This window comes from Hetaerina americana, unplaced genomic scaffold (genome assembly GCF_022747635.1).
Source record: "Hetaerina americana unplaced genomic scaffold, ioHetAmer1.1.p SCAF_11, whole genome shotgun sequence".
Lineage (NCBI taxonomy): Eukaryota > Metazoa > Arthropoda > Insecta > Odonata > Calopterygidae > Hetaerina > Hetaerina americana.
Window position 1 is genome coordinate 5788292 of NW_027286181.1, and position 72089 is coordinate 5860380.

At 36.4% G+C, this 72089-nt stretch overlaps 2 protein-coding genes across 2 annotated transcripts; both read right to left on the reverse strand.

Annotated features, from left to right (window-relative positions):
* Positions 1–4388: 4388 nt before the first annotated feature.
* Positions 4389–15552, reverse strand: LOC139700779 (protein takeout-like). Its single transcript, XM_071599200.1, has 6 exons — positions 15448–15552; positions 9366–9458; positions 8770–8917; positions 7610–7743; positions 6459–6608; positions 4389–4788 (listed from the first exon to the last, which is right to left on the reverse strand). Exons 1-6 carry the CDS (start codon positions 15509–15511, stop codon positions 4622–4624), a joined length of 756 nt encoding a protein of 251 aa, XP_071455301.1. The 5' UTR covers positions 15512–15552; the 3' UTR covers positions 4389–4621.
* Positions 15553–25323: 9771 nt separating this feature from the next.
* Positions 25324–44466, reverse strand: LOC139700780 (protein takeout-like). Its single transcript, XM_071599201.1, has 6 exons — positions 44324–44466; positions 38681–38773; positions 35742–35889; positions 33441–33574; positions 26534–26683; positions 25324–25926 (listed from the first exon to the last, which is right to left on the reverse strand). Exons 1-6 carry the CDS (start codon positions 44394–44396, stop codon positions 25778–25780), a joined length of 747 nt encoding a protein of 248 aa, XP_071455302.1. The 5' UTR covers positions 44397–44466; the 3' UTR covers positions 25324–25777.
* Positions 44467–72089: the final 27623 nt, after the last annotated feature.

Below are 72089 nucleotides of genomic sequence, written 5' to 3' on the forward strand. Positions count from 1 at the left end.
CAAAACTCATTCCGAAAAACACAGTGTCCACCCCCCGATCTGCTTTACTTCCACAAAGTAACAATCGGATGTGGGAAGGGACGCTAGGACGGAAACATTGTAACACTGGTTGAAAGGGGTATTATGATGGGAAGCATGTTTAGGGATGGGGAGACCCGCGGACGGGGAGGAGGGATTGCACGAGGCGCGGTGGTTATTAATCCTAATGTTAAGTGGTGTGGAACATTGGCCTATGTAAAAGGACGGGCAGAGTTTACAGGTAAGAAGATAAACAACATTCTTGGAAGTGCAAGAGGAATAGGGGGAAGGGCGGGAGAGAGTTAAATGGTGGAATGGAGTGGGGTGGAGTGGTGAAAATAGAGCAGGTTTTGCATCTTGCTCGATGACATGGAGTGGGTATGGCTCTGGGGGTGTGAGGGGATTTTGAGAGTGGCCTGGTGGATTTGAGGATATCTGCTAGGTTGGCGGGCCGTTTGAAGGTGACAGAGGGGCATTTGGGAAGAAGGTTGGAGGAAGTGTTGTGATTTTTGAGGATGGGGAATAGGTCTTTGAGGATGAATTTGAGAGACTGAATGCCTGGGAAGTAAGTAGTACAGATTGAGAGAGGCTGGGAGTCTGTGGTTGAGGCAGGCTTGGGGGTGTAGGAATGTTTAAGTATTTTTTTATGGAGGAGAGAATCAGGGTATCCTCGTTGGAGGAGGGAGTGGTGAAGGTTGTTAAGGTATTTGTTAAGGGATTCGGGATGGTTGCAAATGCGGTGACCGCGGATAGAGAGAGAGTAAGGGAGGGAGCGCTTGGTATGGGAGGGGTGACAACTGCTGTAATGAAGGTATTGCTGCTTATTAGTAGGTTTGGTGTGAACAGAGGTAAGGAATTTGTTGTTACTGAGGGAAATATTAACATCGAGGAAGGTAATCTGAGAGGATGAAATGGTCGAGGTGACAGACAGAGATGAGGAATCATTGAGTTGGGAGATGTAGGAATTGAGGGAATCTATGCTGTGTGGCCATAGTACGAGAAAGATGTCGTCAATGTTGTGTCGTCAAAGACAGCTCAAGGGACGACGTTTTGACTCGTTAATGGCCGTTCAAGAGGCTTCGACGAGGGTCATCAACGGCATCCCCAAAGAAAATTTCCAGCGGGCGTACGGGGAATGGGAGCAACTTTATACTAAATGTGTAGCAGCTCAAGGAGCATACTTTGAAGATTATTAAGTTGATGTAAGTATATCGTCAATAAAATTCTTGTAAAAAAATCAGTCCTACCACTTTTGGGTGCGACCCTGTATTAATATATACACAAATATTATAATGCATGCATATGTTGTTCATACTAGCAGAAGTGAGTACTGAGATGGTGTATATATTAAAATAATTATATCCTCAATGTCGGAATAAATCTTAGAACATTCAGCCATTTTATCATACGTACTCTTGCCCCACGCCCGTCCTCCAGCAAAGGTCGTCCGATGGGATTTTTAATGGTGAATTTCTAGAAACCTTGAAATGATCTCGCTCTAAGAGTTTCATCAAACAATATTAATTATTGAAAAGTTGCTTCAATATTAGAGGTCTTAGGCACCCATTGAAGGGCAACAAATCTTAACGTTTCTAAGACATGGGTCATTTTCATACATAGGTTAAGATAACTTTTTAGACTTTTTTTCTTCTCAGAAATCTTGAAATTTTTCTGAATGTGAAAATAATCACTAATGTAGAGACTACAATGCACACTACAGTGGATAGTTTGTATACTCAGAGTACGGCAGGTATTCAAAACTAGTTTCGGACGTGAAAGCAGAGTTTTGCAAATTTCATCGTTACCAAAAATGTTCCCTCACATAGCTTTCATCTCAGCCCCCCTTTAAATGTGCAACATTTACCCGCCTTTACCCGTCCGGCGACGAGCGAAAATGAGTTCGACCGGTCGCAGGGTGAAGGACGACTACGTGGGGGAAGGGTGCCTCTATCTTGCAATCGAGGTAGCACCTTGTCAGTGGAGAGAGGGAAGGAAGTCATGTGGTGATGAGTTCGGGTCGGAGTCGCCAGGGAGGCGGGCGGCGTGGCGGTCGCCCGATTCCCGGTTCCTTCCATCGCCCAATTTCACTCACTTGACTCGATATTCAGTTCCCCTCTCTGCCTCAATAACCAATCCGAATGATCATCCGATAGAGAGACATTCCTTCAAATGCGCTGTCCGTGGTTTCCGCGGAAGTTCTGATCCTTGAAATAAATAAGACAATCCACTGGACTACCACTCTCCCAATTTTCTGGTTCATTTTTGATGTAGATATGTGCAAGAGCTAACGGTAGTGTTGAGTAAATTATGTGAGCTGTCGAACAAACAAAATTAGACATTGCAAAGCTTGCTTTCAATAGGAAGATATCTTCTAATTCTTCAGAGCCACTTTAGAAAATTAAGTCATTTTTTGGAAGGTGACGAACGAAATTAAGGAGGTTATTGAGATAGTCGGTACAATATATTGTTAAGTTATTATCAGGAAAATGGTGGAGGGCATTTTAATACGAATATATTCATGACAGAGCTAAATATCTCCTCATGTTATTAAGTCATTTAGCTAAGGTTAAATTGACCTGAGAACTATTAGTATCAGGGAAATATAGGTATTCACATGAAGAAATAGCTGATAGAATTAATAATTAGAAAGCAAAGCGTTTTGTGAAGTCATACGGTCACGAGGGAAAAGAATAACTGGAAGTTGTAATTATTTTTAATGACAGAGATATTTAAGAGAGCAAGTTTTGGAATTTCAATGAGTAGAAAGTTAAGAAAGTTATATTTGTAATATTTTGAGAAAGTATTACGTCTGGGTTCATGAAAAGTTGAAAGTTGAAATGGCTAGGAGAAGCACGGTAAAAAGTACATTTTTAAGGGCGGACTGAGACTTCATGGAAGTGAATATGATGCAAGTAAATGTCGATGAAGGGGTATTTTCGGTGAAAGGGTTGATACTTTTTATATCATATATACGGTTGGAGAAAGCTACAATTTAATAAATGGATGGTCCTGATATTAGTATGGAAGGAGCATACGGCTCCTCAAAATTCAACGGTCTCTTGCTCCATAGATAACTTAAAAATTTATTATGATCACTTTTACCAGATCTATCAATAGAAGAAGAAACTATCGTCATACTTTTATTTGGAAAAATAGTGGATGGCAAATTCGTTGTTATTATAACAGACTTATAATCGGATTTAAAACGCAAAAACCTGGCTGTTTCCGGCGGTTTTAGGTTTTTAATTTAAAAAATAAATGACATTCCAATAAACGCAGGTCAATATTACGTATCACTAATTAAAAATATTGAATAAAACAAGTTTTTTCCATGTCTTCTTCCATGATACTTTTTCCATGATATTTTCCTTTATCTCCATGTGAAGGGATATTAATAAACGAAGAACCGCCTGATCATTTAAAATCATGTGCTTAGGTGAAACGGGGAACAAAATGGTAAGAACGTGTGTGTGTATATATATAAGATTTAATATATATATATATATATATATATATATATAAATAAATATATATATATATATATATATGTATGTATATTTCAATTATTTTGTTCTTGGGAATGATAATTGAGGTGGTTTCCCGTTGCCTTCCTCAATAGTGTTTTTAACGTGACACCAATACTAATTGGCCGCCCCACTGGGGTCAGACGTCTTTGTAGCCGCCTCAATGAGGAACAGACGCTGCGTGGACTACCTTTCGTCTGGCTCCTAACCTTCGACCTATCTGGCATGGGTGACCCTACCAGGAGCAATTATTATTACTCCCGCCAGCACAGCTCTAGGGGTCATCGGAACGCACAAGCCCTTCCACCACGTCAAGGATGCAGTCCATATCGTATTTGCGTGCTCACTTTTTAATTATTCATGTAACACTCTACAGATCATTTTAGAAGTCTTGATTATATTTTTTAAGCTTTGGGTCAAATTTTTCCTTCCTTAGATTTTATTCGGAAATTTCACCTCTTTCTAATATTGATTTCGTATCTCTGTCTGGCGACCTATTTTTATTCTATGCTTGCACAAAAATTACCACATTGGCTCTGTTAAAATTCAATCACATCAAACAAATTAATCGTTTCATTTTTAGCAAGAAAGCGAAAATAAATGTAAAAAAGGTTTTATTCAGTTTTCATCATACATTCTAGCAGCGGTGACTGCTTTATACATTTGGCCATAACAACAAATCAAATATCATTTCAATAATTAAATAATTCCTCACAAAGTGGTAGTAGTACTTCCAGTGTGAGTAATTGTGCAGGAGAAGAAAGGAAAAGCTTTTCGTTTGAACTTGAGTTCGTTCTCCTTCCCTCCTTTGCCTTGGAGCAACGGATGCAGCGCGTGAGACACGACTACCCCCTCCTCCCCCCCACTCACGTGTAAACCCGTATTTGGCACCGCGTGCATCAGGCTAGTCCGTCCGATTCAGCGGAAATGTCCCACAAGAAGCAAAGGAGGCCAGAGGATGCACAGTCTTTGTTCGCGCGAAAGCGGCCCTACCTCCGGCCACGCCCGGTGACTTCCACTCGCGAGCGGATATTGATTTTTACACTCCGGAGTCTTGAACAAAAGCACGTCTCGTAGGGTCACACAAGAGGTTCAAGGTCGGGAAATAAATCCGACATTGGTATTTTCGTGAACATTTTCTTCGTGAGGGAGAGATGGAGTTGTGATATGGCCTCTTCCAATCCTGGTCCCAAGTCCTTGTAGAGTTCCTTCCAATGGGTGTTCAGCAAATTGTTCATGGTGGCACCTGAAATGGATGCGGGGAAGAGGAAAGAGGAGGTGTCAAAGATATGATTTTAGTACACCGGAGAGATTTTTTGATTGGTCGGTGGATTAATGACGTAATTGATGGATGGATTGATGGCTTGGTCACTGGAAAATGCACGACCATTATCAGTTGACCAAGCACATTTTTAAAGTGAATTGCCACTTTGTTAGGCGATAGCTAATCTCTCCATGTATTAATTCATACATCTTGTGAAATTTTAAATCACGAAAGAGTGGATTGCCATGGTGATTTTTATTGCCCAGAAAGTAGGTGCGAGAGGCGCATTTTGAATCTTGAACTCACAATCATATTGGACCCCATTATTATACATTTTTCATGTAAATGACGTATTTTGAAATTTATATTAGAAGTATTAGAAATTATGACTTTTGAGACACCCCGCCAGGGTTTAATTGGGTCTTCTCAAACCACATCTCAAAATTTTCTAAATAGTTAATGGTTCTCTACTTAATTATAATGATTATTCGATAGAGCATTTCAATGTTGACGTCCTTAGCTGCGACTCCTTGACGAAATAAAGTCAATATATTCAATTAACCTTGCCAATCATAATTTTAACGGAGTCACACGCTCGTTTGTACACAAATGACAACGCAGAAAAAGTATTCATCCACCTTACAGTTGGGCAGGTCTCAAATCTGATTGGAACCCTGAAACTTCTACATCCGCCCAGATCCTTTGGCAAGTTTAAATCACTGAGAACTTTTCGTTACCTATGAACTCAAGTCCTCAGCCCTACGATCTCGCTCGAGATGAATAATGGTTTATTTCACTGAGGTGTTATGAATTTCAAAAAATATAATTTTCGGTGATCTACCGGATACGGTAAATATTTGCACACCCGTGCATTTGTACAGCGACAATTTCCTTGTTTTCCTTGACAAAACATAACCAGACGTAGGCCGTCGGTTTAGTGTGCGCTTGATCGCAGACCATATTGGCACTGATAAGATGACAGTGAAAACCATTATCACTGAGAATTTGGCGATGCGAAAGATCTGCCCGAAACTCGACCCGAAGATCATAATGGACTACCAAGAGCCGAGTCGAGTGTCTGCTTCCGAAGACCTCCCGCAACGGCATCCCAATCCCCAACGGCAACACGCCAATCCCCTTACAGACCCGAATGGACACCAGCAAGCTATTTCCTATTTCCAAAAGTGAAATTCTCCCTCAAAGGACACCGCCATAAGACCCTAAGTGCCGACAAAGAAGCTTCCTCGCATGCTCTTTAAGGACCTTCCGGTATCCACCTACTAGGTAGCTTTCGAGTCGTGGAAAAACCTCTGACAAATGTGTGTCAACACTTAAGGGATATACTGTGATGGGTTTTGAGGATTTTTAGCAAAATATAAAATAAAGATATTTTTCCAAAGTATTGCCAGATACTTTTTATGCAAACTATGTATGCCAGCAAAAGAAAGCGTAATTGTAGAGCCCCGCTAATACGTTATTTTGAGGCTCATTTTAGCTTGTAGTAACTTTTAAGCACTTACGTTGCCTCGAAATTCTTCAGGTTATTAATAGAGTATTATTATATCCCTCATTTTTCAAAAACTTAGATTTGCAAAAAATTCTGATTGTTTTAAAAAACAGTTACTACATTCGTTAACACCCTGTTCTCTTACCTAAGAGTCTATTTCCTTCAAAAAGGTTTTCAAACTTGACTCGAACCTTCTCTGGATATACTCTGACTCTGAACTGCTGCTGATCCATGTACGTGAGACCGTCTTGCACCAATGGTTTCCCAGTAAGTGTCCACTCTGCTGTCAAGTTACCTGAAAAATAATTTGAAAAATGCAGGATTAGGAAAGAGATTGCACAAATGTGTCAAAAGTAGTTTGTTAAAAAATAAAATTAGTTATTTTGGAAAATAAATTTGAAAATCACTGGCAGGAGAATAATATGGAAAATATATGTTTGTATTCAAAATTCCATTAAGGGAAGCGAGGTAATTGCAAGAATCACAGTAGTTTGTAATATTCATTGAGCACTTGAACTAATTCAGAAATAATCTGGGCCTTTCCATTAGTGTGCTAATGTTTACGTTTATATTTGCATTGACGCAAAAGTCTTAATTACTCATAAATCACCCTACAGATAGATAAAAGGAATTTAAATATTCTTATATATGATTCTGGCAGGTATTTATATTTATAGACTTTCGAAAAATTAACTTATTAATTATGCAATGGTTTTCCAGCTCACCAAATACCTGGATAATCAGTGTGTGTGTACCCACATACAATCTTATTACCCACTCTGACAATATTCTGGGGCAATTCAAAGGTCATGTAGAATTATGGTTTTCAATCAAACAATATGTGCTCTTATCAGCCGAAGTTATGAAATAAGTTAATCAAAATTTACCGTAATTCTTCGGTTTGTTTAATTTAATTTATCGAACCATTTTGTTGATAGTTTTTATCAAACTGCCCCCCTGTCGCCGATGAAAAAATCAGAAGTATAATGTTCCATATGAATTAAACTTTTTGTGAAAACTATCAAAATATAAATATTACAATCAACCATTTACATCGGTGCATCGCCTTGCAATTTGCCTTTAACTTGCAGGAGTCCGTGAAAACATACTAGATACTTATTCCTTCGTGTAACTTACTAGATACTTATTTCTTCATGAGAATCCTCCCTCTCAGGTTTTCGGACTTCTCAAATTGTGTTAATTACAGGATTTCTTTAACTGTTTACACTCAGCTGTCTTGGAAGAAAGATAACAGTTTGAAGAAGAGAGAAGTTGGTTTATACTTTCTACACTTACTGAGGGTAATATTGCTGTTTCCACTGCCTGTGATTGGCAGAAGCAGCAGCCTCCCACTCATGTCATACTTCCCCGTGATGCTGTATACAGGCAACCACACTTTGAACGTTATCTCGTATTTCTTCGGGTTGGCACTGGAGGGTTAAACGAAAGTGGAGGGAAGATTATGGTGGCGTGATTGATTTTCAATGTTCGTTAAAGTACGGAGCGGATTTTTATTCTCAACATTTTCTATAAGAAGAGCTTTTTCTTAAAAACAAAGAAGTGAGAGGCTAAGGTAGATAAATAGAGGTCTCTATTTGGGTGAAATTGAGACCAAATAGTCCCTTCCTCCATTTAACTATTTCGAGTTGCGTATTCAACTTTTGAAGTCCATTTCTTATTTAATATGCCTCGTGGAATCCGGAATGCTTTCAAACCATAGTTCCTTCTGATTAACGGTGGCTTGACAATTTTTGTTCGTTCAAAATTGATAGTTTCCTGATGAGAATATTTCCTTAGAAGTGTGATTTTAACCAGAAAAAACATCCGCCCTGTAAAAACAAATTTAGACTGATTCCTTGTTTTGAGGGTAATACACAATTATATTATTAAATAATGCCCGTCGTGTCCAAGCATTGCGAGGTCCATGCTCTATAGAAATCCAGATTCATTGGCGCGTGCCTTCGTATCCGAGGCTATAGCATAAAACAGGGGCCTCGGGGAGCCATGGATTACTTGGAGCCCCGTCCTGTCCAACGATCACGACGAGCCTGAATCAAAAAATAGCTCAAAAAAAGGATCTCAGAAAAAATTTAATTTTCCACCAATAAGTATCTTTTTCTAAATATTTTTTTGGTGAAAATTATTCCATACAAATTATTCAAGGATGAATTTTCGTAACTATTCTTTTTGTTAAGAACCTAAATATTTGTTTTGATAATACTTAAAGATTGATTGATAAAGATTGATAATACTTTTGATTTGTTGCTGTTTAATTCGTTGAGTTAAACTTGTTCATGAAAGTTTTAGTTTATTCATGACCGAAAAAAATGAATAGAATATCTAAATTTGTAAACTGAAAACAAACAAGCTATTATTGATACCGTTTTACATAATTTTACTGTGCGCGTGGGCATTAAAATAGCAATAAATATATAATACTCGCAGAGAAAACTTACCTGGCGGCTATGAAATGAATCTTGCTCAGACCATGGTGATATGAGTCCTTAAGCGTTATGTTAAATGCCGCAACCCCTCCGCCTCTTTGCACGGCCATCACAGGAACTTTTAAAGGGTCCAATTTCGGGATATTCCACGCGGGGATGCCTGCGAGAGTCGCCGGGAAAATTCCATTAAGTTTCAATCATACTGATTTTTGAATGTGACAAAAATGGCAGAGCAGAAACGATATTTGAAAGGAAAACCATGAGGCAGACCCTCAGCAAAGGGTGTACAGCTGTGTCGGAAATTAAAAGTTTAAAGGACTGACAGATATCATAGGCATTAACTCGCACGATATCAAAGGTGAATGGGTTAGTATCGGTATGGAAAGCTTAATTTCATGAGTTTGCATGAGTTTTAATTTTAATAGAGTCAAATGACTGGCCAAAAAGTTTTTTTAGGAAGACAAAAAAATATAAAACCGTTTGCACATTAAGAAACGTTTTTGATCCAGTCTGTAAAGGTTGGATATTAAAAAAAATATGGCTACTTTGCATGCTGAAACGGAAGACTCTCGATACAATATTTTTCTGTATTAATTAGCATCACTAACCATCTTCCAGCTTTTTCAGCATTTCCTGGGCCGTTTTCACCATGCAGGACTCCAAGTTAGGATCAGTGGATTCGCACACTGTGCCCAAGTCAGCTGTGAATAAAAATAAATCAATAAAGTGCATTTATTTTATTATTTATAGAATGATCTCATTTCTATTTCAAATGTTCACTAAATATTTATTAATTCAGGTGAGAATGTCCTTTTTTTTGACATGAGTTTGAGTCCAATACAGTACATGAAATTAGTAAGATGTCCAATCCGGATTAGAAATGAAGATCCATCATTCGGATGTGAATAATTATGTTCAATTAGTAATTATAAAACGTAGCATAACACAAAAAAATATTTGTTGTGATTTATTATATGATAAAGAGAAAAATTTAAATTTTAAGTTATTTAGAAAAATATTTTAATTTCTTTTATACTCAGAAATAATCATTAGTTTCGCATTAGCAAAACTACTTTAAATGCCACTTAAATCCAAAAAGTTCTTTTGCAAAATATCCTATAGTAAAACTGTCAAATAAATGGATGATGAAATCTTTAATTCATGCTCTCAAAAAGCCTAAGACAAAATTTGAATCTACTTAATCTACCAATTAATTTATTTAAAATGAATTTTTACAATTGAATAGAAAAGCAGCCATTGAATATAACTCTTATGAGCCCATTAAGAACCAGGTTACGCGCAGGCAGTTTTAGCTTTTCCATAAGGAACATTAAAATGTAAAATTATGGTCTTATTACTAGGGTATATCAATTATGCATGGAAAACGTTGAAATGTTTCTCAAAGACCGTCGATTATATTTTTCAAACGTGTAAAAAACATACCATAATTAGTCAACCATACGACTTAGATAAGGCTAATGGGAATAGCACAACAGGGAAGGGACGGAGTTTAGCGTAACATTGAGGGAATGGGAGGAAGAACCGCCTCTAAAACATGGGCAGTGTACTTATGGTATCGTTATGTGGCCAAACTATCTCTTGCTTCTAGTATAATGGATACGACGGTTTTCATTTAGAAATTTTAAGCAATCGTTAAATTGACGGCTTGTAGAGGAGATATATGCCACTGTATTTAGAAAAACTCTTCCTACTATAATTTTTACGAATCGTCAGAATGGAGTCAGTATGAAAGCGCTGACGTAGCCAACACTGAACCTCAATATTTACGTAGTCTCCGTAGACGCTTGAATAACGCGATACAGTTTTTTACGAATACTATTTGTGGTCAATTTCGTTTCCACTCATAGTGTGCATCGAGATATTATAGAAATTAATGCTAGGCAGTGACTGCCAAAGAGAGGATGAATATTGGATATGGGGAAATGAAAAGGCAGTCGTGTAGGAGCAAATGGTTCTCGAAATATTTCGTAATCAAGAAGAATATAATATAATTTTCAATAAAAAAGTTTCCATCGCCTGGAATCCACTTCTTCATACTAACTATCGCGTAGCGTTAGATTGGGATATGAAGCCATTTAAGCGCTTTACAACCATACTAGCGGTGATTATGGTACCAAAGAAACCATGTAAATATGTTGAAAAGGGCATCAGGAAATGTAAATATTCAGATTATCTTAATGATAACCAAATTTCTATATGGAAATTGAAATAGCATACTATCATGGAAGCACACGATCCTTGCATTAACTACGAGGGTGGATCGAAAAGTAAGGTCTCCTATTTTTTTCATGAAAAATCAAATTTATTCTCAATTTTGCGTGAATTGTTGGAAAGGTTGAGCATTTAGCTATTTTTATACGTATCTGCCTTGGCGATCAATCACTTTTTGCATCCTTGTAAGCAGCTTTTTAATACCGGCGTCGTACCTTTCTCCCGCAGTGTCGCGAAGCCAACTGACGATGCTTCTCCGATATGAATTCATCGCCATTTAGTAGAAGTGTACAGTGAGACGTGTATGGAAATCGAAAACGTGCGGAAGTGGTGCAGGGAGTTTTTTGATGGCCGGGAAAACGTCAACAATGAGCAGCGGTCGGGGCGGCCGAGTTTGCCTGAATCAACGGCGGCTCCAATTGACGAGATGGTGCGCAATAACTGGAGAATTACCCTTCATGAGATAAAAAAAGGCCTTAATGAAGAGAGTGGCTACTTCTCCGTGCAGAATATTGTGTTGGTAGTCCTCAGTTACAACAAGGTGTCTCACCAAAGGAGTGTGTTTGCATCATGACAATGCACGTCCACATGTGTCACATCAAACGACCACCCTACTCAATGAATTCGGCTAGGTAATCATCAAACACCATCCTTACAACCCTGAAGTTACCCCCAGCGACTACCACTTGTTTTCCGCTCTCAAAAAACACCTTGGAGGACCGAAATTCAAGTCAGACAAGTCAATCAAGTCCAATTTCAATTCAAGTCAGTCAAGGAAGTGCAAGAAGCAGTCGTCAGTTGGCTTCGTGACGCGGCGGGAGAAAGATACGACGCCGGTATTGAAAAGCTGGTTACAAGGGTGCAAAAAGTGATTGATCGTCAAGGCAACTATATAGAAAAATAGATAAATGCTTAGCCTTTACTATTATGTACACAAAGTTGAGAATAAATTTGATTTTACATGAAAAAAATAGGAGACCCTACTCTTCGATTCGCCCTCGTATCTTTATGAGAGAAGACTTTCAGGATAAAATTAAAAATTTTTTTCAAACGAAAGGGATGAAATCAAATGAATTTGGAGTTTAATTTCATTTTTAGTAGAGATTCAAGGCAAATGGAAATTAGTGTAGTAAAATTTACCTCACAGGGAGACCTGAACAAGGATGTTGAGTAGGGATAAAGACAAGTTTGACTTTGCCCAAAATAAGGATATGATTATTTTTATGCTCCTCATTTTAAAGACAAAATTTACTGTATTCTCCAGGAACAAACTTTGATAAACGTCAAGGGCAATAGACAAAAAATCTCGGTGCATATGGATGTGAGTTAATTAAGACAAACTCGCACAGAAATTAGCACTGGCATGGGATAGTGGCCCCATTGATCAAAATAACGGAATGGTGGCGAGCGTGGCAGCCACGAGGGAACGGCTGTCACGCTCGCCCTCATTTCTGATGAAACAAGACCCAAAGAGTGTGATGAGTTTAGTGATGACTTATTTCTCTTTTGGGAAACGGATTCGGGTTTTTGGTAGTTATCATTCAGATGCAATTTTTCCCTCGACAATTAGGAGTGTATTGACTCTTTGCAGGGATGATTCGGTCTTTTAATTTATCTCAACATATAGAGGATTAATTTAGTTTTTCAACATAAAATAACGCCAACGCACAAATCGAAGAAGTTTTTAAAGGAGTTAAGGGTCGTAGATGTTAGTTTTATTTTGTCCAATGCACGTATCTTATACTTTCACCTTTGTATTTTAAAACCGCAATGCTGTAAACAAATATCTGTTTCTATGAACGGGAAATTATGAATATTCTTTGTCAGAACTGAGCACTTATATGAATTATAATTAATATTAAACCATTTGTACTATCAAAGGGACTTCTTTGAACTTGAACGGAAACATAATTTCCCTGGTAATCTTTTCAATTTCATAATCCGTTTTTTTAATTAATATTTAACAGATGCATATTCAGTATTTTAACACAAGCTCTATTTTGTGTTGGGAGTATCAACATGGAGGATACGAAATAATTAATATAAAAAATTATCAAGGGGCTTCAATGAAAAATATGAGTGAATAGGTTTCCGGAGCCTCCATACTGGGGCCACCGAAAGCATGAAGACGACTTGAAATGCAGACAGAGAGCAGAAAAAAAGCGAGGGTTGTTGATGTGAATAAGCAAAAACGTTGTCCTAATTCTTATTTGGTTCTACGCGTAAAGAATACGAAATCAAATTAAAATAATTATAGATGATCAAACAATGTTTTTACGAATAAATAATCGCTCATACCCATTGAGTTCATCATTTGGAGAAAGTTTATCCTATGAAGCTTCGCTTCGCTTCGTTTAAACTAAAATATTAACAAAGAGACGTAATTTAAAATATTCGATGCACATTTTAAGTTTGGTTTTTCCAGTTTGGTGGCAAATATTTTGCTTTTTTAATTGTAGTGTCCGGAACCATCGAAATAATTTCCGAAAAACTCAGCAGATTTGGGCAGATAACTTGCAGCGGTTCATCAATAATAGATGGAATTTAGAAGATAGAAATTAGTATAGTTTGAAGATTGAAAGACTTCAATAAATTGATATATCAAGGGGGAATTCATTTATGAGACGGGACGCACGAATTGCCTGACATAAGAAACTCCGTGATAGTGAAAGTGCCAGCTGTTTATTTAGTTACGAAACTCAACGACGACCGTATTATTGAGTTCCTGCGTTTCTTAAAATTCAAGCTTTTGTTGCTAATTATACCCCACAACATATGATTATCCTCGTGAATTTTCGAAGCAACATATACCACAACACATGGCACATAAGGTTTATTTCCCTTTTTCACCTCTCCTTTTTTACCCTTTCAGCCCTCCTTGCATAACGAAAGACACGCTTCTCCCATTCCCTTAATGACCGCCGGGAACCTCCGAAATCACAATGTTACGAGATATGCTTCAGTGACATAATAGCCATCAAGAGAATTCCCTTCGCTGCTTGCTCAGAAACAAGTCACAGCAATCCTTCCAATTTTGACTTTCACTGTCTGATCCGTGGCTTTTGGCCTTAGCGTTCGTTCACTTTCTTCACAGCCGCAAGATGGGCTGCTCCGTCGAATGGAGAGTGAGTCTGCAGCTTCCATTCGTGAAGACGCATTCCCATAACGATTTATCTGCACGATAACAAAACTCTCTTTCTTAGCCAAACGGTTGGATAACTAGCGAACTATTTCGAATTCACGATCCCCCTCAGGGATGTGGTCAACAGAAATTTTAATATACTTTTGTTTTTGCACAGATTTTAGATTACCCTCAACTCAAATGACGGAAGAAAGGCTATACTCGTAGTCACTAAAAGTGAGCTGTGGTGATGGGTCCCATTGCGTAACGCGGTTACCAGAGACAGAATTACTTCTACTAATTACTCTTACTAATTTCTAAGGAGCCACAGGATAGTTTTGTAACGGCCATCGATCTGTTGAATAAAGTAATGTAGTCTCGTCGCACAATTAGCTCTTCAAAAATATTATACAATATTAAATTTTCGTATGATGCAGGAAATGCTAACAATAAAATCAGCGGTGTAGAAATATCCAAAACCAGTGTTTTTTTTACAACCCAGATCGAAGTATTAATACAAAACCAATTGGAAAAAAGTCAAGTAAAGATCCATAAATTATAGTATTTTTAAAACTGCAAAATTTACTTACCACTTGTCTTTGTGAAAACCTCTAAGCTTCTACCGAGCAACTATGAACCATATTTCAAGTCATGATAATGGTAAAAGAAATTTGAGATATACTTATATGTACGTATGTGCCACGTAAAATATATTTCGTTGAAATATAAATTCCTTAAAATTTTATTATTACCAGAGTTGAAAAAGTTGAGATGGTTCGGATCGATTCCGAAATTTGTAATTTTTAAGTGAATGCATTTATGTAATTTTACAAAGCGGTAGAATAATTGGACAGCACTGAATTAATGTAAGTTGATTTTAAAGTTTGAATTATATTTCGATTTTAATGAAGCATTTTGTAAAAAAAATGATTGCAATGGCTATTTAGAATTGGAGTTTATTTATTTCCGGTTTCTGCGCCTTTTGTCAGTTCTGAATTTCTAGATGCATTAGAATTTAATTTATTTACACTACGAATAGAGATAAAATTCCATTAATTTCCGGAAACATAATGTTTATGATTTTACTCTAATCCTTAGAATGATTAACCTTTAGAAGGAAAAAGATTTTGTTTCTGATTCCTTGTATTAAGTCCTCATAATTCGCATAATTGTGATACTGAGTAATAACAATACTAAAACCGTGGATATCCAAATCTATTGAATGTATAAGTGTAAAAATAGCGGTTTATTTTTTTTGGTTGAACTGAAAAACGAACATGAACCAAAAATCAGCGTGATGAGAGTGAAAACATTTACGAGACAGCCTCACAACTCACCTATTTTTAAGCTAGATGCTCCCGAAGAGGAGGCGAGCACTGCAAGTAGCACCAACAGCAGCATGGTGACCGAGTGCGGTATCCTCTGGCCCGCGGATTCGGTAGGAGGGTGACCGAATTCCCGGAGAACGATGGAAATCGCGGTTAGTGCTTTCAAGAGACAGAGAAGAAGCCTTATGAGTTTTGTGGAAGGCAATCCTTCCAGAAGCGCTCTCAATGGGGAAGTGGAGATATGTGCAAAGCGAGAAAGGATTAGAAGCGGTTCGTCTTGGAGGAGCGGGGCGAAGGCGGGGGAGGGAGGCAAAGTGGCGCGGGTCCGAAAGACGTGGGGAGCGGTTACGGGGGCCGGAGGGAGGCGGGGTGGGGTGGGTTGGGAGCAGGAAGGGTAGAAAGTGAGGTTGGGTGGACGGGAGCGTACTGGCAAGAGTTTTTGTGGCGGGATAAGGGGAGGGAAGTTGCGGGAAGGGGAGAAAGTGTTCTTCAAGTAAGGGAGGAACCGAGGGATGGGAAAATGAGGAGGTTGGGTAGGTGAGTGGAGATGGCAGTCGACTCTGTTTTCTTTACAGGAAATTCAGCACATTCCATAATCGGACGCGAGGTTTCTGTGGACTTGGATGTAGGCAGAGGAGAGACTGGATAGGGCAAGTCTTACGAGTCTTGACCAAGTTTTTTTTAAAGGGTGGGCCTCCTCCGTTGTGACACCATGCAGAAGAATCCGTAGCACGATTAATCTTAAAACACGGACTAAGTCAACTTTATAAGCCCATTTCATGAGATTAAAATGTTAATTATTGTTATTTCAATGCCATTGGATGAATGAATTTTCTTATCATGCGTGAAAAAATGAATAACTTTGTTGGTAGATATTTTTCTCGGAAAAAATATAAAAAATGTTCCTAAAATAAATGATACTGGAAAATTAAGCTCACACCGACACATGGAGCTTTAAAGCCTATTTGTATAGACTGAAATATTAAATGAAATAGCGTCCTTGGTTAGAATCTATGAAGCATGAAATGCTGCTGTTACCTACTTTTTAATATTAGTCAATAAAAGCCATCCGTCAAACAAGTGACTAAGAAAGCAACAAAGTCACTGATATCATATCTAATACGTCTACCTATACTACCAATATAGATTTAAATACATAAATTTCCCCTATTTTCGACCCAGTGGCATTGCTGGGTCCAAAGCCAAAAGCCATTTCAATAAAATGAGCTAATATACTCATACCCAACGAGAGCCTAATCTCAGAATTACAATTTAGGACGAAGTATAGGGATATTTATTCTCTTTCCGTTTGAGTTTTCGCAGTTCGTAGCCCCAAAAATCAACTTTAAATATCAGAATAGGTTGCAAAACATTTATAAAGAGTTTATCCCATTATTTTTCTTTATTTGTGAGAAAAGAGTAAATTCTGTTTCATCTCTTGATTCCTTGACCTACTAATGCACTGGTCATGTACGCGTTAAGACTCTTAAGACAACGTTTTAATCAGACTCCATTCTATATTTACTGGAACGCTAGTGCTAAAAAGTTTCATGCCTTTTATTTTATTTTCCTTGTTCAAACGATCTATCTTCGAGTACTTACTCAAACTAAATAATGGAAACCGGAGTTCCATCAACAGATGTTGCTCCGGAAGAGAATTTAATAATGGTTTAGACAAATATGGACAGGTTAAGTGATTTAGATGGGAGCGGAAGGAAGAGGTGTTAAATGAAGCTCTATCAGCTGCTTCTCAAAAGAATGAATGCAGGTCAGTTTGCGACGGGAAACTGGTGCGCTCACGTGACCATGAATGGGAGAGCATGAGGAGAAGAGTGGAGGAGGGGGGAGAAAAATAATTGAGCACTTGAGGCATTGACCGAGGCTCGCAGTCTCTTGAGCTTCTCGATGTGAGGTCTGTCTATGTATGTTAGACTCAGCTTCGATCCTTCGCTTTTGGTTTCGGGCGTTGAAGTCTCCGAATCGGTCACTCGTGTATCGTCGTGACTTTGCTATTGAGGTCTTCGCTACGGTGACTCTGTGGAGCTCATGCACATACGTAATTCCCAGACCGATTTTTAAACAGATTTTGTTTCTAAGACTGCTCTCCGAAGCATCAATGATTTTCCTGGCCGGAAACGGTGGTTTGTATGCAGCATGTATTTCTAAAAAAAAGTCAAAATTCATGACATAATCCACGTTAAATTTAAACATCTACAATCCATTTTGGTTTTAAAAGATTTATTCTAGCCATGTTTTTATGCAATGATATTAATTTCGTAATGTAAATGGAAATATACGAATTAATTTGAGTAGATAGTACATCCAGGAAGCTTCTTTAAGTGGGGAAATTTCTTAATATATAGTATAAAACGCATTCCTGGCATCCAATGTTCATATGTAGGTATTATCCATCTATGAATTCTATTTCCGTTAATATTTGTTCACTCCAAGGCTTCGCTTTATTCATTTTATCAACCTTCGCTCAAGGCGTTTAAATAAATGCCTTTTAGTCTATTATTTACGTTGAAGCCAACAAACGAACTAATAATTTATTATCTTTTGGTCTAAATTAAAACCCTTGTATTGTATTTTATTTACTTTTAGTCCTGTGTCTCTTGTTATTTTACCGGGCTGTTAAATAACACGCACATTTAACTGATATCACGGAACACTGTATTATTTTCTTTTCTGTCTCAGCCGTTTCAATTCTCCAACCAATTGCCTGAGCTATGCTGACCTATTGATGCACAGATATGGTAAGAGACCCTAGTCATATCCCTTTAATCAACAAATAAAAGATGCCATTTTTACGATGGTACACTCGAATTTTCAATTGCCTTCTCGAAGTATACAAAATCAAAAAAGACCAATTGGTCTTGATGTCTCTTTTGCAATGGGTAAAGGATGCGATTTGATGGCGTAGAGTGTTGTTTCACTATGGTATTTCACCATGCACCTGTATCTCAGTATATTTTCTTAAAGGAATGATTTAAGATTTGGACATAATTTAAAAAAGAGTCCCTTTTTCTATAGGGTCATCCCGAAATAGTTTTATCGTATTAGTTGAATTCGTGTTTTTTGCTAATTAGCCGTAATCGTCTGAGATGACGTTTACTTAGTATTACTCTTGTTTTGTGAGAAATTAGGTGGTTTAATTTATCAAGGGTGACCTATTTACGTGAAGGTTTTGATTATCTAGCCTCTAGCTTCTCAAACGAAGGAGAGAGTTATTTTGGTATTGGATTTCTTCTTTATAGTCTTGAAAAAAGATATTTTTTGTTTTCAACATTTCACCTGTCCCTTACCCTGATAATTCTTATTTCTCAAAACAAGAATATTTCCCGAAACTCATAGAGTCCATCATTGTATGCAAATATATTTGCACTTGAAAAAACTATTCGCATTTAATTTCCTCAACTATTCATCTGGGTTGTATGAAAACTCATTTAAAATTTCATTTCGGTTCTACATAGGAGATCCAACTGCTAGATATCTTGTAAAGCGTTAGAGAACGCATGAGAATTTGAATAATGAGGCAAACGGAGTTCCATGAAAGCTTTGAGTCATTCATTTATTCTGTGGATCTCAACCTTACTTCACAGAATATTAGGGGAAAAGAAAATGTCAATATTTTCTTAGATTAAGTGTTTTCCACATATTTTCATTAAAATTCTTTCAATTAACGAAAAAAATCGCCCAGAGAGTTAAGGCTCTCAAAAAGCCATTCTAAGGAACGGTGGTGAAGTTGGACAGTGGAACGATAATCAATGTTTAATGTTGACCTTAAGCTGGGGAATTTTCATTTCTTTTAAGGACTGCTCATTAAACCTCGTGATAATATTTTGCCAATAATTATTGGAAAAAAATAACACTTTCACGGCAATAAGCCCGTACTTTTCCCGTATTCTGCAAATCATTTTTCAGAAATCAAATTCAGCATTGAACTGAATGTCCAATAACCAACTTTTATTTCATACAAATTGTGTCGTCAAATTCAAGCCATTTTATTTCCGTCTGTCATACACAGCTATAAAACTAAAAAAACTCAGAGATGTAAAATTCAAATAAATCCCAAAATTAGGAGAAATGGTCGCGAGGTAATAATTGAGTATTTTTCTACTTTATAATATCGTTGAACTTAGTGTCATCATAGCCAATGAATTTTCTTAGCTCTGAACATTTACGAATAATTTGGATAGTCATGCTACTTTCATGTAAATAACTAAATGTTGGTGGAAGGCTTTAGGTCTTCCAACATATTGGCTGTCTTTTTTCTGTTAATTGAACACAGCTAACGCGTTGGAACACCAAAATCCTTCCAGCAGTTCATCATGAAACACTGCGGAAGCCTTACATCAAAATAACTGAGAGCTCTAGAAAATAAGTTTCTTCTATAAAGTTATAGAAAAGATGGCCTCATAGGCTTCACTACGGGGTTCACCTCAGCTTTAGATTGAGCGTAAGCTTTGGTGACCTAAATCCTCCGTTTGGAAGGTTGTACTTACGGTCAAGCACAAGAAGAATTATTTGCACGTAGCATTAGGAAGTATTTATTCATGTTTCGACTTTTTTGCGTTACTATGCTTTACAATGATTCTATGTTCAAGTTTTTACAGCTATTACTTAAACTTACAAGGCAGCAAGAACGATAGTAACTGAAGTGACGTAAGGCTCTGTGACCCTTTGTTTAACAGCGCTATGAGTGATAAAGAAGATGCTTCGCGTGTTTCTGCTCAGGGAAGAAACATCAGCTGATGGATTTCTTGTCATTACATTTCGAAACCAACTGAGCGTCCTTCTAGTGTGTCATCACTCTAAACACGTGTACTCGGCGTTTCTCGCTTAAAGTTAGCAGAGAAACTATTGCAAAACTCAGCTCTCACTACCGCATTGCATTCCTTTTATTCTCACTGCAACATATAGTATTTTATAAAAATGAGTTCGTAATAACAATATTAAAAACATGAGTTAAATGTTTTGAAAATTATTCATCAACATATTATCAGCTGATTTGTAAAATTACCAATGATATGAAAACATAAAATAGCATTGCTTTGAGAAAAGAATGAAGCTTCAAAGGACTATGAAAGACTTCAAAGGAATATGCACATACGAGCATGGTCAATTTAAAATTCAGCTTCTACACTAGAATTCTGATCACTGCCATGATAGCATACCGATTCTGCGATATGTTTAGGTCCTCAAGTGTAGCCGAAAACAATAGATTTATCCAAAATGGCGATTCATGCGACGCATATTGTTCTTCCAACACTTTTTCTTCGATTTCCTAATCGATTTCAGCGTCATAGCGGCATTTTTAACGTTTAAATGGGCCTCGATATTGCCACCTTGGAGTAGAAATTAATTATCGAGAAAAAAGTGATTATAAAATTGGAAAAGGTGTTATACGAATCGTGTCTGTCGTTTTCATAGTTCAGGAAATTTCCCTTAGAAAAAATTGCTTGCATTTTAATATTCACCCTTTCCCAAATCTTCTACAACCGCTCAACGGCGAAAAGTTTTAATACATTTTTTAATGCAACTTATGAATATTTGAAAGTGAGGAATATGAAGAGCAAGTGTGTTTAGTTCGGGGTTAAATTTGAATCGTAAATTAGAAGTTTCCGAAAGAGCGTGAGGGCGTCCTTATGGAAGGAAAAAATATTGCTGACGACAAAATTCGCTTTCGTTCCTTTTAATTTGCAGAAGGGCATTCACTTGACAGTGACAATGGATAGCAGAAAACAAGAATACTGTGAAATTAAGGTTAAAATTTACACTTTTTTCCTTGTTGAGAAGAAGTTGGGGACTTTTAAGTTACTGAGAGAGGTATTTTGATTTGTGCTCTCATTGAAATGGTAATTAAAACGGTAGGTTGATTTTGCAAAACATTTTGCTAAGGTGATGGTGAAATTATATCATGAACAAATAAAAAGAAAATCTTTATCCAATTTTGAACAAAGCATATCCATTTCTTTCATAACGGAAAACCATCTGAAGAGTGAATGCCGATTTTATGGCTTGATCTACTAAATCATGATGCCAAGAAATATGTGCTGTTTGTCACACATCCTACAAGCTAGACTTCAAGTCGTCTACTTTTCTGGTCCGGCTCCAGCTTTAGACTTTGCGAAATATTTTATGTGTATGTATATATATATATATATATATATATATATATATATATATATATATGTATATACACATATAGGTATGTATATGCATGTATATATGTATTAATATATGTATATACACACACACATATTATATATATACATATGTGTGTGTGTATATATAAACATATACATAACAAGAACACTCACACGTTATGCTTGATCATTTCAACGGAATTCAACTACGCCTTAATCGGAAGAAATAGAAGTAATTAGTTCTATTTCTTCCGTTATCATTACTTCTATTTCTTCCGATGAAGTTAGAGTTGAATTTCGTCGAAAGGATCAAGCATAACGAGTGAGTGATCTTTTTATGTGTTCTTATATTTTTTGTTGCTATCAAAGTTTGTTGTCCAACACTTCCCTGTTACTTCGACGAAACCATCTATATGTATATATGTATATATTTTTTAAGGTAATCTACTGGTTAAGGTAGGTTTTTGGATGGACACAACTACCAAACAAACATTTTATTACTCCTAAAAAAACAAAAAATCCATCATCCTACTCTGTATCAGGTCCCTCTTCATCTCTGAGTTCTTTCTTCCTCCCTTCATCCCGTCCAACATCCCTATCCTGCTCCTTCCCTTTCCTCGTTTGCCTAATTCTCCCCTCAATTACAGTCTTCAACATCCCGCTGCCGGTCAACACCCCCTTCATCCACTTTTCCTGCCTCCATAGGATTTCTCCCAACAAACGCCTCTCTTCGCCCACCATACCAAGTACTTCCTCGTTTGTTTTCTTCTCTGTCCATTTCACCTTCTCCATTCTTCTCCACACCCACATTTCAAAAGCCTCCAGTCTACGTCTATCCTCCTGCTTCAACGACCACGTTTCCGCGCCGTAAATAGCTACGCTCCATATCAAAGTTTTTACGAGTCTTTTCTTAACATCCTTACTCAAAGTCCCTGTCATTAACTCCCTCCTGCTTGTGAGAGCCTCTTTTCCTAGCGCCATTCTTTTCCTTACGTCCCTACTACTTCGACCGTGTTGCTCTAAAAAACTATCGAGATACGTAAAATGTTCTACCTGCTCTAGTTTTTGCCCTCCTATTCTAATGTTAAGCTTAGCCTTTTTCTGTCTAGAAAATCGCATAACCTTTGTTTTATTAATATTGATTCTCATCCCATACCTGTCGCACTGAATTTCCAATTCACTAAGCAGTGCTTGCAACCTCTTGGCTGACTGACAGACTAAAGCTTGGTCATCAGCAAACCTAACTGATTTTACGAATTCCCCGCCCACTTTCATTCTTACCTCCAATTCTTCCTATGCCTCTTTGATCATTTCCTCTGCATACAGGTTGAATAGCAACGGTGATAATGGGCAACCCTGCCTTACACCTCTTCCTAACACTGCCAAACCGGACTCCCCGTTCCCTACTCGCACCTGAGCAGTCTGAGACATGTACAGGTTGCGGATTAGCCTCCTTACCCTCCAACCTATTCCTATTTTCTGCAATATACTCATTAGTTTTTCCCAATTCACTCTATCAAACGCTTTTTCGAAATCTACGAAACTCTCCCCTTCCTAAACCCAAACTGCTCATCCCCTAAGTAACCATTTGCCCTACTCTCTATCCTTTTGTTTATGATCCTGAGAACAACTTTAGCTGCGTGGGATATCAAACTTATTGTCCTGTAGCCCTCACATCATGTAGCCTTTACCTTTTTCGGAATATGAACTAAAACTGATCTCACAAAGTCTTCCGGCCAGATTCCTTCCTCATAAATACTACGGATCAGCCCATATAGCCTCTTCCTCCCACATTTTGCTAAGCATTGAAAAAGTTCCGCGGGAATGTTATCCACCCCCACGGCCTTATTTAGTTTCATCTCCCTTAATGCCGTTTCTATCTCATTGTCTAGTATGCCTGGACCTAAGCTGTCTTCCTCTGCGCCCTTTTTTTTCAATGTCTAACTTTGTTGGTCTGAGTTCTTTACTATACAGTTCTTCTATATACTCCTTCCATCTCTCTTGGATCTCTCCTGCGTCAACTATTACCTTACCCGCCTTATCTCTAACTGTTAGCATAGCTCTTCCTTTCTTACTTCCCGATAACGATTTAACTTTGCTGTACAGCGCACCGATTTCACCCTTCCTCTGCAGACTTTCCATATCCTCGCACTGCGTCTTCCACCATGCTTCTTTTGCTTCATTTGTTGCCCGCCTCAATTTATTGTTCAATTCTTTGTACTTCATTTTGCCTAAATCTGTATTTACATTCTTCCATTTTCACCGCTCATCCATCTTTGTGATCATCTCATCCGTGATCCATGGTTTCCTAGTCCTTTTAGCGTTAACGATTCCAATAGTGTCTTTTGCGGCTTTAGACAACCTTTTTTTGAAACTTTCCCATTTTTCTTCGATAGTAATTAGTTCTTTACCATCCTCCATGATTTCCTCTACCGCCTGTTTGTATTCCTTCCTTTTCAAACCATGTAATGCTTCTATATTCCATTTTCTAGCTCGCCGCCCCTACCTTGTCTTTTTGAAACGTACTTTACATTTTATAACCACTAAATTGTGGTCAGAGTCCGCTTCCACTCCTGGGAAGCTGTGCGAATTTATCACACTGTTCCTAAACCTGTGTCTGATTAGGATATAATCTATCTGATGCCTTTCTGAGTCACCTGGCATTTTCCATGTATACCTGCGTCTTTTGTGGTGTCTAAACCAAGTGTTGGTGATGGCTAGCCCCTGTCTCCTGCAGAACTCAACTGCTTTCTCCCCGCGGTCATTCCTCGTGCCTAAACCGTAGTCCCCGACCTCGTCACTATCTCTGCCTTCGCCTACCGTCGCATTCCAATCCCCCATCACAATCAAATGTTTCCCTGCAGGAACACACGCAATTGAATGCGTTTGGTAACATGATGGACTATACAGAGATTATATATATATATATATATATATATATATATATATATATATATTTATTTATTTATTTATTTATTTATATATACATATACATACACACTCCCACACACGCACATATATACACGCACTCATAAATAAAATAAACACGCCTTAAATACAGTTGCGTTTTTTTGGACTACTTATAATGAAATAAAAGAACTATATAATTTTTTAGTCACAAATTAATGCACTAATTATAATTATGTGGGTCGCGGTAGTCCAGGGGGTAGAGCTTTGGACTACTGACCGTATTTCCCAGGTTCGAGTCCCGGGCAAGACACCTGCAGCCCCACGCAAGCTTTGTGATTTTTTGGGTACCAGATCTTCCTGGGAAACCATAACTGGCACAGGGAAAGGAACCGGCCCCCCTACCCTGATGAGTGAAGTTCACACGCCGTCGGGCTTAGTACTGGGTGAACTCTACCATCACCTACCAACCGTCCTTCGGGTTGATTATTGTGTTTATGGTTTATGTTTTTTTAAGCATATTTATACATGTCAGTCATTGTGCGACACCTGACGATATTGTAACGAATTTATGCTTAGTACTAGGATGAATTTACTATTCTAACAAAGATTACATTTTGCGATGATCATGATCATGTTCAATAAGTTTAGCAAGGGACCATTGAATTTATGTATAATTTACATAGATTTTCTAATTATTCATGTTGTTTGCTAGAAAAAAGGAGCACACAATTATTAAGATATAAAGCATAAAGTTCAAAACAGTAATTTTATTATAATATTAAATAAAAATTACACATGTGAAACTTCATTGAACACCTTCCGGAAATTGTTCTTACTGGAAATCACCTTCACTCATTTTCAATTCACCTGTGTTCCGGCGACTAATACTCTTCTTGTGAACCGACGGCGCTGAGAAATCACGTCACTCGTCAGAGAAATTCAAAGGTTAAGAGAATTTTTGAACTCGAAACGCGAAAGCACTGGGCATTTCAGTCTTTTCTTTCCAATGGCCTAACTTCTGGAATATGAACCTTGCGGGGCATCAGAGGAGTAGGAGGGGTCGCCAAATACTTCCGTCTTCGTTCAAATCTCAAACTTCCTTTGAAGAAACGTGAGTCCGATCAGGAGGATAGAATGCCTAAGAGGGCGGAAGGTCGGAGAGTTCTCATGGCCGTGGTTGCTCTTGGCTACCGCCCATCATCTCGTAGTGGCCACGGCGACTCATTTCCCGCTCTGAGCGCACTCTCGGGGAGGAAGAAGAGTGCGTCTGTTTGTCCGAATCAAGGAAATAGGTCCTCTAGCGGTAGCAGGTTCATGATTCTCTGAGCCAGGCCTTGGTGAAGACGGGAGAGCGCCTCGTTAAGATCCGGCGCCAACTCGAGTATTACGTCACGGCTGTTCTCGTTCAGGAACCGGTTTGTGGTTTCCCCTGAAAAAAAACAGTGAAAACAGTGCCGGTACTATCTCCCATTCTCCCGACTTTTTTTGTACAAAAAATAGAATGAAAGAGCCTCGCTTCGCAACCGCCCTCTTGAGATTAACCTTAGGTGCGTGATTTTCGTGATAGATGACATTTCCATAGTTTATTTCCTCATTTCACTCAGTGTTCATTGACATCACTGACATTATCCAGGAAGCAGGGATGAATTGTGAAATCACTTAATACTGTGGAAATATTTCGGGGTTCGTTATTAGCTGATCAACCAATGGCATAATACCACGAATTGAGAAGATAAGTGACCGTTGGCAGTAACAGAGTGTCCAATCGAAACTATTGCTAATTTGAGAACTGCAATGAGAATTATAAGGAAGATATTTTAAACCTAAGTCTGAACTGAAAATGAAGCAACTTAATTAGCAATGTGGTCAGTGGCCTAATTGTAATTGCCTATGAGAGTTAACTGGTTTTTTTAAATTATTCCTTCTTTTCTAGTGCTTAGTTCCGGCAGAAAGAAAGAAGAAATCACCGATAAAAAATATCTCCAGACGCCAGATAATTGTTAGCTAAAAATTACATGTATTATGGTGCCACTCACCGAGAACTTTTTCTCCGTTGAACAAATTTCCCAAGTATATGCTTGCTCCATTAGGTATCATGCGGACCTTGTACTCATCAATTTCGAGATAAGTTTTTCCTCCCCTTTTCACGGGATTTCCATGGAACATCCAGTCGATTTTCGAGTCATCTTTAAATAAAATGAAAAAAAATCAAATTAAAAAGTTCTTAATAATATATACATACAAAACAATAGATGCCGGTATTCTGCTAAATGCAATTTAAAATTATATTTTCAGACTTGGAAAACAGTTATGTTCGAAGGTCTTATATGATTACTTAATTATCGTGCAGTTCTTGAGCTAGTGATATTTTAATTTTATTTGGTATTCTAACGTTTTAAGTAGATTTTGAATTAATAAAAAATGAACGCCACTATATTTTTTAACGTCACCTAGTGAGACACACCCTGAAACCACCCAAATCAATATAATTATGAAAGAAAGAAATCTCATTATAAATATTTTTATACGAGTTAGGATCGACTACGCTCATACCTACAAATCGATGTACTGATACACCAACGTTTGTTTTTTGCCTTGAGTGTACAGTCACCAATTTGTTTTTCATTCAATAAAGTGCAATAGCAAGAAACCATATATATAGATATATATATTAAATTATATATATTATATATATATATATATATATATATATATATATATATATATATATATATATATATATATATATATATATATATATATATATATATATAATTTCGTAGACGTAACACGGAAGTGCCGAATAGTGCAATACACAGTAACAAACAATATAGAAATGCAAAAAAATAGAACACTCACACGTATTTTCTTGATATTTCGACGGAAACGATCCGTCTTCCTCTGAAGATATAAGTAGATCATTACTCACGATCAAGACGGATTGTTTCCGTCGAAATATCAAGAAAATACGTGTGAGTGTTCTTTTTTTTGTGTTTCCATATTGTTTGTTACTGTGTATTGTACTATATATATATATATATATATATATATATATATATATATATATATATATATATATATATATATATATATATATATATACACTCGTATAACGATTGTACGGAAAAACTCACACGAGCGGCACAATAATGGGCTGACACAATATTACACAAATAGAATAGAATAGCAAAATTTAAAAGGACACTCACACGGATAATTGTTTGAGCTTTCGGCCCTCTCAGAGAGACTCAGACTCAGTCTCTCTTGAAGAGAGAGAGGCCTTCTTCAAGAGAGACTCAGTCTCTCTTGAAGAAGGCCTCTGAAAGGGCCGAAAGCTCAAACAATTATCCGTGTGAGTGTCCTTTTAAATGTTGCTATTCTATTCTATTTGTGTTATATTGTGCCACCTTAATATTATATATATATATATATATATATATATATATATATATATATATATATATATATATAATTATATAAATATAGTTCCAAACTGGATGAAATAGATCCTAATAGTCTTTTAGTCGCTGTAAAATGTTATATTCTTCAACGCCAGGCATGGACGCCAGGAATAATCTGCATCAAATCTTGAACGTAACTTAGTAAGGTGCGTCAATTTTCATTAAATTAATGCTGTTACCAAAAATATTTTGTCTAGTCTTTCTTCATTTATTTTACTTTCAATTACACCCCTATTAAATTTATTAGTACTTGTTCCACTTTGTGCATTTCCATAGATTTTTGATGGAATTCAATTAGATGGTATCGCAACTCATTTATTTGACGCTTGTCCCAAAAGATTTTTTATCAACGGTATCATACCGGGAACAACTATTTATTACTCTTCTCAATTATAGGTTCTTTAATACGGCATGCAAGGCGATGATGAGCTATATATTTGTTCTTCCCGTTTATTTCGAATCTTCAATTAAATCGCTATGCATATACATGTACCTCATAAATCAGTACCATCAGTTTTCCTTCATGACGAATGTTTTAGATTTCATATAATACCCATCCAAAAATGGAAAGAAACGGCACAAGAGAATGATTATTTGGGAAGATCCATAAACTTAATTTAATAAAATTGCTCAATTCATTCTTAATAATAACACGTCCAGAATTTGTCCACTAAAAACATCATGAGTCAAAAATGTTTCGTAACATGCTGCATACTGCGGTTTAAAAAATGGCAGTGTTCTAAACAGAGAGAGAAGAAGACAATCGTGTAAAATAAAAAGAACTAGACCCAAGTTAGATAGAAACATTACTTGAAATGGTTATAAAAAGGGTTTCCTTATAATCATTAATTTAGGGAATAATAGGTAATGAGAGATGGGAAAGAAGTGCTTCAAAGGAGGAGGTTCATTGGTCAGCTGGTGGGTCACGCGTGTTCTGGATCACAGATAGTTACCCTTTCACGGACTGACGTGAAAGGCCCCCCAATCGTTCTCTACTGTGAAACAGGTTCCTTTATCTCTTTTAATGACTCCTAAATAGGTCGCCTTTCGAAATGAAAATTTTTGGGATGAGGTAGGCAGCTGAATTAAAGTTTTTCCTTATGTTACCCGGGTGAGAGTTGGCGTTTATGCGTTATACGTAATACGATATATTTTCAAAAGAGTCCTTAAATATGGATAGTCACAACTGCTGCTAGGGTAGCGATATTCAACGTTGAGATAGGCTAGAAAATTTTAGATACTTTATTTCCCCGTAGGTCGCCGCTAGAGTGTGTGGCAGGGGGTGAATACATACCAGACTAATTTTGACCCGAACATGACCCTACCGTGGTGAGACAATGTTATTCTGTTCCCTTATCGTTCGGGAAAAAATGACATGATAATCTATCCGTTCTTCAATGAATCTCTCTAAATTTATTGACATGAGCTCTCCTACTGTAGTACGATGGGGGGCATTAATACATTTTCAACATCACTGCTTAAGAGACGTCCTTCAAATTTATGCAGGAGCTTCAATCTGTAATGTAACCTTCGCTCCGTGAGAGATTCCCAGCCTAGCTGCTCTAATATTTTGGAAACGAAACTAAGTTTATCATAACAACGTTTCACGAATCCAGCTCCTCTATAGAGCACGCGATCCAATTCGGCAATCAATCCAACTTCGGGGTGATCCCATATTCGTACTTGCAGCATATTCTAAATGAGACCTAACCAGGGAAATATAACATTTCTCTTAGACCTTTTCATCACATTTATCAAGTACTCTTCTAATGAATCCTAATTTTTTTCAGTTTTTCCACATATTTATCGTGTGTGTTTGGCCCAAGAGATCGTAAGTGAGGTATTGTTCGTGAAAAAAATGACATCTTAAATCTATCCGCTGTACACTTAATCTCTCTAAATTTATGGATAAGATCTCTCATACCGTAGTACAATGGGGGTAATTATACATTTTCAAAATCATTACTAAAGAGTCATCCTTCCAATTAATGCAAGAAGTTTAATCTGCAATTTAACCTTTGCTCCGCGAGTGATTCCCAGCCTAACTGCTCTAACATTAAGCTATGCATCGATTTCCCATGCTGAGGAATCTAGATTCATTTCTTAATATATATATGTATCCGTGCCACCTCATACTCAAGGTGATCAACATGCACTTAAAAACAGCAATACACTGCACACTAAGTGTTAAGAGCACCATGCGACCCCCATCAGAAGCTGCGAACTTCCCCATCAGCAGTTTTCGTTTAAAGTGTTCTTCTGCTAGCGTCAGCTTTCTTAATAGTGTTTTCCCAGTCCTTCTCCCAACGAGCATTCAACCACACCGCTAAATTACAATAAATAAGCGGTGTGTGTAGGGCAGAAGAAATAATATGTGATGTTATGATATATTGTTTGGACGATACAAGTCTATGTTTATCTGTTTAAGACTGATAGCTTCATTATCTTTTCAAATTATTGGATTGTAGCAAAGGAGGAATCCCTCACGGACATGTTATAATGTACATAAACACCTACACACACAATCTATGTGTATTTGTGTGTGTATGTATATATGTATATTTGCATATACATGTATAAATACTCACTATATATATATATATATATATATATATATATATATATATATATATTTTTTTTTTTTCAGGCCAAAGTCTGGCCTGAAGAAATCTTCAGAGGATGCCGAATGCTCAAACAATCCTTTTCCTAATAAGTTTCCCTAATGTGTGTGTGTTCCCTAATCTTATCACCACTTTCTTCCCCGCAACACACAAAATTAAACATTTAATATTTGACCTCTTCGCAATTATTAACAACACTCAGTCCACATCACTTTTAATCCCACATTGTCCTTCTGTTTCGTTTAAACGCCCGTCGAACTTGCGAGACATCTTCAAGTCCACAAAACCAACTGCCAGCACCCCCGTCTCTCCCCCGCCCCTATCCGCACCATGCAACCACCCACGCTGCAAATGCTGTCATCTTTTAAGACCCTCCCCCTCACTCAGTACCAACTCCCAACCGCTCGCCACCTGTACCTCAAAAAATATTATGTATCGCCTCTCCTGTAACTTCTGCCCTGCCTTCTACGTGGGCGAATGCACGACCGCACTTTCCCTCCGAATGAATAACCACCGACATTCCACCAAATCTCCCACCTTTCTTAATTATCCCATCCCCACTCACACTGCTTCCCACAATCAATCTTTTGACGGCTACTTCTCCGTTTCGGTGATTGAAATCCTCCCCAAATCTGCTAGTATGATAGAGGTGAGAACCCGCGAGATGGAGCATATCTGGGTGGCCCAATCATTTAAACCGACCGGGCTGAACCAAGCCCACTGAATGCATCATACGGCTGCCTACATATCCCCCCCCTTGTTCATTTCCTATTGGTCCCTTACCTTTCCTTTCCCTACCTCTCCCCCGCACATGTCCTCTCCGCTCTCCCCCGAGAACGCCATTCTGAAGACGACAGCCGAGCTGTCGAAACGTCAAATAACAAATTGTGAGTGTCCTTTCCTTGTGTCTCTATATTCTAAAAATCTACATCTGTGTTTATATATATACATATGTATATATATATATATGTTAATGCATATATATAAACATGAAACATGCATTAAATTTAGACTATGCAGATACGTAAAAGATGAAGGTAGCCGCGATGGGTTGCTACCTCGAGCAACGTACGCCTGTTGAATTTTATAGTGTACTCATAATTATGAAAAATAACCAAAAGCAAATATACCACACGATAATGCATTGAACCTTATAACGTTAAAGCATTTCCGGACAAGAAGTAATGACCGCATCCATTGATATTTTTATTTAATAATTACCAAACTTAATAGTATCAATCGATATTCTTACCAATATTTACTAGATTTGCTTCTTCTATGAAAAAAGTAACATTATAACATCCTTCATGACATTTAGAGCAAAACTTTTCAGCTCACTTCAGCTCACTCTGGAGTTTGCATCCAATTATTTAATTTAGCAATACCATCAATAACATTAAAATTCTCTGCATTACGTTTCGCACTTACCTATCTTAAGATTTATATATATATATAAATCTTAAGATCAATATATATATATATATATATGCATACACATATATATATATATACATATATATATAAATGTATATATATATATATATATATATATATATATATATATATACATACACATATATATATATACATATATATATATATATATAAATGTATATATATATATATATATATATATATATATATATATATATATATATATATATATATATATATATATATATGTGTGTGTGTGTGTGTGTATGTATATATATATATGCACATACACATGCACACACACACCCATATTACGTGCTATGTTCGTTTTATTGTAATGATTCCAGTGATTGATATAAAATATAGCATTTTAATATTAAATGTAAAGACTATACATTGCATCTCAATCTATCAGTTACGGACACAACGGCGGAATATGAAACCGTGACCTTCGGAGTGACTATGTGGCCTGCGCCTATACTAAGGGCGTCTGAGGGCTCCGGCGCGAATGCTAAACACTATATCACAAAAGCTTGGCTGCGGTGTATGCGATAGTTCAATTCGGTGATAATTCTTCCTTGTGGTCTCAGGCGGCCGATATTTTACTCTTGATACTTCTTCTACTCCTGTCAATACAATTACCTAAATAAACATGATTATGATATTTATAGAAAGGAATATTAAGTGCACACCTGGTGTAGTATTTCTCCTAGGTGCTATTCAGGAGCGAAGTCGGTCGTTATAATTTCATTTTTCCAGTGGAATCATCAAATCACGATTTCTTTTACAATTTTTATCAGAATGGAAATCTACAAAGTTCGACTTCAAGAGTATGTCAAATTAATGATACTGGCATCGATTGAAAAGACTAATTTTTATACTCGAATTCCATTTTCCTTTCATGTATATCAGGGGGATGAGCAACTTAATTGAAGTTTGGAGTGTTTTCAAGAAGTTTATAATTTACGAGCAATTATTTCTTCCAATACGACTTGATATGATAATAGTTTGCCATGAATTCATTAAAAGAAGTTCGCTTTCAGCATTTAAGGCAGAAAGAGCTTAATTGTCCCACGTAATAAAACAGAAGCGAAAGGAAGGTTACATTTTACTTGCTAGCTTTTGCGCAATAGAAATATCATTTAGAGACAAAAAATCTTTTCAACAGCATTTAAAAAAATATATCTTGTACCATTTAATGAATTTCACTTTCATTTGTCGTATAAACATTTCTATTAAATATCATTAAAATAATAAATCAGTAAACTAGTCATTAATTTATTCTATTATTATTTCCCGAAAAATATTATGACTGATAAATAAATATTAATGATAACATGTAGAGGTTAAATTAATGAACATGAATGAACTCAAATTTTTAACTATGTCAACATAACATTAAAATTAATCTTTTTCAACGCACTTACATAAAGTTATGTTGCAAATTCCCTTTCCGGAGATCGGTAGGACGAGGATCCTTCCACTTGCCTCATACGGTCCATTCATATTGAAAGTGTCCAGAGTCATGTTGATATTATAGCGTTGTTTGTCGGGGGAGACTCTGGAGAAAAGAGAAAGTCATTGTGAAGCGTTTCATTTTTCTTGTAAGGATCTTCATCATTTCCGGATTTCTACGAAATTTCATGCGTGTAAAATATGCACGATTCTTTTACGTAAGTTGGATTAGCCAAAAAAACAAATATTCAATAACGTGACAAGCTTAATAATATTACCTTATATTTTAAATACATTTTTGCATTAACGGTATAGGAATACAAATTTTTTAATACAAATCGTTGGCTTTTATCTTTTTAATAATTTCAAATTAGTGGTATATCCACTATTTAAAAGAAAAGGCGAGAAATGTCCCGAGAATAAAATTTAACGGAGTCATCGGGTAGTACGCATTGCAATGCAACAATTTCAAAGTATAAAAATCATTGACGGTTCTGGTCATAACGAATGATTTTTACTCTTTTACATCGTTTCAATGAGGTATATCTAATGGTGTCAAAAATTATTTAATTTATTCAAGCGTGATTAGGCATGAATGATATTGCATAAGTATGCAGTCCTAATTTACCAGAACAACACTGAAAACTGCTGACAAGATATTATGTTGGGCAGGAACTCAAGTATTGTTTATCGCTAGCCTTGTATGGTTCTTCAAAAATTAATTGTTGGATTGAAAAAGTGAAAAAATATTTGCTTCTCTATCTGGTTTTCCTTCGAGAGGCGTTCTTCCTGATTGATGGAGTTTTCTCTCGCCATCCAGCTCGGGTTTTCAGGCCGGAAGTTATCTGACCTAAAGATTCCAGCAGGATGGCGGGAGAGAAACTGTCATCACCCAGTGGCAACGAAACGCGGAAGAAAAACGAAAGCCAGGCAGCTTCATAACTGACGACCTGGGAGCGTGGGAACCGTATGAATCCTAAGCCATTGAAGTCTAAATCTTATTATTTAACTAAAATAGTTGACCTTCAACAGGCCTAAATGATATTATCTTATAAGCTATGCCCTGCCCAGCTCTTGTTCCATGCAGCCGTACGGCTCTTTGCGTCTAAAATCAATTTGTCATATAAATTTTCGTCCATAACTTCCTCCCTTCTCTTCAGCAATCAAGAGAAGCATTACTTCTGTCACATAGCTCCCTCTTCATTATTATATATGCGGGAAATGTGTTCGCAAATCGCCTTTCACACCCCATTTTTTTATTCAATTGTGGAGCTTAAAAGAAAAAGACAAATATTAAGCTTTAACATATAAAGATCAAAGTTTGATTTTTTTCTATCGGGGAAAATTAAATCTATTCTTAAATTTTCTCTGTCAATTGAATAATTTTTCAGCAATGATTTCAAAACAGTTTTTTGATTGTTACGTTGTCTTCAAATGACTTCGTATTTTTTTCAACTTATATGTATTTATTTTACAATCCCGTTTCAACAAAAAGTTCAAAATGATGACTTATGCTTGGTTGGAACCTAGCTTTGTGGTAAAGAGATATTGGCGGATGTAGATATGAAACCATTTATACTCAATGTTCTTAATTTCTGCCAAGTGACGTCAATATCTCATTAAGAGGCAATAAAAATTAGGGAATTATATAATAAGTGTTCCAAATCTTGAATGTCTTATTTCCGTTAACTTACCTGATTAAAGAATACAACATAGGACTTCTACAAATTATCGTTTCTCATAACTTAAATATGAGCTGTGACCTTTAGGTTTAGTTTTACCTAACTGACTGGGAAAACCAGTTTGGTGAGGTAAGGCAAAAGTGATGCCAATAATATGAATCGAAAGGAATGGCTACTACTGGTGATGAGGTAAATTTTATATATTCTGAAATTATGTTTCTATGCTCTGATAATCTATAATAATAATCTTTATCATTGAAACCTTCCATTGAAATTTCTCCTGTAATTACATTTTTTATCGCTAAAATAAGTCAAAATATATTCCTATATTCTCTTTAAATTTCGAAAATATTTATGATGTATCCCCTATAGCCATGCGCTGATTAGTGGAAGTTTCTTTTCTGGGGGATTATTACAGCGTGAGTTCGTCTGGACAGAAGTAGAAAATCAATTCCCCATGTATGCTTTTAGTGATTAAAAAGTGCCTAGCCGACAATTTGTCATTAAATTGGGACACAAAGGAGGGGAGGATTTTTCTATCGTAATGTGCAAGTATTAGCCAGAGGACACTCTTTACTCATATTCACTTACTCGGCGGATAGCACTTTCACCGTGCTAATTCCGTTGTGTGTACAGTTGATGAACTTCAAGTTCAATCCAACCGGTCCGTCTACCGTTGATATCCCCATTTCCGGCACGAACATGGGGTCAATAGGCACAATACCCAGGGATCTGTCACCTGGAAGAAAAAGTCAGCGGTGAAAAAATATGCTTGTACATCAGTATTGACGCAGACCGCCTCACACAATTTATTTACATTGCATGGCGTCGGATGCTTTGGTTGTTCAGGTGCCCTTCCAAACATATAGGTCATATGAGAATATTTAATGCAAAGAGAATGCTTTGTGAGAAGGTTTAAGCTGAGAAAAATACCAAGTCTATTCTTGTCCTAATACATGACTATTTTTTACCATCTCAAACAATTAAGTAGATCGTAATAAAAAAATTATGAGATATATTTTGAGGTTTCCCAAAATATTTATCTTGGATATTTCTTCCTTGCAAGATATGTTCGCCAACCCAATTAATGTTAGACGAAGAGGAATTTTATGTGTGTGAAACAATTTAACTGATACTAATTAAACACATTATTTTGAATTAAAACCTAATATCAACCAATGTCAACTTTTCTAAGAAGATGAATTAAGACTTTGATTTTTATATATCAGGAAATAATGAATTAATAGTATTTTTTGTGTCTTGCTATGAAGTAACAAGCCATTTAATAGCTACCAAAAGTAATAAATATCAATTATTTGTTTTATTACACTGCAATTGATAGTTTCATATTGTTTATGCTAATTAGCGGCATGCGAATGTTAACATGCCTCATCATCCAACGGAACACCGCCTGGAACATTCAGACATGGGTGTTTGCTGACATGACACACGTCGCCTCTCTTAATGCAGTGTTATGTTTCATATCGACCACCGCAATGCTTTTCCGGTCGAGGTTAAAACGTAAACAAGGCTTCAACCCCTACCGACATCTTCTTTGAGGTCGATCTAAAATTTTGATATTGCTTTATATCACCTATTTGTGCTGGAAAGGAACTTTTGTTTGAAAAAATACATGTATAAATGGAAGAAGTTCAATGAAATGTAAATCGTAGTTAAAGCTGTAATGATTATTAAATATTCTCCAAGATTGGCTAATTTCAACGACACTTATCGTGTTCGCAGAAAGATTAATTGTACAGCAGGTAGATTTAAGATGCCATTTTTTCCACAAACGATAAGGGCTCACAATAACATTGTCCGACCACGGTATGGTCATATTCGGGTAAAAATTAGTCTGGTGCGTTTTTAACCCCTGCTATACATCCTAGCGGTGGCTTGCAGAGTTCTAAAATATCTATCTATTTCTAAAAAAATTATCTGTCATATCAGGTTCGTATCCATTTACTATGGCTGTGTTTTTGTGTGTTTCCATTCTTTGTCGCTCTGTTTTGTGAGAGTGTCAGTGACCCTACGCTTTATTTGACAATTGGAAGCTGCCATGCTTTTTTTGATAAGAGTGGTGCGATTCAGCTTTGGTGTGGTTTCCTGTTTTCGTTTATTCCCTTAAATATCAAATTCAACTGTCCCGGTGTTTCTTACCATCATCGTATCAAGAAATGCCAGGGCGTCATTTATGACGCTCTACAAAAAATTTACCCGTGAAGGAGAACAAGATAATATCAATTTCGGGAACCCAAATACCCAAAAAAACTTACTAGCTAATCATAAAGACAAAACGCCCTCATTAAGAGAGTCGACGAGGTGAGGAGCAGCCCTAGTCAACATCGTCTTTTGGAGAGACAAAACGCAATGCCAATACAAGGTACAAGGGAAACTTGACACACTAAAAAAACGGTCGTTTTGAATCATCGACCATCGCAAAAGGCATTCACTTAATTTCCCACCCCATTACACATAAAGGTGTATCCCTAATTAGGCACACCCACTTGACCACGGCCAGCACTTTGCTACTGTTGTATTCCCCGGTGTGGGATTCTCACTACCGTTGATGGTCGCCTAGTGGATCGAAATATCGGTAAATAGTTGTTAAAAATCAATATTAGCTATAGGATTGGCACCTTGCAAACCCACAGCCAACAGTTAACACCTTCGTTTCTCTCTACTTCGGAATCAATTAATAAAATATACAGTAAATGTGAATTCAAATCCACACAAATGAACACAACGTCTAGTACCTATGTACTGCCATTATCGATTAGAGAATTATTATTAGAGAATTCCATAATTATTATTTAAGCAAAAATAATGTAGGGATAGAGGTTATAACTAAGGATTCTCTTAGTGAAATGTGATAAAATTTAATAAATATTTTTTTTGGTGTATTTTGCAATAAAAATGTCTTGCAAGTATTTAATGTGCCTTCTAGGAGTTACACTTCCTTTATATTACGCTAAATCGCTTGTCTCACGCCTGGAGTCGTCCTCCACAGTCTTCTAAAGTTGCTTATAATAATATGGAAATCTCAAATTGCAGACGAATTAGGAGATAATTAGCATTGGATTTGTATACATTTGTCGATATCCTGCATGGTTTTTTTATTTAATACACCCAAATTTTTAACAAGTCCATTGGACGATTTAAAAATACCTATCTTTTATTGAATATTATTGCATGAAAGTACTTCCAATCGTGTGATTAACACTTTTCAAGTGCATGATCAAACTAATATTTTTGTAGAGGTGACATGATTGGGACTGTGTACGCGTGGTTGGTGACCCAACACACCCTTGCGGCGGCTTGCGGGGAATTGTGCATACATATGTACATGTAGATGAATGAGAATTATGTAAAACAGAGATATTCCTGGCTCTGGGCCAAGAGTTGCGATCTTAAATATACCAGGTATCAAATAAAAATGATGAAAAAAATACAAAAAAATAAGATGCTTCAAATGCCTCTTTGTTCTGAAGACAACAGTTATTCTCACTATGGTTCATGGTGCAACTCACCGTCCTTCAAAACGCGGAATGCTGATTCAATGGCCCCTCTGAAACACTCGTTGTAATTCTGGTAACTTGAACTGCATATGTTGAGTTTCTTGACTGTAAAAAGAAAAACATACTTTCATTCAAGCTAATGGTGGTTTCCTTTGTAAAAATATGTGATTTGCTTGCCATTTTAATTCTGATTCATAAAACATGCTAAATATACTTTTTAAGTGAAATAAAAACCTGCGATGACTCTATTCATATAAGTTGTTATCCGCCTTATTTGTGTTATTACTAATGGTATTGATATGCAGTGATATTTTTTCGGGTTTAATTTAATTCGCAGCTGAGGTGAATCGCATAAGCGACTCACTTCAGCTCTGAATGCGTGAGAATTTATAATCAATTTAATCATCCAGTAGATATAGGCATAAATGCGCCATCCAAATTTATATTATATATATTTAGATATATATATATATATACATATATATATATATATATATATCATCACCTACTAGACCGATCTTCGGGTTGATTATTGTTTATGGTGTATATATGTATATATATATATATATATATATATATATATATATATATATATATATATATATATATAAACACAATAATTAACAGAAGATCGGTCTAGTAGGTGATGGTAGAGTTCACCCAGTACTAAGCCCTATACGGCGAGTGAAATTCACACATCAGGGTAGTTCCTTTCCCTGTGCCTGTCATGGTTTCCCAGGAAGACCTGGTACCCGAAAAATCACTTTGACTTGGGTGGAGCTGCAGGTGCCCAGAAGGTCTTGCCCAGGAATCGAACCCGGGACCCTCCGGTCAGCAGTTCAACGCTCTACCCACTGGACTACCGCGACCCACATATGCATAAATAAATAAATAAATAAATAAATAAATAAATAAATAAATAAATAAATATATATATATATATATATATATATATATATATATATATATATATCCTAGGGTAGGCTGAAAACTAATGCACACATGCTTGTAGGCTACAAACAAAGTGACCCTCAGAAGCACTACTGGGGACATGTGGAAGTAACATTCTCCTTCAACATACGAGGCCTGTTCAAAATGTATCACGAATTTTGAATTTTCGCGGGTTACTTATATTTGGTTTTCGATTTTTTTTTGGTGGTGCTTTTGTCACTCTCTTATGCCGAAGAGTTCGGCCATTTTGAATGTTCAGTTAAATGTTGACAGCTGTTTTACTTGGACGTACTTTGGGCTGTCCTCGATTTTAGCCTGTTCCAAAATATGGATCAAAGAATCCGTCTAAAATTTTGTGTGAAAAACGAAATTAAGTGCGCGGGCGTATTCCAAATGTTGACTGTGGCATATGAAGAAGCTAACATTGACCAAAGCAGCGTTTATCGGTAGGCCAAAATGTTCTCAAAGGACCGAGAAGCTGTGAACGACGAAGAGCATGCTGGGCGCCCGAGCACGTCAACAACAGACGAAAAAGTACATAATTACGACATGTAAACCTAAGCTCAATCAACCCAATAGAAGCTGCAGCACGAGCCAAGATCAAAAAAAGCGCGCCAAGTTTGGTCGAATGCGTAAGTTTTGCTTACTGTTTTCTTCAATTATAGGGGTATGGTGCATCATGAGTTCCTGGCACTGGGTAGAACGGTAAATAAGGAATATGACCTGCAAGTTATGCGCAATTTGCGCGAAGCAATCTGCCACAAACGCCCGGATTTGTAGTAAAACAAAAATTAGCTTTTGCACCATGAATACGCCCCTGCTCACGAATCGTTACTTGTGCCATCGTTACTTTTTGGCCAAAAACGACGCACTATTGATGCCGCAGCCACCGTATTCCCCAGATCTGGCCCTCAGTGACTTTTTCTTGTTCCCGAAACTGAAGAGGCCCGTGAAAGGACGACGGTACGCTACGATTGACGAGATAAAGACTGCACCAAAGGAGGAGCTGAACAAGATCACAAAAAATGAATTTTTGAAGTGCTCCGAGGTTTGGAAAAAACGTTGGTCGGTGTATAATATCTAATGGGGATAACTTTGAGGGGAACCTCATAGATATCCTTGAATAAATAAATAATTTTTGAAAAAACTAAAAAGTCGCCATACTTTTTGAACAGACCTCATATATATGTGTGTGTCTATATATATATATATATATATATATATATATATATATATATATATATATATATATATATATATATATATATATATATATACGTTATATATACATATATATATAGATATATATACACACACACGTTATACATACATACATATATATATGTATATGTATATATATATACGTTATATATACATATATATATATATAGATATATATACACACACACGTTATACATACATACATATATATATATATATATATATATATATATATATGTATATGTATATATATATATACGTTATATATATACATATATATATATATATATATATATATATATACACACACATACATATGTGTGTGTGTGTGTGTGTGTTTGTGTGAAAATATATATGTTTTTATGTTTATGTTGTTACGATGCATTGGCAGAAGATAAATAAATTAATCCGGTATTTATGCTAACTTTTTACGCTCCTTTAGATTTTCAGTGCACGTGCTACTAAATATGGCCGTTTAAATCTTGATAATAAATTATCTTAGAAAAGTGTTATCTGGAAATTTTAAAATTATGAACCTCTCCCGTTTCAGAAGAGTTCTAAGAATATTTTATTTATTCAGGCTTCTGAATTATTGGGTGAGCAAACACTGAATTTTGGGGATTTGATAAAATTATATTGCAAATTTTTAGTCAGTCCGTCACTTATCGAATTCTAAACAAGTATAGAATGCGGGCTGCATAGTGTTGGCGTAATAAATCTATAATCAATGATTTTTTTAGAGTCAGACATAATCATGACCTGAAAGTGTCAATGAAATTGTTTCCGTATTTTGTTATGGTGATTTCACAGTGGACTGCTTATGGGAAAGTGATATGAACTGCATAAGTTTCCGCAGTGAAATAATATATTTTGATTTTCAGACGTTTATTTACAAAGTTTAAAGAATGAATTTACTTTAAGCACGGAATTCAGAAATTAAAATAGTGCGACCTTCCGCTGAATAGCTACTTTCATAAAAAATTTAACTCTTCCCCAAACAATTCCAATAGTTCTTTGCTTTGTAGGAGAAAAATCCATTTGATTTTAATCTTCATTTAGCGCTCAGGCTATTTTTAATGATTCCAGTCAAGGCTATCTATCGATTTAATGCAGGTTTCAACGGTTCCAAACGACTACTATTCCAAGGATTCCGAGAAATAACTAATTCTTCGCTCTACATTGTATTTCTTTTTGCTTATAATCCTAACTTCTTCCTGCTTTCATGCCACCTGAAAAGCTTAGAAGCATACTCTTTCTTCCTCCACCCGATTTCCCAGCGTTCTCTTTCTTGTCATGACCTTCGACATATAACTGCACTCCAACATTTTATCTGCCCTTATTTTTTTATTTTTTAAATATTCACCTGCTAATTCCTCTGCCCCTCTACAGAAGTAAAAATCTTTGATGAAACCAAACTGAAAATTGGAATCACAACGAGACCGATTTATTAAATGATGTATTTATCTTCCTCGTGATGAAAATTTATTGATTCACTTTGAGGCGTCAAACAATGGCAGCATATTTTATTTAAAGATGATAGTCTTTTCAATGATATCTTAAAATAATTTAATGCGACCAAAACTTTACCCATTTTAGTATTATTTTTATCCTCGATTGTTAAAAGCGAAGACTTATTCTCGGTTCATTGAATCAAATTGGCCGAAAATAATATGATACACGAGAATGGCAGAAAAAATAGAATGGGGAGAATAATGTGCGAATAGAAGTATTAGAGTTTACGAAGATATCTGGAATCAGCATCGCATCAACCCTTCTCTATTGAATTTTTCTTTGAACCATTCCCTCAGTAGTGATCTACTACGTAAAAAAATAATTTCACGGGAATTACCTATGATAGCATGAAATATGGCCACAGAGGCTGAATGCGGAGTGGTTAATGCACTGCTTTGTGAAAGAGCATCTTGAAAAGTGTCATTTGTCACTATTAGGATTCGAACTCTAATTTACCATTTTATGCCAAAGGATGGCATTTGTTGAGTCAATTGCATCAAAATCGGATCGAAGCATGAGCAAGACTAACGAAATTTAATTAAAATTAAATGTATTGCTGAGAAACTTGTTTAACTCTTTTTGCGAATTGACCCCATCATTTATATTGAAGGATATTAGAAGAGTGGTGAAATGGATATATTTATTTAATACTTCCATCTAGTTATTTTCGAAATTCTGGGTAGAAAATGTTTGAAATATTATTTCAAATGAAGGAGTTAATCTTTACTGAGAATGAAGTATAATTAAGTCCCCTCAACCTGAATATACGTTACTAAGAATAGCCTGTATTATGCTCTCGTGAGTTATATATCAAAGTGCCACATAGAAGTGTCACGCGTAGCTCACAAAACCGTACTGAAGGTGTACATTACATTAAAGGCAAGGGAAAAAGAGAGTTTCAAGGAAAATAGCAATAGTTAATAATAACAAGGTTATATTGCCTCATGCTGGAAAACTGTTTATGGGGCAATTCTACCACCGGTGCTGCCTACAGTCTATTCGATGATTAGCCTAGTCCATTTATCCGAATTACAGATGTTGATAGACCTACTTCATGCAAATGACCCTGAACCACTTCAAAATGTTACGCAGGTAATTATTTCGAAAAAGTAGTTTAGATGCATACGACAGCCATTTTATAATTAACTAGACCCTTTATGAAAGTAGCTTTCTCCATAAAAATGATTTTTTTGGTTCTAAATAAAAAACTCGGTATCGAAGAAATCGGCACCCCATTCGAAATTTTCCTTATTGCTACTCTAGATATATGTATGTTATATATATATATATATATTATATATATATATATATATATATATATATATATATGATTAAAGTTATATATATTAATAAATTAAATTAATATCTTTAATAAATTGATAAAAAATTCAAAATTTTATATACATATACATATACACACACACACACACACACACACACACACACACACACACACATATATATATATATATATATATATATATATAGTGAAATTTAAAAAATGTTTTCCTTTCCGCTCAGCTTATTTTAATAGTACATGCTAAAATATTTCAACGTAACTTAATATCTTTCAATGAAAAATTGCAATAAATGAAATTACTTTGAAAATATGGACATGGGTCAGGCCCTGAATTCCTTCCTCTTTCCTTTTGGTGTGCGAAATGTAACTTTGGCATGTTTTAATTTCTTTTAAACTAGTGGGATCATAAGACGGGGGAAGGATGAATAAGGGTGCAAAGGGCGTCAAAGGGTAAGAGAAAGCCGGTCCTGCCAACCCCTAATTCAAAGAACCTCGGCCACGGCAGCCTAGCAATCCCGTAAGAGAATATCGCTAAGACATCAAATAACCACTCCAAATCCTTTTTAAAAGTCGGTGTGTGAATTTGAAATACGTCAACTACAGCACTAACTCACAGAAATTCAGCCGTTGACTGCCGGGAATTCGATCGTGGGCGGCCAAATAAGACTTACCCAAGGATTTCTCGACGGCTCCTTCCGTCGAGAATAAGAGCACGGAGAAGACTAAAATTACAGCAAATTCCATTTCGATCCTCGTCTGTTTCCTCTTGAGTTTCCCGCGAGACTACTGGAATTGCAACGGTAACTCAAGTCGATGTGACTCCCTTCCTCGGTCGCAGACGGCGGATTGAAGCAGGGTCGTCCCGGAGAAGGCCTTTTTAATGCAGATCTCCTTGGGCGGGGCGCCGCCCCAACCCCTTAAATTCTCCACCTTTCCGTTCCCTTCCTCCCCCTCCCCCCCGCCTCCTCCCACTCATACACCGTCACCTCCTCCCTCGATCGGCGCCCAAGTGACCATCCCCTGCCCGTTGACCTCCCTCCTATCGCCCCTCCCGCTGAACGTGATTACGACCTCACCCTCATCACCTTTCGACCTTCCCGTCAATGGGATAAGTGTGGAACGGAATGAGCAATGTTAATGGTGGGCTTTCCGGCTTACATTTCCGGAAATGGAAAAAAAATTCATATCTAAAATGTAAAAAATGAATATAGTTTTCCATGAGAATAAGCATAGCTACCTGTATATCGTTATCCGTGATTTGATCCTAAAGCTACTGACTGAATACGCGAGTTTATGGGCGAATGTTGATTTTTTCCAAATAATTAAAAGTTCGAAAATGTGCAAAATATGAACGTACTGCAATAATAATTTGTCAGTTCAAATGTTTTAAAACGAACTCCGTTTATAACTTTTGTTTATCAGAGCTAATTTTTTCACATTTTTTATCTTTCAAGTTCTCTTTACATTATGAAATATTGCTGTCTTTTTTATCTTTTTTTTCCAATTTAAATCTTTAAAGTACTCTGTTAACTTAAATATATAAAATTTAATTTTCATTATAGTTTACACCAAATAGGATTATTTTACACATACTGTTTTGAAAGCCCAATTATGAGTTTATTGAACCGGAATTGGGCACGTGGAAATGTCCCAGTTTATAAATTTATTGATAACATGCAAACTATTTCTAAGGGCTTAACTCTAGTGAAATGAAATATTTTCACGACAAAGTCTCCTGATTCCTTTAAATTTATCCGTTTATGGTCACGATGGAACATTTCTTTTAAGTTTTATTAAGTACCCTGAGAGCCACCACTAGAGTGTGTTCAGGGGGTGTTTACATACCAGACTACCCTAGACCCAAAACACCTTTCCCCCCAAGCGTGGTCGGACAAACGTTAAACATTGATATATTTTAAATTATCAGGCAGGAATGAAATGCGCGAGTCTTGTCGTTGCTCAGCTACTTATCACCACCAACTCATAGGCTCCTACGAGATATTTAATTAGGAGTGTTATATCGTCTTAGCTTAGAGTTTTTAAAGAGTAAAAGTTTTTCTTAAATATTAAAAATTCCATGTTTATTCAAGCCAAAAATTATTACTGCACTCGCTGAAGATGTTTTTATCAAAATATATTTTTCGAAGTTTTCTTTTTTCTAAAAAAATCCCAGTATTTTCAAATTTCACTTATCCTCTCCATCTTCTGAATGGAAGAGAATTATTTTACCCAGATTCGCATTGGGGAAATTCCCCCCGACAATTTATAATATTTTTACGTATGAATTTACCTTCGTTGTTATGCATTGCATATACGAATAAAATATCGTTATATTAAGTCATTAAGAGTGTTTTGTGATCTGAAGATTATCTAAAAAATAAACAAAATGCCACAACTCGACGCGTAATCCCTTGGCAGAGGTCCATAGAGATATAGGAAATTTCATTGTATTATGTGCGAAATTGATAGTTATGACTATTTTTATTTTACCGAGTACTTTCTACCTTCTTAGTTAAAAACTTTTAAATCAGTTTGGGAATTCAATAGTTATTTCTGTTTTTCACCAAATAGTCGAGAGACATAATTAACACATGACATTTCCCGTTCCATAGCATAATATGGTTTTTTATATTTGTAGCATTCCCTTCTCACGTTTTGATAGAAGTTTTATTTCGTTGGCTTTCTAGGTTATTTCTTTAAGACTGAAGGATATTGAAATTTTAATTGGCTGCAGTATCGTTCAGTTACTTTGCACGCATTTGGTGGCATCTTGAGAGGATGAATTAAAGTAGGGCGGTATTCAAAATAAGCCATTAAAATGTATTTAAAATGTAAGTTTTCTCTTAAATCCTTATGTGTAATATTGATATATATATATATATATATATATATATATATATATATATATATATATATATATATATATCAATATTACACATGACAGAGCAACGTAGGAAGATACGAGTATAATATTTGTGACTTCTCTGGTCTAACACTATTTTCCTTTCTTCCCTAAGTGCATCAGTCGGTATTCATAGAACATTTTGGCTTAAATTTTTCCACAAATGTGCTACCTTATTTCCCCACACCCTGAATATGACACTTTGATATTGAAACCCGTCTCCTCGATAGTGAAAATGTGTGTGGAATAAGTGGATGTCATAAGGTTTCGACTGAAACACCGAATGTTAAAAAAAGTTCTTTTTTTGTCTAAAATGAAAAAAACTCAATAAAATTGCAAGCTACAAGTACCGAAATATTACAAGAACGATCCTAAGTTTATCGGATTGAGCTGTTGATTAGTGTATGCATCGACTTTCCATTACGTTGTTTTTCATGGAAGCGAAAGTTACAGTGATATTCCACATAACGTATCGGTACATGTATTATGTAAACGTCTTGCTGGAGACAAAAAAATATCCATCGCATAAGACAATAAACCGAAGGTCTTATGTATCTGGTGTTTTGTAAAGAATCATGTCGGAATATGCGTCATTCCTCCGGTTTTTATCGTTACCTACTTTTCCTCAGCTTTTATTTCTCAATTGAATATCGAACAGAGCGAATTACTGGGCGATCATTCTAACGGCACTCAAAACAACTCTCAATAACAAAATGCAAATCCCACGGTATTATACGAAAAGACCCAACAACGTATTTTACTGTCCCCTTGGCAGTTGCTAAGTGGAAACTGATTTCTTTCCTAACAACTAAGGTTATAATACCTAAACCTACTCTTGAATCTCGGTCAGTAGGCGGTTGCTACGAATTCAGAGTGATGACGAATACTAATTACATTCTGAAAATAAATGGCTTAATGGAAACCATTTCTGAGAAAAATAATTACGACTCGGTCAATGCGCGCTCGCTCTATTTTTCACTTATGAACAATCAATTCTATCTATTGTACCCGAAGTAGCTTGGATTACTCCATTGATCATCCAAACTCCCCTAACAGTAGTACATTTCCTCAAATTTTCCGGGCTTCATTTAGATTGAAAGAAAGTTTGTCAACATCGAAACCAGTTCAGTGGAAATTCGAGTTTTCCTTGCAGTAAAATTCGAAATTGACTTGTTTTGGTAATGATAACAGCCGTAGTTATCCTGATAGTTAAGGGCACATTCGGTCAGAGATAACAACATTATCACCGAATTCGCATATTTTTTTCTGATAGCGTCGTTACTCATTGCGGTGTGACGTAATATTAAAAGATTTCTCCTGCGATCAATCGTAGTTTCCTTATAATCCCTTTGCAAAGAATAATTTTAGCATGTGTTTAATAGTATTCATCACGGTATTACCCATCATAAAATAAAAAAATTACGGAGCGGGTCACCATGATTTTACTTTGAAAACCTTTCAACAATTTTTTTGACAAGAAATTTTTCTAATTACTGACTTATGAAATAAATGTATTTACTCTGAAACCGATAATTGAACGTCTCTATTTTAAAGGCTTCAGAAAACACACTTGTCGTATACTTAAGCTTTTTATCGTTAAAAGGAACAGATTCGTTTAATCGTTAGTGGTGGTACGCCAGTCCTGTTTGGAGTATTAACCTATTCAAACGGATACCTGTTCTATAATTTCAAAATAACCAGGATGTGCTAGTGTATTGGTAATTTAAGTTTCTTATCGCTAAAATAACTGGATTCATGTAATCAGTAGAAGTGAAAAGGTAGTCCTTATTGGAATATTATCCTATTAAAACGGATTGCTGTTCTAGAGTAATAAAATAAAAAGATAAAGCTCGCGCATTGGTATTTGAAGCCTTTTATCGTTCAAAAAAATACATACAGTCAATCAGTGGAAGTCACGAGGTACTTATACTACCTTGATCAAAAAGTTCCCGGAATAACCACCGTGTGGCGCTCCCATCGTTCCGATTTGAGTTCTGTTTTTTTGTTAAATTGGTACATCTGTTGTTGATATTCCCTTTAAATCTTAGTGTCATAACTTGACATTTGCAAAAGTTACGTAGCCAAGAGTACATCTATCTCTGTGTGTGTTGGCGATTTTTTACAATTGCAGAAATGGATTTAAATTTGCAACAACGAACTTGTATTAAATTTTGCGTAAAAAACGGATTTAGTGGCGCACGGACGTTGGAAATGTTGGAAAAGTGTTTCGGCAACGATTCTCTAAAAAAAACGGTCGTTTACCAGTGGCACGAGCGGTTCAGAAGTGGTCGTGAGTCAATCGAAGATGATGAACGCAGTGGCAGACCATCGACATCGAAAGTCGGTGAAAAAATTGATAAAGTAAAAGAAATGTTGGTCAATAACCGCAAATTAACCATCAGAGAAATAGCGGAGGACTTGAACATTGCCTATGGATCCGCCCAAGACATTGTGGTTAATGATTTGGGTTTCCGTCGTGTAGCAGCAAAGTTGGTGCCGAAAGACCTCAATTTCATGCAAAAAAGAGACCGTGTTGACGTCGCAAAAGACATGATTTGCGAGGCTGAATCCGATCCCACATTCATCAAAAGGATCATTACTGGAGACGAGACGTGGGTTTATGAGTACGACACGCAATCCAGACATCAGGCAAGTGAATGGCGTTCACCAAATGAGCCGAGACCAAAAAAACCACGTCGTTTTCAGTCAAAAAAGAAGGCAATGCTGACGGTTTTCATGGATTACAACGGTGTAGTGCATCATGAATTTTTGCCAGAAGGCCAGACAGTAAACGAAGAGTATTATTTGGGCGTTATGAGACGTTTGCGTGAAGCAATTCGCCGAAAGAGACCAGAAATGTGGGCAGAAAACTCGTGGATTTTGCACCATGATAACGCACCGTCGCACAGCGCTATCATTATTCGTAATTTTTTGACGAAAAATGCAACAAATACCATCCAACAGCCACCGAATTCACCTGATTTGGCTCCCTGTGACTTCTTTCTGTTCAATCGAGTTAAAAAACCATTACGGGGAACGCGTTTTAGCAGCCGAGAGGAAGTAATGGAAAAATCGCAGGAAGCACTGATGGACATACCGAAATCCGAATATAAAAAATGTTTCGAGGATTGGATCAAGCGCTGGCATAAGTGTGTTGCAGTCGATGGGGATTACTTTGAAGGGGACAATATAGATTTAGATGAATAAACTTGTATTTTTAATTTTCTGAATAAATTCCGGGAAATTTTTGATCAAGGTAGTATATACATTGGTAACCTATATACCTTGATACCTGCTGCAGCATTGTTGTTAATCCAGTTTATGAATCCCTAATTTAGGTCATCTCAATACATAAACCTGCAGAAAGGTGCGGAGATAACAAAGTCCTCGGTCAAAATTTATTTTCAACCATAAAGATTCTGAAATTAAATTACTTGATCAGTTTTGATGGAATAGTTTCAATTTATGCCAATTAATCTATGTTTCATAGTCTGAAATTCAATATCTCTCGGACTACAAGTTAATTGTTCTTAATAACAATTGGTATTTATTGGTAATTGAGATTGGTGTCCAATTGTTTTTCAGACAACCAGTTTTTCCTGTTGGGATAAAACATCAAATGAATACTAAGGAACCCATTCCATGTCCACTTAAGTTATAATGCTTGGCTTACCAATGCCTTTAGTACACTTTATTGGCAAATGTATTCATCCAGTTCACAATGCGTCAGAAGTTATGCTTGGGACAGGAGGTTCACGTTGCTAGCAGAGTGTTCATTTCTCCTCATTCAAATTCCTAATAAACAGCGAGATTTGCCGAGGCAGTAACTATTAATGTAGCCATCCGCTTAAGCATGATCTTCGCATTCTAAAATTGTTACAGTACAACAATTTAAGAGTGTCAAAATCATACTTAAGAGAGTAAAAAATGTACTTCTTATTCCTTTTGAAATGAGCAAATATAATTTTTTTATCAGGGCTGTATGCAAACGTTTACTAACATCCCCACGATATGGCTTACATGGAGTGGACCAATCAATTTACGAGTATTGTTTACTAACTAGCCATGCCCCCGAGGTATGAAAGCCATAAACGTTTATCTTGACAGCAAACAATTAAAGTTAAATCAGCTCCGCTACGCACATTAAATAGTACACTCTTAGATGCCTAAACTAATTATCTTAATGATAATGCGATGATATACGCATAATATTTTTGAACTCTGATCTCCACATTTCGCGGTTTTTTTACGAATAAAATAACATTACTATAATTAGCAATAGATATCGTTGAAAGCGTCCTGTTATTCCTCTCTACAGCGGCAAATTTTTCTATTTCTTCAACTCAATCCACCTGGAATTGAATATACTTGTTTGACACGTGTAAATGTTCAATGGTACTTCAAAAGATGAATCAAGGAAGGGAGGAATAAGCGAGCGCACTTCATTTTTATTCCCGACAAGGGTGACGAGGCGAGATACTCGATTACAAGTGAGCGAGTCTCTTTTCCCAGCTGGTTGTTTATTAACAGAAACCTTGATTCTTCAATACGTATGGATATGCGAATGACTTGTAATTGTGGGGTGCAGTGAAACAGAAGCAGGTCGGCGCGCGGAATGTCTTAAGGGGTTGAGTGCGTTTCGCTCGAGGCGAAAGGCACCCTCACGCTGCATACATTAAACCCGAGCGTATTTTATGCCATTCGTCGCGTGTCATAATGCATTAGTCACTCTTCCTGATTTCTATGAGCATTTAATGAGGCTCAGGGATCCTCAACTCATTTATAAGTAAACGTTGAAATACAATAAGGAAGGGCTCTACTATTACTCTGGGAAGCGACTTGCTGTTCAATTGCGGAACCTCACCATATCCGTTTGTGTGTGTGAAAATCCTTCCACGGTTGTCAACTCTCGCAATTCAAATGATTTGAATGGAATCCCGACGAATTAAAGTTAAATAATAAGAAGTAAACTTTAATTTTTATTGCTTTGGCTCATTTAAGCAAACGTTTTGTAAAACGAAAATATTTGGAAAACTTCGTTTCGACAAAATGAGTAGCGTATCAAAATTATTAGTGGAGTTACGTTGGTAATCACTTACGGACAGAAGATTAAATTAGAGATTAAATCTCTAGCATAAATTGAAAGGATGTCTCTGGATGGAAGTCCCTGAAGCCTTACTTCTTAAAGCAATAAGTCATCAAAGTTACAGACCATCAAAACTATCGTAACTTTAAGTTAGCTCATTTTATTTAAGTGTTTATTGACGGCATATTTGTTTCTGAAATTGCAAATGGACCAGCTAAAAAAAGTGTTTAAATGTTTGAAATTATGAATGAAGAGGAATATATGGGACAGAGTTAACTGTAATAGTTCATCAAGCAGATGGCTTGAGTTACAGCTGAGAGCATTTACAAAGAAAAGAAGAGCTTGATTGAGGTTAGGGTAGATTAGGGGTATTAAACCTGTTCGACTTGTTAGCTGCTGTTGTTGACGCGATCATTTATGAAAAATACAAAAGCTTGATATAAGTGAAACAATGTGAAAAGGAAATGAGATATGATTTATTGCCGCCCATCCAGCGAACGCATTGATTTCATTAATGCAAGAATACTAAAAAAAATCAGGAGCACAAAGAGCCAATGAATCATAAGGAAAATCGAACTCATTGATTTTTCCCATCAATCATTTTGAACTCCAGTTGAAGGTCATTAATTCATCTAAATTAATATACATTATTGATATATTTGTAACTCAGAGTATACCATTGATGACAACTTGTCACTTGTATTTACATAAGTTCTCTCTTTGATATTTGACACAAACATTGCCGAAAGATGGAAGGATGATTATTAGCACGATAAGCGAAATTTAAATTAAGTTCCTAAAAATTATGCATTAGCCTTTTATAGAAGTGTGCTTTCATTTTAGTAATTAATGAGGGAGTATGCTATATGAAAACATTTTCAGTAAACCATAGGCATAGCTAACAGTAAATTTTTAACGTATAAATATATTTATTTATTACATTTATTGAACAACTTTATTGATACTTCATAGTCCCTTTCTCCCCCTAACCCCCTGTACATCAATTACATTGAAGATTATCACGAACTACCGGGGCCGGCGAGGGATTATGAAATATTCACTCACTTAGAGATTGAAAATGCTTAGAGTACATGTGTTTTCGTTCGTGCAAGACTCATTCGAAATTTAGATAATGGTTGAAAGTCACATTTTAATGTTGTAAAAACACCGAAACCAGGTTGTAATAATACTTTCTTTCAATGCCCGGGGAGTAAGGAGAGAATTGTGGCACCTTTAGCTCAAGTAAAGGGAATTTAATCCTGACCATGAGTGCATGTGTTTAGACTTTCCCTCTTGAGGAGAGCCAAGTGAATGGTATCGTCGAAGAGCCAACCTCTTGCGTAACATCAGTAAGGTAAACACCCTTACGTGCCATCCCCGCCTCTTCCCTCTCCTACAAGGAAAACAACCAAGGCGTCCTTAGTTGAATCTTCCTCACAGGTGCGTAAAATGCGAAAACCTTGCCTGAAGGAGGGAAGTGACACCAGCAAATATGCATACATACATTTCATTATGGCTTCCTTTTAGAACGGGTATCAAGAAAAATTTCAATGACACGGATTCCTCGTCTTTCCCTACCGCTAATAGATTGAAGTTTTAATTGCGTCCTTGTCCACCGTATTGAATAAGCACCGTTGTATATCAACTATATAGTATTTTAATAGACACACAAGAAGGAATAGAAATGTTATTGGGTGGTTCTATGGCTACTCATGGCAGGTTTTAAGTGAATTACAATGGCATGAAAGAATTTATCTTCATACAATTTCAGAAACCTACTCAAAGGACACTTTTAATCTTGTTGCATGTTCAGTTTCCCATATTTTATGCGTATAGGATGTTTACATTTTTATTCTCTGGTAGTTAAAATGAAAGTATTAAGAAAAAATTACATATGATCAGAGCAGAAATTCATACGTAGAGGACGACCTTGGTTTTTAAATGATGTTATCAAACCAAGGGTCTATTTGCCTCTGCAGAATTTCCTAAGGAATTACGATTTCCTATCGATGCCAAGCGAAAGTCGCTCCAAGTGCGGTACACCGTAAACATTAAGAAGAATGTATATGTTGTGCAAGAATGGGATGCCTCATATTAAATGGCTCTTTCCCAACACTTGTGCAATCTTATCTTCTGAAAAGTCTAACGAAGGGAAGTAATAGGACTATTTCAGCGCTTCCAAAGACCACGGGTACCTTTAGGGAAATCATAACTTAAACTGCTCTAAAAGCGATTGCCGTCACAAAACGGCGTATTCCTGAACTGGTTGAGGGAAGCCTGATACGGAAATATCATTATTAGTCCAGGCGTCATTGCTGAAGTGAAATGGTTGAATCAAAATTCTGAACTTTCATTCGTCGATGAATTTACAAATTTTTCCCCTTGCAACTGAAGAAACGATTGAAAGATTGCTGTTTCTCTTTGGTGCATGTTGAAAGTGGAGCGGCCATGTTTACGCTATTGGTTCGCCGTATTGTTGCGTTCAGGTATAGTGCTGCCAGTAGTGAGCCACTCCTCAAACCATGGATATCATTGTGGAAAACGAAAATTGGTACTGGCACGTTGTTTCAAAATTGCAGCACGGTCTTAAGGCTTTCAATTTGTTTAATCTAGCTTATTACTGACGTTTGGAAACTCACAAATGCATAGTTGGGAGGATAATAATAAAAAGGACATTTTTTAACCAGGGGGTTTGATTTTGCCTCAAAAGAGATAACACTTTCCTTGATTTCATCAAATTGACGTTCCAAAATTGGTGTATCGAAAACACACAAAAAGACACAATTCATTTTCCACAATTTTGTACGCATCTGATTCCAAAAAGAAATTATCGATTTTGATTCAACGAGGCATTTACTGGCATTATTATGTGACCAGTATAACTTTCGAATAAGGCTTACACAGACGTAACATTTAAATGAGCTGAAATACTTTAAACGAGTCTTGGTTAGAGTCATTTGCCATTGCTCTTATTCACTTTTTGCCTACTAGATATAGGTGTATGTAGTCAAAGGATACATTGTACCAGCAAAGAAGACAACTCCTACAAAACCAAACTAAAATATTTATTCATTCTTTTACATAAAATGCTAACAATTTAATTGCCTAAACTTTTAAGTGCCTTGTCTTTCATCGTACCTTATCAGGTACAGTGAAAACCAAGTTAAATTTTTATAAAAATCGGAAAAAAACCTTTTTTCTAATTCATAAAACACAAAGAAAGTTAAAAATTTCAATTAAATGAGCATGCGCTTTTGGTCTTCCATATACAAAATATTATATATTTTATTATATTATTTATTTTACAATACATATATATTCCATTGTATACGAGTATTTTGAAAGATCGTAAGTCGAAAGAATAAAATATGAATCACAATATTGATGAATTTTTTTACGTCGGTAGTTCGTTCTAAAAATATTTTTTTCTTATGATATCTATCACAATGTTGCATCACAATTTTTATGAGATACAAGACGTGTAACAATGATTGGTAGATAAGGGGACACTTACGTAGCTACTCATGATAAGATATTATGCTGCTGGGTTTTTTTCTGGGACTTACAGCAACTTTAACCTCTGGATAAATTGACATTATTTCTTAGAGTTCTAATGGGGGGTTTCAATAGTAAACTTATGCAAATATGATTGGGCGTCACATATGACGGGCGCCTTACGTTGGAGAATAAGTTAATCATTTTTATCTCATTTTCAGGGTGAAACTGGATTATTTTTCGATAAGCATATATAACTTCAATGTGGTATTAAACATTGTTTCTTGAACATTTGCATATAATGCCTGTAGTCAATGCAAGTTTGAACGCATAATATAGAAAAACACGGTACATTAGCCCAAAGTTAAGGGCATCATTCAGTATTTTTATTTTACGAAAGCCGTTCCTCATCTCAAATGTTTGTTTCCGGTATCACAATACGTGCTGCTCAGAATCAATATGAAGTTAAACCAATTATTCGCAAATTTATCCAGCTACATATTTACACACATATTCTACAGTTGTACACACATGCTACACACAACTACTGCATACATATGACAGACCGACGTTTTAGGGATCTTGTTCACAATTTCTAGATGCATCAAAAATTGAAATTATGACTTCTTCTTTTCATACATACGATAATATTCCCTATAACATAAACGGAGACGTGGAAAGTCGATAAACTAGTTTTGATTGGAATAAAAATTCTAGTGATTCCTTTTTGTTTTACCAATTCCTGATATTTTTCCTTTCATCAAGAGACACTCGTCACACGGCTTCAGTTCTGACGTCAAGGTTAACGAACCATGCTCTGGGACATGGGATCGAGAAGGTGGTCGAAGGTCGCAGCCTCCGAGTATCACCGTTGCTAGAAGGACGAGAAGTGAAATATTTGAGATATCTCATTTTAGCCCCACCAATCATAAGGCGGTAGTGAACTTGGAGGTCGGCCGTTGGAGACTTTTATTTCAAGTTTCGTAAATGGGTTGATAAGGATAAAATACCACCCATAAGTCCAAAGGAGAATGGTTTGTCTATATTTTGAACCATTTGCCAGATTCATGGGATTATTTTTCATCGAAAGAAAATTATATATGTGCTGAGGAAAACTTTCCAACATAAAAGGTTAATCGAAGAAAAGTGACATTTGTCCCAATGTTGAATACACGAAAGCTTAATACGGTTAACTGTATCCAATGTTACCTTGTGAAACTATCATACTCAAACAACTTCTTCTTCTTAGGTTGTTCTGCTGTGTGGCAACTTCACTCATAATTTACCTCCATTCCTGTCTTTCCTGAGCCTTTCTCTTGGTTTCTTCAAGTAAACACTAGTTTCTTCGCGGTAAATTCTAAGTGTCTACTTTCCCACCCATTCAATCGGAATGGCCTCGTGAAATCTCCAGGAATTTCTTTTTGAGGATTATCAACAGAATGGGAGTTTTTTAATGAATTTTTGAAGTAAACTGGATAAAAATAGCTAAAAAATGCTCTAGATTTAAAACATTTTGCTCAAAAATATTTATTCAAAAGAGAGGAACAGTGAAAGCGTAAGTAACATTTTTCAGAGCTCATGTATTTGTGAATTACTAATCGCTTTTATACACTCCAAATATTCTGTATTTGGGTAAAAAAATTACAGCTTTTAATCATCCGACGACCGAGTAAAATATATGAAGTCATCATCATCATCTTCTTCTAATGGCCGACGGAGTCTTATTGTAACAGCCATTTTTCTCTCTCGATCATCGTTTTTTCATCACCTTGTATGCTTTTACTCTCATTGTACTTTTTATATCATCTATAAATTTCTTTCTTGGATTTCCACTTCCTTTTTTCCTATTATCTTCCCCTCCTTTAAATTTTCCAGGAAGTTCTTATGCATTAGAACATGTCCAACAAATTTAATTTTCTTTTTGTCCATCTCTTTTATTAGATTACTTAACTCTAAAATTTAACTATATACTTCTATGCTGCTTTTCTTGTCCATCCATCTTATTCATGTCATCCTTCTCCACACTCACATTTCTATTCACAACGAGGAAGGAGCAGAAATACGATGGGAATGTTGGACGGAATGAAGGGAGGAAGGACGTACACAGAGATTAAGAGGGACTTGATACACAGTAGGATGCTGGGTTGTATTTTTTTAGGAGAAACCAAATATTTATTTGGTTGTTGTCTCCATCAAAAACCTATCTTAACCGGTAGATTATCTATAATAGTAATATCACTGTGTCCTATGCTTCTTCAAAGATTTAGAAAGAGCTTTGGGATGACTAGGTTCATTATAACGTAGTTATGAATGAAAAAAATCGATTAAATCATTTTGAATGTGATGGAATGTGAAACAATTGAAAGAAGTGGCATTAATAGTGGGATGGTATGAAAAACTTCCAGAAATTTGACGAACTGTAAAGAGATTTTCTTCAATTGCACTCATCACCCCGAAATGAATGGTTGCTATGTAAAAACTGTAAAAAAACGAGTTACATTCAAACGCTTCTGTTGGCACTTATTAAACACTACGAAAATAAATGAAGATGCTGTAAATATGCTAGTAATGGTTATAGAAAAAGTTATATTTTATGAAATCTAAGGGGGTTTAGTGGGGACATCCTTAAGGGTAGAAAGGATAAGATTAGTGAGAGTATAGTGAACTTAGTGAAAACTTATATAGATGGGCGTCTTTTAAGACACAGGACTACATATGTAGGGGTAGTGGATGGAGTAATTTTAATCGGTGCACACTAAAATATTGAGTGCAGTGTCGAATGACTTCACTTGTATTACACCTATCTATAAATCCCAGGATGTTTACAGAGTTCAAAAGTCGCTCTCAACGCTCTTTGTGGTCGTCTGAAGGTTAAGAGACCATGCACTGAGACGAGGAAGCTTGAAGATGGTCGAAGGTCGCAAAGATCGAGAGCCACTGCTGCTGCAAGGACGAAGGAATTAATCTGAAAGCCTGAGGTGCCACAAACACAAGACGGCAATAAACTTGGAGGTCGGTGGCAGGAGAGAGTGTTTGTTGTGGTTGCCTCAGAGAGGTTTATGCTGAAAATCAGGTACTAAACCAAACCATAATGATCGAAAGACTAAATTAGTCAATTTTTCGAATCAACTACCAGGTTTATCACGAATATGTCATGAATTCGCGGTATAGACATTGCATGTATGAATGTTCATATTTATTGAAATGTGTTCGGTTGGGAACTTTCAAATGGAAAAGAAAATGCAATCGAAGAGAAATAGCCAAAAAAAATTTTATTCCTGGGAAGATAATGACTTTCATAACTGAGCGGATATAGGCCAGGCAGGTAACAGAGTACGGTAAGGAGATTTGCGACTCACAAGGAATTTTAAGTGAGTATTCTCGGGGAAAGGAATTCAGTTACATTTGAAAATTAACTCGGTTATAAAATTCTGCTATTAATACATTTAATTATAAATACTCGTGACATTGGTATTGGCATTTTATAAAAAATAATTAGCATTAGTAAAAATTAGTAATAATTCAACGCCTAATTCATCCGTGTTTTCTTTTATCCATTTTTTTCGAAGTGGAGATCTTGGAAGAATGACCCACTCATATCTTTTTCGTTTATACTGCAAAAGAAGAAGTAAAATATAATTGTGCCTCCTGGATTGGATAGTTCCCCTGCCAATAGATAAGTGGGCGGATGTGGATCAAATTCTTTGCCTGTACAAATAGTAATTACTCTATGAATTGGAGATTTATCCTAAGGTTTCAGTATAAATTTACCGAATTATTTCCCTCTAGCACGTCTTCCCATGAAGCATCTCTCGCCTCCCCTTTTTTTCGTTTAGTCATAATTCCCCTGATTCCCAGGGCGTCATGGTAACCTTGTATGAATAATATTCGGTCACTGACAAGATGCCAAGAGGTCACTGTCTTCAACTATGACCGATGCACCGAAAGACCGCCAAGCTGTGTTTTCCTTTTCGTGCTGCGACTCTAAAAATCCATAGGTGGCATGCTTAATTGAGATAATGACCACATCTGAGAATGCATTAATTATACCTGTACATACTCCTGTGCACGCTTTGAACTATCGTTTCGAAATTCTCTTCATACCACTCCTCGGACAGAATACTGTAGAATATGTTGCTTTATGGCAGGCGCAATTCCGCTAAAGAAAGCACGGTTATTTCCACATTGGTCGTAAACACTATTATTATGAATGAGCGCATCTCTAAGGCATAGACTCATACTTCCCCTACTGATTAATAAAGCTGAATTGTTACTGCAAGACTGCGAGATTCACAGCTCTCATCACTGTCCAATCTTGTCCATCATCTCATTCCGCTCGGCGCTTCCCTCCCTGAAAGCTTGCTGCCAATTAGCCCACGGTAGTGAGTCAATGCAAATTTGCCATGCACCTGAAAAAATGATTCACCGCAATCGTCCATGCCCGCACTTCTTCATCGCAAGTGGAGGAAGGGCGTTGGGCACGTCCTTGGAGGGAATGATTCCGAGGATTCCCGAGGATATCCGAGTGGAGTGTAGAAATAAGAGGGAGAATGCCCGGTTGTGCATTGTCCTTTGTCTCGGGAACAATTTACTGGCCTGTGACGCTTTGTATTCCACTTAGTCACTTCTGACGCTCAGCACTGAGGGGCAGTGGCACACTCTCTCCAGGAGTTTCAACACCCTACGACTTCCTCACTCCCAAACCATCACTGATTAAATCGCAGGCTCATTGCCAGCCTTTCCATGCCCCATAATGTGATACCCAACTTATTTCAAATTTATCGTAAAAAATGATGTTATTTCTCCATTTTTGAGTCACTGCTATAAGCATTCCTCTCATTGGATGAAATTTGTTTAAGTCTTCTTCCTTCTATATCGTAAAGAAAGCAGATTATTTCTTTAATTTTTCTTACGATCTATTATCCCTCGTCTACTCAGGTGCTGTCAAAGTTAAATCCCATCACATTAAAAAAAAATCAAAGAAAAAATTCCTCTCATTCAATTTCAAACTAGAAATTTATTTTGCCAAAAAATTATATTTAATAATGGCGTTCATTACTTTCGTAAATTATTGTGTGATGATAAGCTTAAATTGAAATTTTGAAAATTTAAACTAATTATTTATAAATTTCCCCTAAGACAGATTACAGCAATTTAATCATTCCAAAACCACTGGTAACATTAAAATTACGACTTTTCTTCCATGTGAGGTAGTATCTGAGCTGTCCAAATGCGAGAGTGGTACTAATAGAATGGTCCAACGTCATCTGTAATCAATTGAAATCTTAAAGATTGACGAATGCCGTGGTATCGACTCCTGATGACCCCTTACTCGTATTTATCGACTACTTATCCTTTCTCTATTATGAGCACAAACGAGGTGAACACACTTGAAAAAACACCTTAATAAATTTTATAAACCTAAAGATGACATAGTTCGCTAAATCGCGTCGTCATCAGATATAACAGCGTCGAAAATTTCTTTGGGACATATTTCCTCATACTTGAGAGTTATGACGAAATAGATACTCCGACATAAATATAAATACATAAGGGATTTCATGAAAAACAATTATGTACCAAAACTTATTAAATATTTATTTCCCCTGGAATTCTTCAGAAAATAAGCCAAGCATTTTAGGCTGCAATCTGCAGCACGAAATTTAAAGAGCGGATAGCCAAAAAATTGTCTGGAGTTTGGCTAGTTGAAAATTAGTTCACTTAAGACTGCAAATATATGAATTTGAGAAATAAGCGTTAGGTTCATCTGAAGAGGTACATCTGTAGAATATTTTTCAACTTTCATAGCGTGTATCTCTCCTAGTTATTACTAACAATTGTCGGGGTCGTCAATTTCAATTGCCTGTGGACTTACGTGTAAATTATAAAAAAATATCAAATAGACGATATTTTCCCTTTAGTTGTTATGTAAAGTTCTTTCTATTTTCATGTAAAATTAGTAGGCTTGTGAGAGACTTTGCATACATTTTATTCTCATCCCTTTCAAATAGTAATGAAACATTATAGCACTAGCATGCATCAGCGACTTTCCTTCAGTTAGAATCAACAACCATTGTTCAAAGAGTACCTATTGCTTGTACTTATTTGAATGAAATTGAAAAGTAAAATATACTTGCGATGCATTAGAAAATGTAATCTGGGCCTGTATTTTCAGGTTGTCATTGCCTTATCCATTAGTTTTTCGGATAACTTTATTGCCTTTACGATAGGCATTAATTTATGATACCTCATCAAGAAAATAGTACCACCATTCATATAAATTCAGCGTTCTTTTTTCCTCATGCAGAAAAAAAAACTTGGCTTATCATTTTTATGAGTCGAGAAAACGTTTTTGACGTATCCTGAATTGACTTGAGCTCTCCAAACGAATGACTCGAAATTAATTCAAATATCTTTTACTTTTTGTTGTTTTTAAAGGTGCTTATTTCCCAAGCTTCTTTGATGTTCTTCTTGAATGAATTAATCTATGTTCTTTTTATTCTAAAGAATTCTTTTTTATACGTAATGAATTTTTCTCGCTAGTCTAAGAAAAATGATAAGATAAATTTTCTCTGAATTGTAAATTACGAGTTTAATGAACACGAATAAAGTTGACTCTGTGAAAAATAAATTTATTATTAATTCTCTTACATTTTTTTTGGTCCCAGTATGAACATTCCTTTTTACAGATAAATTAAATAATAGTGATTTTTTTAAATAATGCCAAAATTCAAATAAAAAAACATGGAGGAAAATGTTTACCTTATATTTAACGTGAATAATTATAACCGATCATCGACTCATTTGTTTTTCCAATGAAAACATTTCCCAGTTTAACAATTTCAAGACGCATTTCATCATTTGAATTTTTTATTTCCTGGGGACAATGAATCATTTGGGAACACAAAACATTTGTTGAATAGTCTGAATCGCCAAGAATTAATTGTAAATTGGTACTTGCCATCCAAAGTAATAGAAGATCGATCAATAAAACTGGTTAGGCGAGCTGCTAAGGTTTCTGGGAATCACTCACGGAGCGAAGGTTAAAGTACAGATTAAATCTCTTGAATGAATGAGTTGGAGGGATATCTCTTTAGCAATGATGTTGAAAATATGTTATTAGCCCCATCGAACTATTTTAGGCTAGGAAATGCCAATAAAATTGGAGAGATTAAGTGTAGAACGGATAGATTAAAAGTGTAATTTTTCCCACGAACGATTATTGGTCAGAATAACGTTGCCAAAACTTTCTGGGGGGGGGGGGTAAGGATTTCGGATGAAAATTAGTCTAGTGTGTTGGTTATTAACCCTTACCGCTCACTCTAGCGGTGGCTTGCAGGGTACCAAAAAAACTAACTATGCTACTAAAGCTTAGGCGTTTTTACGTGTATGCATTTTTGATCTATTACTAGAGTTCGTGTGAAAACTGGTAGTTTCCAATTCCAGGAATTCACACTGACGAACCTCGTATAAATGTGGGGAAATGGTTTTCACGTGAATTAATTTCCTCTGGACCCACAGTATGCGTCTTAAATGCTTCGCTATGAGCAAGGGTCGCGCAGGCGAGAGGTCGTTCTGCAAGAATCGAAAAAATGGGTGACGCAGAGGTCCGTTATGAGGCCCGGGGCCTTAGTCGCGTGGCGTTTCCAAACGAAGCATAGTCGGAGACGCAGGAGGACTTCATTTACAGCTGTGAAACAGACACGTGTGGCACTCACGTTTGCATGAGTGTAAGAAGAATATGGTGAAGTGAATTTTCTTCATGGAGGGAGGCCTTCCGAGATGGTAAGTGAAACTATTGACTTGTCCATGATCACTTAAGTCGATCAAATCCGCTTCTTTCCTTGGTCAACACGAATTTTCATCGTATAAGGAGGATCGAGATACAATTTTAGTTGCGCGAAATAATTTCAATGAGTTAAAAACAAAAGTATTTGGCCTTAAGGATAAATTCTTGATTTTTTAAATCATATTTTGGTATTATTATGTTTTCGCCTCCCATGCCTCTTTTATAATCTGAATTTTTTCTACATGGACATCTTCATCTACATAATATCCCAAAAGCCACCACGGGGGTGTGTGGCGGGGGGTGTTAGGTCACCACCCGTTAAATAGCACAAAACCACATGCAAAACCAAATAATGTTATCTCTACACACATATTAGTTTGATCATGCACTCGATAATTTTAATCACACGAAAGAAAGTACTCACATGCAACAATATTCGATGACAGGATACGTATATTCCACTCATGCTGCAGAACTGTTAAAATGATGGGTCTTTTAAATAAAAAGATCAATCTGCAGGATATTGACAAATCTATATGCCACCAGTGCTAATTATCTCCTACGCGATTGCTGTAATATCTATTTTAATCCCTAATGGCATGAGGTAAAAAAGACATTTTAAACCTACCCGTTCTACAATAAATCTCCCTGATTTTACGTCAGCGATCTGATCTATCGTAGTAAGTTGGGGCCTGTAGTATGTCCTTAACATTCTCAGATAAGTAACCTGCCTCAAATTAACGTGATAAATGGCGATATACATGTATCCGTCAAGAAATTTATCACTATCGGGAAAATATGTCGAGGGATATGGACAGGCAGGGGAAACGGATATAGTTTACAGATCGCTCTACTCGTGGTGGTTAACTATTTAACCTGAAACACTACGCATACACGGCACAAATTCGTTGACTCGTTAATGAATGATAATCCGTGCTGTGTACGTAGTTCAGTCTCTATAAATGAGTGGATAACACGGATTTATGAAAGATTTAGTGTTTGCAGAGATTACTTTTAAAATTTGACATCGTAACACAATGACCTAGTACCACAATCTTGATATTTTTACGTATATGCACCGGACAGTGATAGGAATAAATTTCCATATTAGGAAGATTATGTAATGTAGCGTTCTTCTTGAACAGTGAAAAATCAAATGGAAATGTCGTCTAACGCGGATGCCTGTATATTGAATTTCACCGAATACAAATTTTATTGTACCTACTTTTAAAATTAATGTGTGAAATCCAGCGGTCAGTCTCAAATAATAAACTGTTTCACAGTTTTTCATTGATGCCTTGTTGAAAAGGTGCACTTCTTATGGAGAAATGACTACTTTAAATAATAGGTGAAAATAAAATACAAGTATATTTACATGTATACCTGTATATTTGGTGGTTGATAAAGGAGAAGCAACTTAAGGTATTTTGAAAAATTAGGTTCGTATTAAAAAAATATATATAAGTTAATGTTTAAAAACTTGTTCGCAGTAATCATTTAACTTGCAATCGAGCGGAGCCAGGAGTAGTTCAAGGCTAAAAGTGAAAGAAGGCTCCATTTATATCTGCAAGGGAAAAATCCAACGCTACATTTCTCAATGTTCCCAAGAACAATTTTCATAATTGCGGTGGGATTAATTTTGGCATGTAATCAGTATAGGAGCTCATATAGTTCGTTCTACGTTGATACTACGTGAGAAGCATTTCATAAACAGCGTCGTTGATTTTTTCGCTTTTTACCCTTGGGGTACCATTAATTAACCTGAACATGTCAATTAATAGTTTTAAAAACTAAAACTTGTTGTTACTTATCGGTTTAAAGTAAATGGTATGTCGAAAATGTGAAGAAGGAAACTGTTGGATATATCGAATTTTTAAAAATTAAGTTTACCTTTAGTTGACTAACTGGCACCAAAATTTCCTAATGCCGTTATTCTTTAAGGTGATCTCATGTTGATGCAATGAAATTTCAGGGGAAACATCTTGAAATAGTTCAAAATATGTAGTGTGGACTGCTTTTCAGTTTGAGGGTGTCTTAATAAAATGCCTTCTGCATTGGAACTTCTGGAATTGGGGGTTTAATTCCTGCAATAGATTTGATCTGTTTAATTAATGATGCAACACCCAAAGAAATACTGATAAGAGTACAGTTGATGGGAAATTAACATTTCCCTCGTGAAGTTTTTATACAGGAAGGGTACGGGGGAAATCAAGATTTGTGAAGTATAGCGACAAATTATAGAAGAGTAAAAGATGGTCCCTCTAATTCTATTGAATATTAAATGTAGTTTACGTGTTACACCTGGATAGTCTATTTTTCCCATTGATTGAAACATTTCTTGCAATAAGCACATAAGTAGGTCCAGCTCTAGTAAGTTATGCCGTGACAGACATGAACATCCACTTCTGTCAAGTGTGCCATAATGCAAAGATCCTTTATATTTTAATTATTTTCATATTATCATCATCAGCATAAAAATACCTCGGGACGAAGAAACCCGGGAATCAAAGCAAATATGATTGTTTTACCTAATAAGTTGAAATAATATGAAACAATCAAATGGTGCCTTCAGGAATAACTTTCAAAAGTAATCAAAAATAAATTATAGTTCACCTTAAATAAAATCTTTTTGCATAAATTTTTCAAAGTTGTGGAAGTTACTGGCTCTAACTTTTCAAACAATGCCGTATAACTTATTTAATTAATAATTTTGTATTATTAGTTTAACTGTTTTTAACTGTACTTGGTCTTGTTATGACGGCCGTGGCATATTTTAGGACGAATGTCATCCCAGAATTGTTTTTCTTCTGGTGGAAAGCGCCCTATGTTCTTTCCAGAAGATTCCATCGCACGCGTACACAATTTCACATGGGTTCTGCACTTATCAATTCATCCTCCGGCAGATGCTGAATACATGTTTCGTATTAGTTTGCTGATCAAATAATGCGAGATGGCACATCTCTTCCAAATGTAATCGTATTTGTAAGGGTTAGGCAATATATAAGTCGCAAATGTCGGCAAGGCAAACGCAGGTGCTGAAACGAACATTTCATTGTGACTGATTGAAACATCCACCGTGTGGTCCCGACTTAGCCCCCTGTGATTTTCATCTGTTCGGACTCCAAAAAATATTCGTATGCAAATCTCCTCCTGACTTAGTATTTATTCAACACCACCCAAATGGCGTGTTGGCCCGACATTCATTTGTTTATATGTGTATGTACATGCCGGCGTTCTTCCTAAAAATTTAAGTAGATCAATTCCACATTCAGTGACAGTTTTTGATATTTTTCGTCAGATAAACGTTCTTTCCCAATAACGCGGGAAAGAAAACACATTTTATTTACCAAGAGATGCCATTCTTCTTAAAAAGATGATCCCACGGATTCCTTCGCCATCAGTTTTTCATATAAAACTTCACTTAATATCTCTGTCCGTGCCAATGCATCCCCACAATCTGACTTTTATGCTCTATGAATCTGGTTATTTCTAGCTTGCTTTTAATACTGAAGCGGACGGCATGGCTCCGCAAAAGTTAGGATTACAAGGTTCCAGCGTTATCATATTAAAGTTGGGAAAGATATGAGATAATATTGCGTACACTTTTTTCCCATGGACTACAATATTAACATAATGGAAGGGCTACTGTGTTCTGATCAATCCCATCCCTGTAAAATATTTCCTTCCAGAGATACACGCTAATATTTCTTCTAAAACATCGTAAACCGTGTCACTTTCTTCCTCATCACAGCAATCTATTCGGCAGGTAGAACTGAAAATGACCAAGGCCATTCGTTTAGATTTTACCTCTATCAATAATATCTAACACTCACCTAATCTATGTTTACTACTCTTCTCAATACATTTTTGTTCAATACTACTGCCATTCAGTCGCTGGTTATTTCCTGGCGCTGTATACATGTATTACTCTAACTGCACGTATCACTGTAGTAATCAATGCTATGGTTCCAGCTCTCCTCGATCAGCCTTATAATATCTACAAATTGGGTAGTTTCAGGCGTGGTACAGTGGAATTTGAAAATAATAAAGAATAAATCGTAGTTCTTTTTCCCTTGATAATTATCTATGTTACTATTTCTTAACTTAATTAACTAGTTACTATTTCCACTAGATAGTTATCTAGGGAAAACTTCCTACTAACGGTTCTTTATTAAACTATCTACTCCTTATCTCTTTATCTCCCGCTTTATATTTAATAATATCCCAGTCCTTAACATGATTCTTACATTCCATGACCATATATTAACTGGTTCAGTCCTCTTCTCTACTGCTACTATCGATTCCTCATTGCGAAGAATTATTTTGATAACGGCCGCGGAAGCCTTGCCTCTCCCGCTGCCAGGTACAATAGTATGCGTCCAAGAAGGCCGAGCTCCATAGTTTCCAGGGATCATGCGAATATTTGGCTCCATATCATATCTTGGGATAAATCAACCTTCTTTGGCGATATTTAAAACAAAACACCATTACTCAAGTGCCCCGCCTCTAGGGTGGGGACAAGCACCTTTGCGGCCGCCTCACTGGGGAGCAGACGCTACGCGGAATACCTTTCGTCTGACACCTACCTTTCGGCCTCTTTGAAATGGGTGACCCCAGCAATACCAATTATCACTGATTCCACCAGCACAGCTCGAGTGGTCATCAGATCGAGCAAACCCCTCCACCACATCAACGTTGCAGTCCATGGCGATGAGAGCACTGTAAATCCAGTTATGATTCCTCCATTTCGGGGTTAACCATGCTTGTGAAGATTTTTCACTCCAGCCTAAAATTCTAGTCCTTTGATTGAATTGGCCATTAATCAATTACAATCAATTTATTTTCGAAAGAATTTTTTAGACTATCTTCTTAAAGTTAAGGCCTAATGATAATACGTGATGCGTATCTTAAATCTTAGCTGATTTTAAATTCGGGGTGATAACTTCTGCTAAAGATTGAGAAACGGTCTGCAAGTGATAACTAGGCGTCGAGGAGGACTTACCTGAATTTTTGTTTAAAGGTCTTATCAAGACGCAGGTCAAAGTCCTCTCTAAATGTTGTATATTAAGATAGGAATCCGAAAATTTAACCTTAACATATTCGAATCACTATCAGCTATATCTTCCCAGCCACTACCTTCGACTTTTCCCTCCCTTCACGTAAGCTTGATGAAAACTATTTATAATCTTTATCACAAGCTTTTCTTTGCTACTTCTCTCATTTCCAATCATATTTTGGAGATGTTTTTGCCCAAATTTTTTCTCCTACATAAAAATTATTTCAGAAGTTTACCATAAAATTTTTAACTTGCATAACGTTTTAATTTCCTTCTTCCCTGTCATTAGCGGATCTTTTGATGGGTTGGGTATGAAATTACAATAAATATTTAAGCACCACTCGCTATACTCGTATTTAATCTAACCGAACAAGAGTACAACTACTGTAACTCTATGAAACAGTATTTGAGTGCGCATTTGAGTAATACTTTTCAAAATATACACATTTTTCTGTGTGAGGTAATTGTTAGAAATATTGGCTGATAAAAATCCAACGAACCGTTGTTTCGTGTCTATGTTAATTTACATAAAATAAACATTATCATTATTAGATAATCTACCGGTTAAGGTAAGTTTTGGATGGACACGACTACCAAATAAATATCTACAACAGACCCCTCTTCATCTCTGTGTACTTACTTTCTTCCTTCATTCCGTCCAACATCCCAATCTAATTCCTTCCCTTTCTTCGTTTTCCTAGTATTCTCCCCTCTATCATAGTCTTCAACATCCCACTGCCAATCAATATGACCTTCAACCATTTTTCTCGCCTCCAAATGATTTCTACTAACATTCTCCTGCCCTCGATCACCATCCTCATTTGTTTTACTTCCGGTCCATTTCACCTTCTCCATCCTTCTGTACACCCACATTTCAAAAGCCTCCAGTCTACGTCTATCCTCCTGCTTCAGTGATCACGTTTCCGCGCCGTGCATTATCACGTTCCATAGCAAAGTTTTGATGTATCTTTTCTTAACATCCTTACTCAACGTCCCTGTCATCAGCTCCCTCCTCCTTGTGAAAGCCTCTTTGCCTAGCGCAATTCTTCTCCTTACGTCCCTATTCTTTTAACTGTGTGTGTCCAAAACACTTCCGAGATACGTAAACTGTTCTACCTGCTCTATTTATTAGCCTCCTGTTTAAATGTTTAGCTTAGCCTATTTCTTTCTGGAAAATCGCATAATCTTTTTTTTATTGATATTAATTCTCACCCCATATCTATCGCACTGAGTTTCCCATTCCTTCAAAAATGTTTGCAACCCCTTGGCTGACGGACAATCTAGAACTTGATCATCAGCAAACCTAACTGATTTTACGAATTCCCCTCCAACTTTCATTCCTGCCTCCGATAATTCCCATGCCTCTTTAATCGTTTCCTCCACATATACGTTGAACAGCACCGGTGACAATGGACAACCCTGCCTCATACCTCTTCCTAACGCAGCCCACTCGGAATAGCCGTCCCCCAGAGCAGTCTGAGACATGTATAGGTTGCGGATTAGCCTCCTGTCCGTCCAACCTATTCCTACTTTCTGCAATATACTCATTAGTTTTTTCCAACTCACCCTATCAAACCTACACGTCTTTTTGAAGCATACAAAGTAGGCAGACGCGTCCCGATTTTATTTGAAGTTCCTATCGTTTAGCGATCTAATTACCGCAATGGTATTGCTCGTGCTTCTCCCCTTTCTGAATCCAAACTGATCATCCCCTATGTAGTCATTTGTCCTAATCTCTATCCTTCTGTTGATGATCCTGAGAACAACTTTAGCGGCATGGGAAATCAAAAGCCAGATTCCTTCCTCATAGATACTACGAATGAGCCCATATAGCCTCTTCCTCCCAAATTTTCCTAAACATTTCAGTAGTTCCGCAGGAATGTTATCCACCCCCACGGCCTTATTTAGCTTCATCTCCCTTGATGCCCTTTCTATCTCATCGTCGAGTATGCCTGGACCTTGGCTGTCTTTATCAATGCAATATTCTCTTCCTTTTTCTAAGCTTGTTGGCGTAAGTTCTTGACCATACAGTTATTCTATATATTCTTTTTATCTCTCCTCGATCTTTTCCGTGTCAACTATTATCTTACCCGACTTATTTATAACTGTAAACACAGATCTTCCCTTCTTACTTCCCGATATTGTTTTAACCTTCTTGTACATGGATAGCGCATTTATGCCACTCTCCCTCAGCAACTTTCCATATCCTCGCAGTGCGTCTTCCACCATGCTTCTTTTGCTTTTCTTGTGTTTTCCCCTCTCAATTTATTATTTAACTCTTTCTATTTTCTTCCCCCTAACTGTGTGTGTACACCCTTTGATTTCCTTCCCATATCTATCTTCCTATTCATCTTATCTGAAAATTGGCATTGTCACGATGTTTCGAAATTGTGGCACAGTTTTAAGGCTTTCTCTTGACTCAACCTTTTAAATCAGCATAACTGAACTAAAGATTATTAGAAAACTTTAGAGAGTTAGCTTATCTAACTCTAAGCTACCTTTCCTAAACTTACTTATTTTTTTATGGTCTTACTTGAATTTGTTTTAACAGATAAAAAATATGAGCAGGAGCTCATGAAGGCTATTTAATTTTCATTAATCTGGGATAAAATGCAGAGAATATTTTCTTAGATTAATAACATTGAGTTAGACTTCAAAGAAAATAGAGCATTTTTTTTGGTCACCAGTATATATTATCTTATCAGTGTATATTATATTATTAATGCGCATGCGAGTTAATTCTCTATAAAATACAAGCATTGAACTTTACTCATATTTTTAATTCTAGGCTGCTCACCTATTTTAATTCTAATGCGATTAAAAGGTCCTAAATACTCGTGTGCTACAAAACTTCAACTTGCTTACATGAAAATGAAAACTCATAAAAAAATAACAGCTAGTGCAATTTTAGGAATATTTCTCTTTAAGGTTACCAATATTCATGTGACATAACTAAAAATGAAGCATGCAATGCCCGTTAAAATAGAAACTGGAATTCTTGATCAGCTGAGCGGGTAATGAACATGCTAGTTACAGCAAGATGGACACATTTTTTTAGATTTAATTTTTTTAAGAATATGCTTAAAAACGGATAAAACATTACATATTCCTGGTATATTTGATAACGTAGATTTCGGACATAATTTTAGCACCGGATAGTTTTTACTTATATTTGGAAATTGAGTGTCATATATGGAGGCGTTTTGCCTTTCAGAACTTGGTACAAAAGATTAGGCACCGAGAGTCAAGAACTGATATTGATGTGTGCAATGCGTATTGAACGGCATAAATGTATCTCTTGACTGACCTGACCATTTATAAGTAAGAGTGCAAAATAAAGATTATTGAAAATATGATAACATAGTGATAAAATTAGGGCTAATTGTGACTATTAATTGTGTTTTCATTTTCTTATATTAATTTTGTGTATTTTAGTGGATTAGATTATTTTATACTTACATGAAAAGAGAGGGGTGTGGTAGTCCATTGAGCTGCTGATTGTTCGATTCCCGGGCCTGCCTCTTTGGCACCGTAGGGCTTAGCATTAGATGAACTTCCAAAACCAGCTTCCTACCAACCCTTTTCAAACCAACCTTCGGGTTCCAAAGAAACTGCGGGAGATGCCGCAACAGTAACTTTTTACGGAGTCATCCGCTAATGTGGATTTCAATGCAACATTTTCAGAGTGTAAAAATCATTCGTTTTGACCGGGATTCGAACCCGGATTCCTCAATTTCCTCATTGGACATTGAGGGATCCGGGTTCGAATCCCGGTCAAAACGAATGCTTTTTACATCCTGAAATTGTTACAACCTTTGGTTTGGTTACTATGTTTATGGTTTTTTTTTACATGCAAAGATCCCTATAGAGTCAAACTCATCAATCAATGGAGCATTAGGGTTTGTACTAGGATGGTCAGGGAGCTTCTTTTTGCATTTTATTTTATAATTTCGTTAGGAGAATGGATACAGTTCGAAGTATGAACATTCTTCCGAAGCTAATCTACGCAAAAATGTTGCAAAACCAATCACTTATCTCCAAGTGTGGCTTTTTCATGCCATAGATATTGGTTTTTCATTGTTCTTGTCGAACTTTTGGCTGGCTCTAAT

Bases quoted from the DNA above. Each gene is read 5' to 3' on its own strand.
- LOC139700779 (XM_071599200.1), bottom strand. From the start codon at position 15,511: ATGCTGCTGTTGGTGCTACTTGCAGTGCTCGCCTCCTCTTCGGGAGCA. The intron at 6,609-7,609 runs GTAAGTGTAGAA...ATTATTTTTCAG, and splicing joins AAACAGCAATATTACCCTCA to GTAACTTGACAGCAGAGTGG. The intron at 4,789-6,458 runs GTAAGAGAACAG...CATCCATTTCAG, and splicing joins TGAAGGAAATAGACTCTTAG to GTGCCACCATGAACAATTTG.
- LOC139700780 (XM_071599201.1), bottom strand. From the start codon at position 44,396: ATGGAATTTGCTGTAATTTTAGTCTTCTCCGTGCTCTTATTCTCGACG. The intron at 26,684-33,440 runs GTAAGTGCGTTG...TTTTATTTAAAG, and splicing joins AATTTGCAACATAACTTTAT to ATGACTCGAAAATCGACTGG. The intron at 25,927-26,533 runs GTGAGTGGCACC...GTTTTTTTTCAG, and splicing joins CAACGGAGAAAAAGTTCTCG to GGGAAACCACAAACCGGTTC.